The sequence below is a fragment of the Chenopodium quinoa genome, unplaced genomic scaffold, assembly GCF_001683475.1.
Source record: "Chenopodium quinoa cultivar QQ74 unplaced genomic scaffold, ASM168347v1, whole genome shotgun sequence".
Classification (NCBI taxonomy): Eukaryota; Viridiplantae; Streptophyta; class Magnoliopsida; order Caryophyllales; family Amaranthaceae; genus Chenopodium; species Chenopodium quinoa.
The window spans coordinates 117,508-175,636 of record NW_018743788.1 but is presented as its reverse complement, the minus strand read 5'-3'; the positions used below and the strand labels follow the sequence as shown (position 1 = coordinate 175,636).

General features: G+C 37.3%; 2 protein-coding genes across 4 annotated transcripts; one reads left to right on the top strand and one right to left on the bottom strand.

Moving 5' to 3' along the window:
* The first annotated feature begins 25,041 nt into the window (after window positions 1–25,041).
* Window positions 25,042–35,149, top strand: LOC110684945 (maf-like protein DDB_G0281937). 3 transcript variants are annotated; one of them, XM_021861389.1, is made up of 11 exons: window positions 25,042–25,607; window positions 26,302–26,749; window positions 27,078–27,149; window positions 27,236–27,310; window positions 27,993–28,076; window positions 29,478–29,558; window positions 31,896–31,965; window positions 33,218–33,309; window positions 34,122–34,163; window positions 34,292–34,372; window positions 34,728–35,149. In XM_021861389.1, exons 2-11 carry the CDS (start codon window positions 26,723–26,725, stop codon window positions 34,797–34,799), a joined length of 696 nt encoding a protein of 231 aa, XP_021717081.1. In that variant the 5' UTR covers window positions 25,042–25,607; window positions 26,302–26,722; the 3' UTR covers window positions 34,800–35,149. The 3 variants fall into 3 exon arrangements, with proteins under 3 accessions (XP_021717081.1, XP_021717080.1, XP_021717082.1); XM_021861388.1 differs by lacking the exon at window positions 25,042–25,607 and having other exon boundaries at window positions 25,964–26,749; XM_021861390.1 differs by lacking the exons at window positions 25,042–25,607; window positions 29,478–29,558 and having other exon boundaries at window positions 25,964–26,749.
* Window positions 35,150–42,886: 7,737 nt separating this feature from the next.
* Window positions 42,887–43,586, bottom strand: LOC110684940. Its single transcript, XM_021861381.1, has 2 exons — window positions 43,431–43,586; window positions 42,887–43,156 (listed from the first exon to the last, which is right to left on the bottom strand). Exons 1-2 carry the CDS (start codon window positions 43,584–43,586, stop codon window positions 42,887–42,889), a joined length of 426 nt encoding a protein of 141 aa, XP_021717073.1.
* Between the last annotated feature and the right edge of the window lie 14,543 nt (window positions 43,587–58,129).

Sequence of the window (58,129 nt, the reverse complement as noted above, 5' to 3'; positions counted from 1 at the left end):
TGAAGGTTCAATGGGCACTCAAGAGGGGGGGGGTGAATTGAGTGTTAAGTAATCGTTGGCTAATTTTGCTTCTTTTCGGATTATGTGTGAGGAACCAGTTGTGCTGGTTCCCGTACGCAGCGGAATATAAATAAGCAATAAAGAAGACAACAAATTTAACGAAACAAAGCAATAAAGAACACAACAAATTTAACGAGGTTCAGCCAACTCAGGCCTACGTCCTCCTATCCTAAGTTCTTTATTAATCTACTCCGAAAAACAAAGACAAAGAACACTCTGCTGTTCCCTACTCCGGGAACCAGCAAACCCCACACTCTACTCCGAGTGTGCTCTCGACTTACACTCGTAAGCCCAATGTGTTTGAACTCACAAACACTCACCCAGCCTTTAACCCCTTTGTTAAAGACTCAATACAAGAATCAAGAACTCCCCTTTGATCTCACTTCTACGAAGCTAATTAAGAGAAAAAGTTTAAGTACTAGAATGCTCTTGTATATAACTTGATGAATGGGATTAGTGCTTAAGTATATGCTCTCAAATAATTGCTCTTTTAATTTCTGGAGAGGCACACGAAATATGTGAAATAAGATGAGTTTATATAAGCTTAGATTCCTAAAACCTAGTTTCCTTAAATCACACAATCTTAGAGAATAAGATATAATGTAATTTTAGGAAAGTTTTTATCTTATTTGATTTAATCACAAAGATAGAATCAATTAAGATAAATACTCCTAGATTTTAGGTAACCAAGAATATTTCATCTTATTTCCAGCTGCACAAAATATTTTCAAGATAATCTTTTCGAAAAAAAATCTTTTTGTAAAATCTTTTTCCAAAACGGCAGCTCGAATACAGTGAACCTGGTTCCCCGACCTGGTTCCCTGAATTGAAACATGTTATGAAACCTGTTCCAACTTTGTACCAGATTTCATATCATACTTCAATATACTTTTAAGCACTTATATAACCCAAACATGCAAGCATACTACGGAGCATATTACATGAAAACCTAGATAACATATTAAAGCATAAATCGTCTTTTCTTCATGTAATCTTCAAGACTTGAATCTTCCTTGAATACTTCTATTATGAGCAAACAATCTTTCTTCGAAATATCTTCGAAAGACTTCTATGCTCCAAGTCTTGGAATCAACTCAACTACTGCACATGTAACATGGTTAATGCACAACATAAAGCAAGTGACTGCTGTACCACGTAGCAACCATGGAAACAGTACATACTGGTTCCCTACCAGTACATAACACTTTTATCATATAACTGTTCCCTGTATAAAGACAAGTTAGTTCAATAAGAAAACTCATGTAAGTAATAACTTGTCTGGGGAAACAGTTTCTATGTTAGCTGGTTCCCCCAACTGTATCGAACACTTTCAAGGACCTGTTTCCCTTAGCTGTTTGTCATCATTCAAAACTATCAATCAAAACCTAAGGGACTCAACAAATTCCCCCTTTTTGATGATGACAAACTTTTGAAGTTCCTGAACCTGTGAACATGCTCAAAAGGAAAACCGTCAAAAACTTCAAGGACTCAAGACTCTTTGGAACAAGTCAGTTAGGCCAACTGGTTCCCTAAACAGAAAATAGAAAATACGAAATAAAAGACTCAAACTGACTCAATCTAAACTAGCTAAACCTTAGGCTTCAACTTCAGACTACTTCCCCCTTTTGGCATCATTAAAAAGTATCCACAAGTAAAAGCAATGTGCACAAGTTAATGTGCTTATCCATACAATGGCATCAACCACCATTCAAGCATTATGCTGCAAAAAGAGATTAGCCAAACAGTTCATACCATAGCAGAGTTAGTAGTTCATACAAGCCAACAAAGTTCAACCAAAGAAGCCCAAATCCATCCAAAAAGAAAGTTCATGGAATGGAGAGAAGTAGACAGACCAACAAAATCAGTTATTTTAGAATAAACATGAGGTGAGGAAACAAGAACAGAAACAGCATCACTCCTCATCATCATTCTCGTTCCCTTCCTCCTCCTCGAACTTTGCAACATCTTCTGTATTATCATCTGATTCCTCTTCATCCTTGTCACCATGCTCTGCTTAAACCAAAATCATTATATTACTAAGCATATTCTTGTGATTCCCCAATCTGTTTCAAAACCACTTCCTGACCTGCTGGTTCCTCTATTTTTTTTTTTTTTTTTTTTTTTTTTTTTTTTTTTTTTTTTTTTTTTTAAAGAAAGCATGAGAGATATGTACTGATTCAGAATGTTCTCCTTGTTGCATAACGAGTGCAAAACTGTTCTCCTTGTTGCATAACGAGTGCAAAACTAGCATCACATCAATCAAGCAAAGAGGTTCTTGCTGGTACCCTTTTTCTCTTGGTTCCTGGAACAGCGTCAATGGACTGTTCCTCCTGCACCTTCTCAGTGAACTTCTTTAATTGAGTTACTCTACTTCGTACCATGGTCTTAGCAGTGGGTGTCTCCTCATAATAACCAACAACCTCTATTTCATCCTTTTCACTCTGACTTTTCTGAATTTCCTCCAACTTCGGGCTTAAGGACATTTATGCTTCCTTCTGATGTTCCCCTGAGACTGAGCTGGTTCCTTGAGTGAACAGTAACCAAATGAACAATGATGAATTTAAAGCATACGAGAGAGAGAAAGAGAATTTCGAGTGATGATGATTGATGATCTGCACAAAGGGTTAGTGTATATTTTTAACAATGAAGCACAAAGAGAGAAGAAGGAAAGAAAAGAGTTAGTTGAGCCAATAAAAAGCAACTGTAAAGGATATTTTTAAATTGAAATCAAAAATTTGGTAATTATCTTTTACCATAATTATCTCAACCAACTATAAATAAGGCATATGATATGTTTGCCTTTTATATGGGATTAAATAACTGAAATAAGATAAATTCCTTCCAAAAGGAAATATCTTATAGTAATCTTCCGAAAATAAAAGATATTATCGGATGACATATCAGAGCTGGTCTGCTGTTTCCCTTTGCTGGTACCTGTATAGAACCATGTCACGCTGTTTCTGGCAATTCAGCCTGATTTCACCTGTTTCTTACAACAATGATTCTCAATCCTTTTGAGATTTTGAACCATCTACACAACACTTGAAAGATATCAACATAAGTATGTACACACACTATACAAGAGAATACCATTCTAACCAATCATTGAAGGAAGTAATTGAAGCCAATACCTAAAATCTAACTAGACCTAAAAGGACTCTTAACCTACAAAAAGACTCTCTACACAAAGGCTTTGTGAAGATATCAGCAATTTGATCTTCACTTTTACAAAACAACATCTCCACCAATCCTTTTTCCACATTGTCTCTTAAAAAATGGTGTCTTATTTCAATGTGTTTTGTCTTGGAGTGTTGCACAGGATTCTTTGAAATATTGATTGCACTAGTGTTATCACAGAAAATAGGAACACTTTTATAAATAACACCAAAATCTTTCAGCTGGTTCCTTATCCACAGTAGCTGGGAACAGCATGAAGCTGCAGCTATATATTCAGACTCTGCTGTGGATAGGGCCACTGAATTTTGCTTTTTAGAACCCCATGAAATTAGACAAGAGCCAAGAAAGTGTGCCATACCTGATGTGCTCTTTCTATCAACTAAGAAACCAGCATAATCTGCATCTGTGTATCCAATAAGATCAATGGTACTGCCTTTGGGTACCACAATCCCAGATTTGCTGTTCCTACAAGATACCTAAGTATCCTTCTAACAGCCTTCAAGTGAGATTCCTTTGGATTGCTTTGAAACCTAGCACACAAACCAACAGAAAACACAATGTCAGGTCTACTAGCTGTTAGGTAAAGTAGAGAACCTATCATTCCTCTATAAAGAGAAGCTTCAACATCTTTTCCCTTAAGATCAGCATCTAATTTTGTAGATGGGGGAACAGGTGTATCATAAGCTTTGCTGTTCTCCATGCCGAATTTTTTCAGCAGCTCTTTTAAGTACTTTTGTTGATGGATCATTATTCCATCATCCATTTGCTTAATCTGCAGCCCTAGGAAGAATCCTAGTTCTCCCATCATGCTCATTTCAAATTCACTCTGCATAAGATTAGCAAATTCATCACATAAAACCTGATTAGTAGCACCAAATAAAATATCATCAACATAAATTTGTACAACAATCAAGTGTTTCCCCCTGGTTCTTATGAACAAGGTCTTGTCTACTGTTCCCCTCTTGTAATCATTTGCCATCAAGAAATTGGACAATCTTTCATACCAAGCCCTCGGAGCTTGTTTCAACCCATATAATGCTTTGTCCAACTTGTACACATGTTGGGGGAACAGTGCATCTTCAAAACCAGGTGGCTGCTCCACATATACTTCTTCCTTTAAATATCCATTGAGGAAGGCAGTCTTTACATCCATCTGAAACAGCTTAAAATTCATGTGAGCAGCATAAGCAATTAAAATCCTAATAGCCTCTAGCCTAGCTACTGGTGCAAACGTCTCATCATAGTCAATTCCTTCTTGTTGATTGTACCCTTGCACCACTAGCCTTGCTTTGTTTCTGACTATAGTACCAAGGTCATCTAACTTGTTTCTAAAGACCCATCTAGTGCCAATGACTGATCTTTCCTTGGGACGGGGAACCAGGTGCCAAACCTGGTTCCTCTGAAACTGATTTAACTCATCTTGCATAGCTAGTACCCAATCAGGATCAGTCAATGCCATTTTATAGTCAGTAGGCTCTACATTAGACAGGAAAGAATAGAAAGCACAAAAGTTTTGAAAAACATTTGTTCTCGTTTGAATCCCCTTATTTATATCACTAATTATTTGATCAGTGGGATGAGAAGATTGATATCTATAACTTTTAAAATTAAGACTGTTTTGTGCTTTCTCATTAAGTTGGGAACCAGCATGTTCATGGATCTCTCCTTCTTCTGAGGAGCCAGGAGGATTCACATTCATGCTGTTTCCTCTATCATTACTTACCTCAGGTTCAGGGGTGGTACCTTCTTCTGTTCCCCTGAACTCATTACCTGTCTATTATTTGAGGAACCATCAGGACTTGGTTCCCCTTCAGAGTCCTCATTATCTTCATTTTCTTCTCTAGGCACTTCATCATTATCATCTGGTGGAGTATTTGGTAGGCCTAGATCTGCTTGCACTTCATCCGTGGGACCAGTATACTGGTTCCCCGTGAAATCCATCAATCCAATCACTTCATCAGGTTGTACCTGCGCAATCTCAGAAGACATGTTAAATTCATCAAAAATGACATGGACACTCTCCTCAACACGAAGAGTCCTTTTATTAAAGACTCTATATGCTTTGCTGTGAGAAGAGTATCCAAGGAAGATTCCCTCATCACTTCTAGGATCAAATTTATCAAGCTGGTCCTTCCCATTATTATGCACATAGCATTTACATCCAAAGACACGAAAGTATGTGATGTTGGGCTTTCGACCTTTAAGAAGTTCATAGGGAGTCTTATTTAACTTTGGTCTAATGAGACCTCTATTCAATATATAGCAAGCAGTGTCAACAGCTTCTCCCCAAAAACTCTTTGGGAGACCACTCTCAATGAGCATCGTCCTCGCCATCTCCTCAAGAGTTCTATTCTTCCTTTCTACAACACCATTTTGTTGAGGTGTTCTAGGGGCTGAGAAGTTGTGATTAACTCCATGTTCCCTACAATAATCAATAAAGTTAGCATTTTCAAATTCAGTACCATGGTCTGATCTTACCGAGACCAGCTTGTGGGTGAGCTGGTTCTCCACTTGTTTCACCAATGTTACCCATTCTTCAAACGTTTCATCCTTTGTGTGTAACATCATTACCCAAGTGTACCTGGAATAATCATCAACCATAACACAGACATATCTATGACCTCTTCGACTTTGTACTCTCATGGGACCACACAAATCAATGTGTACAAGTTCGAAGGGTCTGCTGGTACTCAAAACAGTTTTAGACTTAAAAGAATTTTTGACCTGTTTCCCCCTTACACAATCAGAACAAACTTTATCAGCTTCATACTTAATGTTAGGAAGGCCTACAACTAAGTCACGTGTTTTAAGTTTGTTTAGAAGTGTTAGGCTAGCATGTCCAAACCTCTTATGCCAAATCCATTGATTATTGTCAGAAACAGCTCTCAAACAGATGGACTTGTCTTGAGGGATTTTATCTAAGAAGGTAATGTAAACATCATGCTTCCTGGTTCCCTCACATACAAGTTCTCCTGTTTGTGAGTTAACTATGTGACATAGGTTGGCTTGAAACTCAACTATATTACCTTTGTCACATAATTGAGAAATACTCAAGAGATTATGTTGCAAGCCTTCAACATAATAAACATCATCTATTGCGTTAGAAAGTGTCTTACCAACCTTACCTAAACCAGTGATGGTTCCCTTGTTGTTATCCCCAAAGGTGACACTTCCTCCATCAAAGGCCACTAGTGAAAGGAATTGATCTTTATCCCCGGACATGTGTCTTGAGCAACCACTGTCCAAATACCAATAGGTGTCTCCCTTCACTCTAGCCTGCAAGAGCAAATCAAACATTAGTTTTAGGAACCCAAACATACTTGGGTCCCTTTTCAACAACATTAACATCTTGTTGATCCTTTCTTCTCCACACATATTTTACACCCTTGCTGTTCTTATTAGCACTAATTTTCTTAGCTGGACATTCATGTATCTTATGTCCATTTTTACCACAATGAAAACACACATGCATTTCTTTAGTCATGACATACTTGCCTCGTTGATATTCTTTGATCCAGGTGGTTTCTCTGGGAGACCAGTTAGTCCTGGTTCTCTGTCTAGTATAACCAAGACCAACTTTTCCTCTGTTTCCTCTTGATGAAGTCAGGTAATTTAAGGATTCTTGAGCATTCAATAATTTGTCCACATGTCTATGACTATCATTAAGTTCTTTTTCTCTGGTTTCAAGTGTTTTAGTTAACAATTCGTTTTTCTCTTTAAGACAATCAAAGTTACTTTTTAAAGCTTCGAATTGTAGATTAAGTTTTGAAACCATAGAGTCAATAGACATGTCAACAATCACTGGTTGCTTGTCCTTTTTCAGTTGATTGATTTCCGCATGCAAATCACAAATATTACTTTCATACTTATCAATCGTATTACTGACATCTACACTGGTACCTGTAGGGGAAACAGTGAACTGTGCAGCTTTAAGTGAAGCAATTTCCTTGTGAGAGTTTTCCAGGTTGTAAGCCAATGTTTCAAAGGCCTTCAACAAGGAAGTTCTAGTACACGAATTTGCTTTACTTATAGCTACTGAAAAATCAAGAGTATCACTAGTGGTTGATAAGTCTCTAGGGAACCAGGAGGTCAGATCCTCTTCTCCATCAATTGGTTCAAACGATCTTTCCTTTTCTAGTTCCACTTTACACTTGTCCAATTCAACCTCTAGTTCTGCTACTTGATTTTTTAGTTCATAACAGACTCCTTCTAGATGATCACAACTAGCAATAGCAATATTACATTCACCACGTTTTTCTTTTAATTCTCTTTTGCAAGTTATGTATGTTTCACTTAGTTTATAGCATTCATCTAGTAAGGAATCAATACAAGCAAGCATATTTTCTCTATCATATTCATGCATATCTTCTCTAATTTGCTCTAAGCTTACCTTGCGTTCATGTAGTACATCCTTCTTTGCCATAAAGCATTTGTTGAATGTACTGGTTCCCCCTCTGGTTCCTGGACCAGTGCTGTTTTCCTTGATGTTTGTAAAGGCAGTTAGGCAAACATCTGAGTTGGGTGATCCTTCTTCCTCATCTGACCCTGAGTCAGAGTCTCCCCACATGGAAGCTATCATGGCATTCTTGTATGCTTGTTTATCTCCGGATTTAGACTGTTTGTCATTCCACTTAGGACAATCTCGAATAAGATGTCCTTTTTCTCCACACTTGAAACATCCTGTAGAAGAAGAATTAGAGTTAGATTTTTTATAGTTTTTAAAATGCTTACCTTTGAAATTCTTTCTTTGATCTCGAAGAGATCTCTCAAATCTTTTTGCAATCATGCTAATTTCATCTTCATCATCTTCTACTGTTCCCTTAAGCGCCATGCCTCTTGCTGGTTCCTTCTCAGACTTAGAGTCAATCAGCATCTCATGAGTCATAAGGGAACCAATCAGCTGTTCCAGAGACAAGGTAGACAGATCCTTTGCTTCATATACTGCTGTTACCTTGGCTGTCCATGCATCTGTTAAACTACGCAATAATTTTCTCACAAGATCCTCGTCAGATAAATTTTTACCAAGAGATCTAAGATCATTTACAATAGTCATAAACCTACGAAAGCAATCATTGATTTTTTCATTTTTTATTCATGGCAAACAATTCATATTTAGACATGATTAAATCAATTTTAGACCGTTTTACCTCGCTGGTTCCCTCAAACGCAAGTTCAAGGGTGTCCCATATCTCCTTAGCACTACTACAGCCAGAGATACGATTTGTTTCGGTCTCACCTATTGCTTGTTGTAGTATTGACATTGCCTTAGCATTCTTTTCCAGCAACTTGTAATCAGCAATGACCAATTCGCTATCCTTCTTGGGAACCTGGTTCCCCTCAACATCTGTCTTGAGAATGATATTAGGACCATTTTTAACTACGAGCCAGCATTCATAATCAATACCCATGATAACATTCTGGATCCTGTTCTTCCACCAAGCATAATTATTTCCATTAAACTTGGGTGACTTGTTGTCATAACCGATTGCACTTAATTCTTGAGTACTCATTCTTAACTCCTCTAGATGTTACTCTTTCGAGAAGCTTAGGCTCTGATACCAATTGAAGGTTCAATGGGCACTCAAGAGGGGGGGGGGGGTGAATTGAGTGTTAAGTAATCGTTGGCTAATTTTGCTTCTTTTCGGATTATGTGTGAGGAACCAGTTGTGCTGGTTCCCGTACGCAGCGGAATATAAATAAGCAATAAAGAAGACAACAAATTTAACGAAACAAAGCAATAAAGAACACAACAAATTTAACGAGGTTCAGCCAACTCAGGCCTACGTCCTCCTATCCTAAGTTCTTTATTAATCTACTCCGAAAAACAAAGACAAAGAACACTCTGCTGTTCCCTACTCCGGGAACCAGCAAACCCCACACTCTACTCCGAGTGTGCTCTCGACTTACACTCGTAAGCCCAATGTGTTTGAACTCACAAACACTCACCCAGCCTTTAACCCCTTTGTTAAAGACTCAATACAAGAATCAAGAACTCCCCTTTGATCTCACTTCTACGAAGCTAATTAAGAGAAAAAGTTTAAGTACTAGAATGCTCTTGTATATAACTTGATGAATGGGATTAGTGCTTAAGTATATGCTCTCAAATAATTGCTCTTTTAATTTCTGGAGAGGCACACGAAATATGTGAAATAAGATGAGTTTATATAAGCTTAGATTCCTAAAACCTAGTTTCCTTAAATCACACAATCTTAGAGAATAAGATATAATGTAATTTTAGGAAAGTTTTTATCTTATTTGATTTAATCACAAAGATAGAATCAATTAAGATAAATACTCCTAGATTTTAGGTAACCAAGAATATTTCATCTTATTTCCAGCTGCACAAAATATTTTCAAGATAATCTTTTCGAAAAAATCTTTTTGTAAAATCTTTTTCCAAAACGGCAGCTCGAATACAGTGAACCTGGTTCCCCGACCTGGTTCCCTGAATTGAAACATGTTATGAAACCTGTTCCAACTTTGTACCAGATTTCATATCATACTTCAATATACTTTTAAGCACTTATATAACCCAAACATGCAAGCATACTACGGAGCATATTACATGAAAACCTAGATAACATATTAAAGCATAAATCGTCTTTTCTTCATGTAATCTTCAAGACTTGAATCTTCCTTGAATACTTCTATTATGAGCAAACAATCTTTCTTCGAAATATCTTCGAAAGACTTCTATGCTCCAAGTCTTGGAATCAACTCAACTACTGCACATGTAACATGGTTAATGCACAACATAAAGCAAGTGACTGCTGTACCACGTAGCAACCATGGAAACAGTACATACTGGTTCCCTACCAGTACATAACACTTTTATCATATAACTGTTCCCTGTATAAAGACAAGTTAGTTCAATAAGAAAACTCATGTAAGTAATAACTTGTCTGGGGAAACAGTGTTCTATGTTAGCTGGTTCCCCCAACTGTATCGAACACTTTCAAGGACCTGTTTCCCTTAGCTGTTTGTCATCATTCAAAACTATCAATCAAAACCTAAGGGACTCAACAGAACCATTGTAGGCCCTTAATAAAATAGAAATAAATATTTAAAAACCTTTGCGTTAGTCTCACAAACAAAATATATAATAATTAAAGTAATAAACCACATCATATTCTTAAGGAAACTAAACATGATTCGCTCTTCACTCATGCCCATCATGAATATGCTTCAACACCTGAAAAGCTTCTCTTTACTTCGTCCCCACTACTCGCCATTAGAAATGGGTTGTCGTAGGGCCAAGATAAAGACAAGGCCAAATAAACATACAACACACAATCAGCAATGCTAAGTACATAAGCGTAAACAGTACACACTAACATGCTTTCATCCTATCATCACACAACTTACCTTGTTGCACCTGTTTACAAGCATACAACATAACCAACTAATAAACAAATGATTTGCTTATTTAATTTGATTACGCATCAAACGAGTTTCCCCCCTAACCTGCCCCAATACAAGGGTACTAACACGAGAGCTAACCGTGCCAGTATAAAAGAACCACTCGTGAGTGGCGGAATTCCTACGCATGATAAAAAGGAATATACAGCGTCCTGTACTCCCAGTAGAAGTTATGGTTAAATATAAAACCTCATAACTCCCCCCCATATGTTCATACTCAAGGTATATACGTTCCAAGAGTTTTGGTGCGTAATCTCTTTCACTTTACGTTATTTACATATTTTTAGACTTGGTGATGACTCTCAAACCATAACACAATCAATCATTATAAATCATTCAAGCAATCAAACATACCAATTTAATTCTTGAATAATTAGTGACCACATAAATTTAATGTTGAATCCTTTTTAAACTACCTCGGTGTTAAATAACACCTTAAACACATAATGCGCCACAATCCTATCCCTCGGTGTTTATAACACATTAAGTGCACTTAGGCACCACAATGTAATTTAATCCTCGTGTACATAGACACTTAAATAGCTCATTTCCCATGCTTATAGCATCAATAAAAATTATATGAACCATAATAAAATTCCCTTTCAATATTCCGAACTCAATTAAACATTTATTTTAGTTAAACATGCTCTCAATCATGCTAATAATAAAAGTGTAGTTCATACACAACATGTCAATATAATTAATTCCAATTATTAATTCACCACAAATAATCCATACTTTGCAAATCAATCACCAACATCAATCCAATCAACAATTCCAATCAATACCTATCATGATACTAACTTGAAATTAATTAAACAAAGCCTAGCATGCTTCTATACACTTAAATAATTACCGAGTACGTGAACGTACCTCGAATATGATCTCAAAATCGCCATGACTAAATAAAGTCACTCACTTGGAAGTCTCCTACAACCCAAAATTACAAAGAGACATTAATACATATTCAATATGAATTTCAAGCAATATATACACTCTTTAAATCACTTATAAACCCTCTAAAACAAGCTGAAAATTAATTTAAAACTTCTACTTTCAAGAAACATAATTCTAACCTTTATATACAAATTTCAGCTATATAAAAGCATGTAAAATTGCTGTAATTATATTTAAAACACCTATTTCAATAATTTCAATCATCTACAATCAATTCCCATCAACATACATTAATTTAGAAACCTAGGGTTTTCAATTTGGGGCTTTTTAATTCAAAAAACTAAATCTGAAAATTATATACATAATAATCATAATCAATCATCATAAAAATCATCACAAAACTTAAATTCAATAATTAAATCAAGTCTAGATTAATTTAAAACAAGAGAGAAAGAGAGAGAGTTTTTTTTTGTTCGAACCAAAGAGGGAGGACGGCTGCCGCCGCCTCCCACCGGCTGCTGCTGCCAACGAGTGCTGGTGGTGGCCAGTCGGTGATGGTGGTGGCAGCTGGCCACCCATGCGGTGGTGTGTGTGTGTGTGTCGTGCAATGTGAGAAAAAAGGAGAGGGGAAAAATTAAGGGGAAAGGAGAAATAAGAGGAGAGAGACAGAGATTTACCTTTGGGTATTCGATCTCCACCTTGGGCAAGGTTTAATTTTCCCATGTGATGGGTATTTATACCCTCTCTCAAAACCCTCCTACCTTACATTTTCTCTTCTACCCTTAATGATTCCTTCTCCTAATCAAACTAGTCATTTGACTTTCTGTAAATATCATTGACTTAAATTTCCTTTTATAAAATAGTATACCCCAAAGTTTTATAATAATAAAATAAAATATTTTCAGAACCATTAAATAAATAAAAATGGACCTTTAATTAAAATAAACCTTTTTAAATTAATAAAATACCATAAATAATTCATAAAATAATAATTTGAATTAAAATACGTATAAAAATACGGGGTATTACAGGTAACCTAATAAGCAGGTTAATTTTTTTTATTACATATGTCGCATTTCTATTGTCTAGAAAAAAACCCTCTTCCCGCCACCCTCCTCACTAGAAACCACCACATTCCGACCTCGTTCCCCTCCCCATCCCGATTTCGGTCTTTTCCCTTCTTCTTCCCCCGATTCTGGCCCTATTCCCTTCCCCCACCCTCGATTTCGGCCCCATCCATTTCCTTACCCCCGATATTTGATGAGATTTTTTCTCTCTTTCTCTCTCTTTACTGACAGATGAGAAGGGGTTCGAATGGGAGAAAAGGTTTCGCAAGGGCAAGGGGTGGGAAGGGAGGTGGTTTTGTGAGGGAGCAAGGAGCGAGGGGGTGGTTTCGCGAGTGGGCAAGGTGAGAGGGCAGTGGTTCGTGGAGGGCAGGGTATGGGTTAAACGCAGTTTCGAGGGCGGGGCTAGTGAAGGGGGTTGTTTTTGGTGGGGTGGAATGGGAAGGCGGAGGTTTTTTGCGAGGTTTCTTGTGGATTCCGGCTGGGCTAGGGGGGGGGGGCTGGCAGGGAGCAGTGGCGGAGCCAGAAATTTCTGTAAGGGGGACAAATGAACATCGCTTGTTTTGACAAAAATGTTGGAACAAACAGATACTTAAATAGTTACAATTTAATGGCTCAAAAAATCCAAAATACGGAGATCTACTTAGTCAAAATACCGATATCATACACCAAATTTTCCTCCATAAACGTATTTGATTATGGATTTAGAATATTTGAAAAATTCGACCATTAAATAATATAAGGAAATTTAGACGTTTACCACCTCCAAATACACACTTATTGACTTTTACCACCTCCATATTTTAAAGTTTTATTTTACCACTAACAAAATTTCTAAAATTTGGATTTCACCACCAACTAACGGATTCCGTCCATAAATCTGTTAGTAGGGCCCGCCTTTTTGACATTTCCTCTTCATCTCCCTGATTCTTCTATGCCAACCTTCGGGAACGAAATCAACCCCTCCCCCCCCCCCCTTGGTTGGTCGGAATTCGTGTGGGGCTAGGAAGGGGTAAGAATTTGGTGTTGGCTAGGGAGGGGGTTGAAATTTGGTGGTGGCTAATTAAGGTTTTAGGAGTGGTGGCTAAGAGCCGGTCTGACGATGGCTGGGAGTCGGTTGGTGGTTAGGTTGTTTTTTTATAAATTTTTTTATTCTTTTATTTATTATTTTCTATTTTTTTTAATAAATTTTACCCAATAATATGGTGACACATGTACATGATAGGCCCCACTAACGGATATATGGACGGAATCCGTTAGTTGGGGGTGATTGGAGGTAAAAGCTAAATGTCTGCAACAAGAATTGAACTCCGGTACTTGATTAGTTGCTCATCTCAAATACCAAATAGGCGTAAAAGCTTAAATGAACTCACAAGGAGGTTTGATCCCGCGTCCATAAGCTATTACAAGTGATGCTTGACCACTGCACCGTTTGGATTGATATCAATTATTATCCACAAAATTATGTATACATAAACTAATTCTTTTTTAAAAAAAAAACGTAGGAGACAGTTGTCCCCCTTGTCCCCACCTAGCTCCGCCTCTGGTAGGGAGGAGAGATTTTTTTTTTTAATTTTGTTTGTTTAAGTATTTTTTTAACCATTCACATGGCCACGTGTCAAAGAAACCTGTTATATTAGGTTGATGACCGGTTGAGACTACTAGTGGCAAACTTACCCCGACCCATAATTGAGATTATTAGATAATAAACCTTAATTAGGACTATTAGAAGTAAATCATTTATAACTGGGATTTTTAAAGTGTATTTAAAAACTTTTAATAATCCCAACTATATGTGATTTACTTCTAATAATCTCAAATAAGGTTTATTCTCTAATAATCCACATATGGGGTTAGTTTGCTTCCAAAAGTCCCGGATGACCGATAACCTGATAAGTAGGTTAATTTTTTATTTTTAAATTACGATATAACGCATTTCTATTGGTCTAGAAAAATAGGAAAAAAACTACAAAAATAGAAAAAGAAAAACCCTCTTCCCAGAAACCCTCCTCACCAAAAACCGCCACATTCCGACCCCCTTTCCCTTCCCCACCCTACGATTTCAGTCCACTCTCTTCTTCTTCCCCCGATTTTTGCCCCATTCCCTTCCCCCACCCTCGAATCCATCCCCATCCATTTCCTTACCCCCGATTCCGATGAGATTTTTTTCTCTCTCTCTTTATCAGCGGCTAGGAAAGGGTTTCGGACGAGGGAAAGGGTTTCGCATGGGTAAGGGGTGGGAAGGGGGGTGGTTTTGCGAGGAAGCAAGGTGCGAGGGGGTGGTTTCGCGAGGGGGCAAGATGGGAGGGCGGTGGTTTCACGGAGGGCGGGGGGTGGGTTAAAGGCGGTTTTGAGGGTGCAGTGGGGGAAGGGAGGGGGCAGTTTTAGGGGTGGGGCTGGTGAAGGGGGTTGTTTTCAGTGTAGTGGTGGTGGAAGGGGAAGGGGGAGGTTTCCGACAGATTCCGATTAGGATAGGGAAAAGAGCGATGGTGGCTGGTGGGGAAGTGAGGGTTTTTTTTTTTCAATTTTTAATTTTTTTTTTTAGTATTTTTATTGAACCACTCACGTGTCAAAGAAACCTATTATTTGATGACCGGTTGAGACTACTAGTGGAAAACTACCCCATAATTGTGATTATTAGATAATAAACCTTAGTTGGGATTTTTAGTTGGGTCAGTTTGCTTCCAAAAGTCCCAGATGACCCTTAATTTTTTTTTAAATTACATATGTCGCATTTCTATCGGTTAAGAAAAAAAAAAGAAAAAAAAGCCTAAAACAAGAAAAACCCTCTTCCCAGTCACCCTCCTCACCAAAAATCACTACATTCTTACCCCCCTTCCCAACCCCACCCCACAATTCCGGTCCTTTCCCTTATTCTTCCCCCGATTCCGGCCCAATTCCCTTCCCCCATCGAATCCGACCCCATCAATTTCCTTACCCCCGATTTTGATGAGATTTTATTTCTCTCTCTCTTTACAGGCGGCTAAGAAGGGGTTTCGGACGGGGGAAAGGGTTTCACAAGGGAAATGGGTAGGAAGGGGGTGGTTTGGCGAGGGAGCAAGGTGCGAGGGGGTGGTTTCGCGAGGGGGCAAGGTAGGAGGGCGGTGGTTTCGCCGAGGGCATAGAGTGGGTTAAAGGAGATGTCGTGTAATACCCCTGAAATTCGGGTCATTGTAAACAATAAGAGTAACTATTTTCTTTCAAAACCGACCATCGAACCTTGGGAGTGTTACTGCTACACTTATTTTCCATAGAAAATAAATGCAAAGCAAAACGAAATACCATTTATAACTAAGTGATCTAAGTGGCGACAAGAATAAAATAGTCGTTACATCCAAACTGTAAAACATTTAAAACATTAAATAAAAGAAAAATAACTAAGTTCAGAATTAACTAAATTGTCTTAGCTACGTGATTATTCTAACGTCTCCTCACACGTAACTGAGTGCCCTTTTACCAACCTGCAAAATGAATCAGAAACAAGAAAAGAGAGGAAACTCCCAAAATAAGATAAACTGAGTAATTCCAACTCCATCCCGTAAAATAATAATTTTGGTTCGAAAAATATTTATACAAGACAATTTTATCGACATTATAATAAGTCAAAATCAAGTTGTCACATAAACATTATTACTTTAGTTAAGAAAGGGAAAGAGAACGCCAGTAAGTCGGGACTAGTCCCTGTCACCACCTACTTTACAGAGGGTCGCGCGTAACCCTAAATGGCCATAAATTAAACAGAATGTCCCTAGTGTGCACACCCCTCACTAATACCCATTGATTAGGAGGAAGACTAAACAGCAATATACGTCAATTTAAACCAACTAGTAGCAACCATAACCACTAGTGGGCAACCTGTTCTTCACCCTTTCAGGTTTCATTTCCCTTCTTAATTTAATGTATATATTAATAGATTAAATTGTCCGGCCGCATTGCACACGAGTATTGCACAAAATCAATTTAATCCCAAGTAACAATATTTTAACTTCAGTATTTTTAAAACATAGTCAAGACATGCTAGTTACAACTCATTTTCCCAATAGGCCTTGGAGACCATCAATCACATATAATCAATCATCCAATTTCCACGATTTTAATTATATATAAAAAAAAAACTCATACGATTCCAAATAATCAAATTTTCGAAAATACCATACTAGTACACAATTATAGAAAAACTAGTATATAATATAATTCCATAACATCATATGAAAACACATCCACCACGTATAATTACGTAAGCACATAGTTGGCACACAATAATTTAAAACAATTTCCTAACGGGATTCTAAAGATGATGGACATTAAAAATTACCTTGAGTTGCGCGTAAATCTCAAGGTAAGTAACCTCTGAAACGTTCACCCAGTAGCCTCCGTCTACAAATAAATAGATAAACGAGGTCTAAGTTAGTAATACTATACACCACTTGCTATTAGATTAGCAATCTGAAAAGAAACAAAATATACTCGAAGTGTAATCATACGAAGTACTAAGGTTTGGTAAAGTTCGGTTTTATAAAAACAAAAGAAATCCCTAAACCAAAATCGTGACTATATATATTACGAGTAAACAATCTTACTCCTCCCATCATACTGACAAACCCATAAAGCTATTCCTTTCTTCCGATTTTTTTTAAAAAAAAAACAAAATTCTTATGAAAACCACTGTAAGTACAAATATATACACTAATTGTATAAAATAAGGAAGCAAAGTCCAATTTTTTTTTCTTTTTAAAAGAATCTAACAACGGAGGAACTATCAATTGAAGGTTAAGTCCACCATTGAAGGGACTATCAATTGCTTACCAAGATGGAGATGAGTTTCTGAAATTAAGATGGTGGTGAAAACAATGGTTTTGGGTAGATGCTTTGTGAGTTCAATAAGGTACGGTATTATCAAGAGGTATTTATAAATTAGAAATCTTAGGTTCAAATATTCTAGAAGTTTATTCAAAAGGTCAGATAAAACTCAATTCAAATTGAGTTTGTTACAAGTTCCTACTAAAAGATAAGCTTAAAATTTATTTATTTTTTTTATCAAAACCAGTTTCTGCGAAATAGGAAACCAGATTTTTTTTTTTTATCCGAAAATAAAAATAATAATTATTAAAAAAAAAAATTTATAAAATTTGAAAATAATTATAAATTTAAACTTTATACTAGAAAAATCGTTGATTAAATATAATAAAAAATTTGGTGTATTACATCTACTTCCCCTAAAAACGAAAGTTCGTCCTCGAACTTTAAAGTTAGCCCTCAAAATTAGGCTCGCACGATGACAAAGCTAAGTTAGTATTGCATTCTACTCCCCTTTAAAAGTTTCGACCTCGAAACTTAGAGTACCTGTTCAAAAAGTTCTGGGTAGCGCTTTTTCATATCATGCTCGGCTTCCCGAGTTGCTTCTTCAGAATTCTGATTAGACCACAGCACTTTAACTATCTTTACTGCCTTATTCCGAGTGTTTCTCGTTTTGGTATCAAGAATTTTCACTGGGCGCTCTTCGAAGGTTAAGGTCTCATCTAGCTCAATAGTCTCTGGTTGGATAACATGGGTAGGGTCATGAACATACTTTCGGAGTTGTGAAACATGAAAAACATTGTGAACATTGGCTAACTCCATGGGTAAGGCTAGTTGGTACGCCACCTCTCCAACTCTCTTTAATACTTCATACGGCCCAATGTATCTAGGACTTAGTTTCCCTTTTCTACCAAACCGCATGACTCCTTTAGTAGGTGAAACCTTAAGTAAGGCCTTTTCCCCGACTTCAAATTCCACTATTCTCCTACTCTGGTCTGCATATGACTTTTGTCGATCCTGAGCTGCCTTCATGTTTGCCTGTATGAGCCTAACTTGCTTCGTTGTTTCTTCAATCATTTCTGGCCCCAAAGTCAAAGACTCACTGATATCACTCCAACATAAGGGACTTCTACATTTTCTCCCATACAATGCTTCATAAGGTGCCATTCCTATGCTCGCATGATGACTATTATTATATGAAAATTCGATCATAGGTAACCTTTCGTCCCACGATCCACCAAAGTCCATCACACAAGCCCTCAACATGTCCTCCAGGGTCTGAATTGTTCTCTCTGTTTGTCCATCCGTAGCAGGGTGAAATGCTGTGCTAAACTTCAGGATAGTGCCAAATGCTTGCTGAAACATTTCCCAAAACTTTGATAAAAATCTGGGATCTCTGTCTGAAATGATATCTTTAGCAACTCCATGTAGTCTCACAATTTCTTTCACATAGGCGTCTGCCAGCTGATTCACATTCTAAGTGTCCTTTATTGCTATGAATCTTGTTGTCTTAGTTAAACGATCAACTATGACCCAAATAGCATTCTTTGCTGCCCTTGAAAGCGGTAATCCCATCACAAAATCCGTAAAGATAGACTCCCACTTCCATCCTGGCACATCTAACGATTGCAGTTTCCCTCCAGGTCTCATATGTTGTATCTTCACTTTCTGACATGTAAGGCACTTGGCCACAAACTCAGCTACTTCACGCTTCATGTTCGGCCCACCAAAAATACTGCTTAAGATCTTTATAGAGCTTATCTCCTCCCGGGTGTACAGAGTACGGGGTGTTGTGAGCTTCTTCTAAGATCTTCCTTTTGAGATCCTCATCTTTAGGAATACACCATCTCCCTTTGTATTTCACTGTTCCACTATCATCAACATCAAACTCAGTTGTTGCTCCTTCTTCTTTCATCTTTCTCACCTTGGTCAACCACTCACCGAGCATTTGCTTCTCACGAATCTCATCATATATGGTAGGTTTGACCGACATTGCATTCAACTGCGCGTTTACCTGGCCATACTCTATCACTTCCAAGTTCAACTTCCTAAATTCTTCACAAAGTTCCTTGGCTAAAATCATCAAGTTTACTGTATGACTTGTTTTCCTACTCAAAGCATCGGCTACCTTGTTCGCCTTTCCTTCGTGATATAGAATCTCTGGGTTGTAATCGGTTAGAACCTCAAGCCATCTCCTTTGTCTCATGTTCAAATGACTCTGTGTGAATATGTATTTCAGACTTTTATGGTCCGTATACACCTTACATCTCACACCATACAAGTAATGTCTCCAAATCTTAAGAGCAAATACCACAGCTCCCAACTCCAGGTCATGAGTAAGGTAATTCTGTTCATGCTTCTTGAGCTGCCTCGACGCATAAGCTACAACCTTCCCATGTTGCATAAGTACACACCCAAAGCCATTCTTAGATGCGTCACTATACACTTCAAACCCTTCAGTCCCTGATGGTAAGGTTAAGACTGGTGCTGAGGTAAGTCTTCGCTTCAATTCTTGAAAAGATTGCTCACATTTCTCATCCCACTGGAACTTAGTAGTTTTCTTCATCAGATTTGTTAAGGGTTGTGCTATCCTCGAAAAGTCTTACACGAATCTCCTATAGTATCCAGCAAGCCCTAAGAAACTCCTTACTTCAGTCACACTTGTTGGTCTTGGCCAATCAGAAACAGCCCGGATTTTAGATGGGTCCACCTCAACTCCTTCCCTTGAGATCACATGGCCTAGAAATGCTACCTTCTCTAGCCAAAATTCACATTTTGAAAATTTGGCATACAACTTCTTTTCTCTAAGAATCTCCAACACTTTTCTTAGATGTCCTTTATGCTCTTCTCTATCCCTCGAGTACACTAAAATATCATCTATGAATACCACCACAAACTTATCCAGATATGGCTGAAAAGTTCTATTCATGAGGTCAATAAAAGCTGCCGGCGCATTAGTGAGTCCAAAAGGCATAACGGTGAACTCATAATGTCCGTATCTCGTGCGAAAGGCTGTCTTTGGTATATCTTCCTCAGCAATCCTCAACTGATGGTATCCCGTCCTCAAGTCAATCTTTGAAAAGATCCCCGCACCTTTAAGCTGATCAAATAAGTCCTCAATCCTGGGCAATGGATATTTGTTCCTTATAGTGACATTATTCAACTCTCGGTAATCAATACACAACCTTAAAGTTCCGTCCTTTTTCCTCACAAACAAAACCGGTGCTCCCCACGGTGAGACACTTGGCCTTATATAGCCCTTCTCCAACAACTCTTCTAATTGTACCTTCAGCTCTTTCATCTCTACTGGTGCCATTCTGTATGGTGCCTTAGAAATAGCTCCAGTCCCAGGCACTAAGTCTATTTTGAAATCCATCTCCCTAATTGGTGGCATCCCTGGGATTTCGTTTGGAAACACATCTTGAAACTCCCTCACCACTGGAATGTGATCTATGGACTTCTCTTCCACACTCACATCTTGCACATGACATAAATATATAGGGTAGCCCTTTCGGATATAAGAATGAAAAGTCATGGCAGACACAATATTAATCCCTGGTTTTGACACAACTCCCTGGTAAGAGATTCTATTCCCCCTTGGTCCCGTAAGAGACACCTTTTGGGTATGACACTCAATTCTAGCCTTGTACTCGCTAAGCCAATCCATTCCCAATATCACGTCAAATTCAGTTAAGTCAAACTGAATAAGGTTTGCAGGCAACTCAGTTTCAGCAATGTTAACTGGAATGCCTTGGTATAGGGACTTACAAGGAATTACCTCCCCAGACGGAATTGTTATGTTGGTTTGACACAAAGATGAAGGTTTTAAAGCATATTTATTCACAAAAGAAGTGGCTATAAAAGAGTGAGATGCCCCAGAATCAAAAAGTAAGTAAGCAGGTTTTGAGTTCACGAGAAAAGTACCCGTCACAACGTTAGCGTTGGAGTCAATCTCGCTCTGGTTCATGACATAGATTCTTCCATTACTGGTCCTACCATTGCCATTGTGGTTGCTTCCTCCGCCATTGTTGTTGTTCTGTCCATTCCCTCCTTGAGCATTGCCATTTTGGCCCTGAGAATTGTTGTTACTGAAGCGGTTGTTGTAGTTCGAGTTCCTCCAATAACCACCTCCATTGTTGCCATTGTTGTTACCTTGCCTCTGAGCTTGATTATTGCCATTCTGCTTCTTTGGACACTCAAATTTCTTGTGACCAACCTCCCCACATTCAAAGCAAGTAAGCAAATCTCCATTGCAGTTGCGTCCTGGATGACTCTTGTCACATTTACGACATGGTCGGTTGCGAGATCCTTGCTGATTCTGTTGTCCTTGGCCCCGGTGGTTATTGCTTCGATTGTTGTTGTCACGACCTCCCTGCTGACCATTTCCATCGTTCCCATTGCTATTACCCCCGAGTCGTGGTCTTTTATCATACCCTTGATGGTTCGATGAGCTCTCACCATTCCCCTTCCTCTTGTGCCTATCCTTGACCTCCTGCTCTCGCTTCAAAATCCTTTCGATATTGCAAGCTCTATTGTAGGCCTCCTTATATGTAGCAGCAGTACCAGCCCCAATCACCTTCTTTTGGATCCTAAAAGTCAATCCATCTTCAAACTTCTGAGCCTTGGATCTCTCATCAGGCACTACATTAGGACAAAACCTAGCATACTCATTGAATTTCTCAGCATACTCCTGCACACTCATACCAACAGTTTGGTTAAACCTACTGAACTCGCTGTACTTCTGTCTCCTACTATGTTCAGGGAAGAAACGATCCCTGATTGCTTTCTTAAAAGCCTCCCAATTAAAATTTTGTTGAGCTCTTATGGTGGCTCCTTCATTTTCCCACCAAATATCAGCAGCCTCACGTAAATAGAATGTGGCTTGGTCCACCTTCTGAGCGTCAGGGGTACCGGCAGCAGTAAAAATCTTGTCAAAATCACGTACCCAGTTCTCAACCAACATGGGATCTTCCTTCCCCATAAATAGTGGAGGTTCCAATGCAGCAAGTTTCTTAGCCATAGCAGCTTGAGGGTCGTTGTCATTGTTGTTGTGGTTGTTGTTGTTCAGCTGGTTTTGCAACAACATTCCAAGGTTCTGGTTCATTTGCTCAAGAGCTCTCAACCTTGCAGCAAGTTGTTCGGGAGTCTCGGCCATTTGTGCAGTTCTTCTCGAACGAGACCTAGTGTAAACGTTGTAATTTTGCATACATAATCTGCACAATTTCAACACTGGTGTTACCACCATACACATTTTAACACGATTTATTTAGATCGTGTGAATTGCAATTAAATTAACAACCACATTCTTTTATGTAACACATCATTAGTACATATATACAAGAATTAAGCATTTATTAAATCTCGATAACATTCATAGAGTCGGCCAATTTCCAAAACAAATAATGCATCAACTTAGCATTAAACTATAGGTTCGCGCATTGCTCTTGTGATCCTACTATACTCAACCCCGTCATTACTATACTTGACTAAAGTAAGCACAAGAAAATAGGGGTTTTGTTTTATACAAATGCAATAAAAATGAAATTATTACTACTTTATTAAGTTAATTAATAATCATAAAATAAAATATCATAAATATGCTTATCGAAAATATTTTAATTGCAAAAATCAAGACAAAATGAAAATCATCTTTAAAGTAGCACACTAGCTAGTGTTAATTATTTCGATAAACTACTAGTTGCAAATAAACGAAAACTACATTATAGTTTCTAATCATAATAACTAGCTTTATTTGTAAAGGTATTATAAAATTATTAGATAAATGCAACTAAAAATTTTCAATCATCATTTTCCCCTTGACTCTCACGAGCTTCATTTTCCTGAGGCTCCTCCTCCCCATCATCATCCAAGTTATAGTCATATTCCCGCTTAGCTTCCATCATTGCTCTCTCCAGGTATTCCATAGTAAGGATCCATCTTCCATTATAATAATATTTATCATTTGGTTGACCTTCAATATATAAATCAGCATACTTCTTCTTAAGTTGAGAATAGGGTCCCCTCACACATAGTGTGTGTAAAAGAATTTGAGATCGTCTCTCCGGAGTGAGGTAATCGGATTGGCCCTCAAGTACATTGTAATGAAAATGTTCAATGCAAAGATTCAAACGGTAGACATAATGTCGAATGTCTTTATTATACTTCATACGGATCACATAGGGAGAATCGGGTAATACCATTGTACTCTTCCTAGCACTGGACTTTCTTGCCGTTCTACGTTCTCGTACCATCGTCTAAGAAAATAAATAACCACATCATAATTAATTAAATAAGTACTGTAAAACACATAGATCCCTTATCGTGATTCCCACACTCACAACTTTCCTAAGCTTAAATCAATTTACAAAACTTATGTACAAGTTTTAATCCTAAGTCTTTACTTTAATTCATTTTAGTCCCTAAATTTTGAAAAACCTGGCTCTGATACCAATTTGTAACACCCCCAAAATTCGGGTCATTGTAAACAATAAGAGTAACCCTTTTCTTTCAAAACCGACCATCGAACCTTGGGAGTGTTACTGCTACACTTATTTTCCATAGAAAATAAATGCAAAGCAAAACGAAATACCATTTATAACTAAGTGATCTAAGTGGCGACAAGAATAAAATAGTCGTTACATCCAAACTGTAAAACATTTAAAACATTAAATAAAAGAAAAATAACTAAGTTCAGAATTAACTAAATTGTCTTAGCTACGTGATTATTCTAACGTCTCCTCACACGTAACCGAGTGCCCTTTTACCAACCTGCAAAATGAATCAGAAACAAGAAAAGAGAGGAAACTCCCAAAATCAGATAAACTGAGTAATTCCAACTCCATCCCGTAAAATAATAATTTTGGTTCGAAAAATATTTATACAAGACAATTTTATCGACATTATAATAAGTCAAAATCAAGTTGTCACATAAACATTATTACTTTAGTTAAGAAAGGGAAAGAGAACGCCAGTAAGCCGGGACTAGTCCCTGTCACCACCTACTTTACAGAGGGTCGCGCGTAACCCTAAATGGCCATAAATTAAACAGAATGTCCCTAGTGTGCACACCCCTCACTAATACCCATTGATTAGGAGGAAGACTAAACAGCAATATACGTCAATTTAAACCAATTAGTAGCAACCATAACCACTAGTGGGCAACCTGTTCTTCACCCTTTCAGGTTTCATTTCCCTTCTTAATTTAATGTATATATTAATAGATTAAATCGTCCGATCGCATTGCACACGAGTATTGCACAAAATCAATTTAATCCCAAGTAACAATATTTTAACTTCAGTATTTTTAAAACATAGTCAAGACATGCTAGTTACAACTCATTTTCCCAATAGGCCTTGGAGACCATCAATCACATATAATCAATCATCCAATTCCCACGATTTTAATTATATATAAAAAAAAAACTCATACGATTCCAAATAATCAAATTTTCGAAAATACCATACTAGTACACAATTATAGAAAAACTAGTATATAATATAATTCCATAACATCATATGATAACACATCCACCACGTATAATTACGTAAGCACATAGTTGGCACACAATAATTTAAAACAATTTCCTAACGGGATTCTAAAGATGATGGACATTGAAAATTACCTTGAGTTGCGCGTGAATCTCAAGGTAAGTAACCTCCGAAACGTTCACCTAGTAGCCTCCGTCTACAAATAAATAGATAAACGAGGTCTAAGTTAGTAATACTATACACCACTTGCTATTAGATTAGCAATCTGAAAAGAAAAAAAATATACTCGAAGTGTAATCATACGAAGTACTAAGGTTTGGTAAAGTTCGGTTTTATAAAAACAAAAGAAATCCCTAAACCAAAATCGTGACTATATATATTACGAGTAAACAATCTTACTCCTCCCATCATACTGACAAACCCATAAAGCTATTCCTTTCTTCCGATTTTTTTTTTTAAAAAAAACAAAATTCTTATGAAAACTACTGTAAGTACAAATATATACACTAATTGTATAAAATAAGGAAGCAAAGTCCAATTCGTTTTTCTTTTTAAAAGAATCTAACAACGGAGGAACTATCAATTGAAGGTTAAGTCCACCATTGAAGGGACTATCAATTGCTTACCAAGATGGAGATGAGTTTCTGAAATTAAGATGGTGGTGAAAACAATGGTTTTGGGTAGATGCTTTGTGAGTTCAATAAGGTACGGTATTATCAAGAGGTATTTATAAATTAGAAATCTTAGGTTCAAATATTCTAGAAGTTTATTCAAAAGATCAGATAAAACTCAATTCAAATTGAGTTTGTTACAAGTTCCTACTAAAAGATAAGCTTAAAATTTATTTTTTTATTTTTTTCAAAACCAGTTTCTGCAAAATAGGAAACCAGATTTTTTTTTTCTTTATCCGAAAATAAAAATAATAATTATTAAAAAAAATTTTTTTATAAAATTTGAAAATAATTATAAATTTAAACTTTATACTAGAAAAATCGTTGATTAAATATAATCAAAAATTTGGGGTATTACATTACGGGGGTGGGGGATGTGAGGGGCCAATTTCGGGGGTGGGCCTGGTGAAGAGGGGTTGTTTTCGGTGGGGTGGAAGGGGAAGGTTTTCGGCGGATTCTGGTTGGGCTAGGGGGAGGAGGGTGGCTGGTATAGAGGATAGGGACATAACTTTATTGATAACCGTTTGATTAAACATTTAAAAAGATGGATATAGGGGTATATGGGGGTAAGTGAAACTTGAAATTACTCCATAACCATTAACTTGTTTTTTCTCTTCTTCAAATTTTTTTTAATTTTTAATTTTTTTTTTTTTTTTTTTTTTTATCATATCACTACATACTATAGCTTACTAGTATTTAAAGTAGTTAGCGTTTATTTGGGGTTGAAGCTAGCGTTGGATGAAGGTGTTAGCCGAGTTGTGCTTGAGAGTGATTGCTTGGGAGTGGTGGAAGTGATGCGTGGAGGTGCAAAAGGCGCAAGTTCGTTCCATCTTATTGCTGAGGATATCTTAGATTTATGTTCTCACTTTATTGATTTTGTTTGGTCTTTTGTTAAAAAGAGCGGGAATAGAGTAGCACACAAATTGACTCATTTTCAACCTTGAGGATTCGGTCAAAGAGTGTGGAATAATAATTTCCCGACTCAAATCTTAGATGTAGCGAACAATGATTTATTAATATAAGTCCTTTTTAAGGGTTGTTTGACTTGTTTCTCAAAAAAAAAAAAAAAAAAAAAAAAAAAAAGTTGTTAGCAACAACGTCCTCCTCGCCTTATTTTTTTGTCCAGAGAATCAGAAAGAAAGAGCGAGGATGGATTCCGCTGCTCCCACATTCAAGGTACTTTCTTTTACGCTACTTTGTTCTTCAGTTCTTATCTACAAACTTATATTTTTCGAATTATTCGTGTAATTAAACTCAAATTTCCACTCTTAGTACTCTACATTAATTGCCTATCTGGGTCTTGTTCCTTATTTATGGACTTTAGTTTATCAACTTTCCTGAATAATTTTTGGTAATAATTTCAATATTGAAGAAATTGATTAGTAGCATTTTGAAGATTTTTTTTTTTTTTTTTTTTTTTTACTTATACTATGCATATATTAACCCATTTACTGATACGTTGATTGAAAATTGTATGTGACACATACTATGGGGTTTGGTGCAGATAATTTTGGGCTCTAAATCAAAAGCAAGAAGAGAAATAATGGTGGAAATGGGTTATGAATTCACAATTATGGTAAATTCATGGTTGATTACTTGATTGTTCTGCTGCTTTTTTTTCTTTAGTTTTCTGGGTTTTTAAATACGAAGTATGTCCTGCAGACTGCAGATATTGATGAAAAAGCTATCCGCAAAGAAAAACCGGAAGATTTGGTTATGACCCTTGCTGAGGCGAAGGTGCAATCTTTATTCCCTATTTAAGTTTGAGATGTTTGTGCAACTTCATATGTTGTGCTTCGTTGCGAGTTTGCGATTTTTCGTGTTTAATGCATTTTGGTTTATTTGTAGAGAGTTTACTCCCTCTGTCCTTATCTGTATGCCTCAATGCCTCATCAGAGTTTGGGGGATATGACCAGTGACTAAACCAGTAGGACCATATGTAATTGACGAGAGAGTAAAGTGATAGGACCATCATGGGATAGGTTATACATTTAGGGAATCCGAGCATGAAAAATGAGGCATAAAAATAAAGACGGAGGAGTATAAAGCATCCTGTACTTAAAGTTGACTTGAGCTTGACATGAACAATCTCCAAATCTGTTCTTGCATAAGAAAATGTAACTTAACTTGAGCATGAGGATAAGATACAAGTGTATGTATGACACTATGAGGCCTTGCAGTTTGTTTTTCTTGTTCGAGTGTGAACCTGTGTTCTACAGTCCTATAGACACTATTAATTTTAGGTGAAATAAGAGAGTAAGATTAATGTAAGGCTTATAGTGTATTCATGTAATATGTGGTTGTCATATTGTATGCACCATGCCTCGTAATCTCCATATAGAGTTGTGACGGTGTAATACATTTCTTCTTGTGAAGCCAACTCGTTCAAGCCTAATGGTGAGTTGTGGATATCCTTCAGGCTGATGCCGTCATCTCAAAGCTTCAAATTGCTGATAAACAAGTGAACGATAATGAGCCAACGCTTCTCATTGCGGCTGACACAGTATGTTCTTTCATCTTTCAATCTCTGTGCTGCCCTACTGTCTGAAATATATGTTATGCACTTCATATTTATTCAGATATTGCTTAATGCTTGTCTTCTGAGAGTGCTTTCACACTCTTTATGTACTTTTTTAAAAATTTACACAGGCTTTCTACTTTTGGCTGTTTTTACTCATGACTCTTGATCATATCAAAATTTATTGGGCAGCTCAATTTGTGCTTATGTTGAACATGATATTTTAAATAAATCATCTCATCTCATCTTTCTTTCAATGTACCCTTCAATCTTTCTCCTTTTCTCAACCAGTGTTTACATAGACATCAGAAAATTCCATAATTTGTGTTGCGAGGTTGAGTATAGAATCCTTGAGTGAGAAAGCTACTGTGGCTTGCTAATAGCAGTGGATGAAGCTGGTATATTAAGAGGATTTAATGTTATTACTGCAAATTTGCTGGGAGTTTCTAATAAGGATGTTGGTTGTTTTGATGCTATACTGTGATACTGCCTTTTTTTTTTTTTTTTTTTTGTGTTGATGCCAACCTGTAAAATGTGTCTTCTTTGTCCTTTTGCAATTCAGTTGTCATAGGTACTGGGGGCATTAATTGCGGCTGTATTTTTCTATTATCATGATGCTGCTCAAACATTGCTGATTATCTTCGCCTCTGTATATTTAAGTGCCTCACATACAAAGTATTTATAATAATTGTATACTTACTAAAATCAAAGAAATAAGAATTCTGTATTCTCTATCAGAATATCAGAAATAGCCTCTCAACTGATCAGTCAATTAGTCAGAGACTTTTGCATCCTCTCTAAGTTTTTGAAAATCATTGTGAGAGCTGATTTACTTGTGGTCAATGCTATGTTCTTGTGGTCAATGCTACATGTGATCATCTGTTCTTTTTTTGGTGAATGCTGTACAATTGAGGTTAAGGTCAGCACAGTGCCTGTATTTCCCCTATTCAATTTTATTATTAGCTAATTAAGCTGACCATAGAGTTATCAACTGACTGATTGTAATTCTTGATATGTTGTCACTTGTTTCTTGTCTAATCTGCTATTGAAACCAATCTTATGGACATATTTCAGAGGCTAATGCTATTCCTTAGTTGTAACTTGTTATTAATTTTTTTTTTAGCTTTGTGGTTGAAATAAGATGTAAACTCTTGATTGCATTCATCTAGTTATATGCTTGATGACCCTTCTATTAGAAAATGGCTGCAAGTCCCGCAACATTACCAAAGCTATAGCATTAGAAGTTTTCTCCAACTATTTAGTGTGTATGTTGTTGAAGGTTGTGTTAGTATATTCTGTTGACAGTGGTTGTGTATGTTGTCAAAGATTGTGTTAGTGTTGTCGGTGGATGCCATATTTACTTAATTTATCGCCATATCTTCTCAGGCAGAAGCCACATTAACAAACTCTTCCAATGGTGATCTCAGAACTGATGCTGGACCCACTATCTTAATTACAGCCGACCAAGTATAAATAGTTTCCTTTTTTTTTTTTTTTGTTATTTTATTTTTCCTTTAAAGATCATATTCCAGTTAGTCTCTGCAATAATTTTTTTCCTTTTGGAAATTATTCACCCGGCATATGTTGTAGTTTGAGATACATCTTTGTTTCTCAATACATTGCATCATTTTGACTTTTATGTTTTCCAACACACTATCTTGACCACTTCTAACTTCAATTATATGCTAGAAAAAAATTATAAAAGCTGATATTTTGAGAATATAAATTGAGATTCACCTAACAACAATTGTAACAAAATGTGGTGAAAGTATGATGCATGTTTTGAGACACACAGGAAGTAGAATCGTATGCACATATAGTCCTTACCTTTTGTATATGAAATAATGTATAATAAAATCATACTAAGAAGAAGCATAAGTAATAGATTCATCAAATAGCAATATCCGAAATATAAGTGGATAGATACTTTTGCCAAGTTAAATATGATTAGCAAGCAAAAACTGCAAAATGGTGAGATACTCTCTTGAACTATTGAGTTTTGCAAAGTGTAGAACTAAGAATGCTTTCTGTCATAAGCGTCATTCCCTCTTGTCAAATGTAGGCTACGTAGTACACACTCTTACTGTGCTTAATTATTGAGAGACTCCACATCATATGACACTTCACCTTCCTATTTATCATAACAATTGACAACTTTATTTAATTAATGTAAGAAATAAAGGCATATAATTCCTTCAAGTATTGGCTATCCTACACTCTATAGATTCGACCAGCCTCTGAGGTTAAACAGCTTTGGCAGCATCATATATGCTAAGCATAAGATTTCCTTGGTTGTCTTTTATCATCAAAAGTGTTGTAATTCTTGTAATCAACAACTTTCCTCAGGCAGAGAGCAGTTGCTGTTAAAATAATATTATATGATATTCTAATTTCCATCATTTTCTTCCTATACTAGAAACATTGAATTTATTTTTGTCAAAAAATATAAAAAAAAAAAATTGAATTTGCCAGAAAAAATCTGAAAGCACTTCTCCTCGTCAATTTAGATCCCTGCACATTTTGATGATTCATCATAGCTTTCAGAGCAACTCAATTTTCTGAAAGACGCATTCATCTTAGTGCCCATTGCCAAAACTCCCTTTTTAGGTCAGGGCTATGAATACACATTCCATGTGCTTACCCTTGCAATTGTCACAGAGCATGTTTCTTTGATAAGATAAAAGTCTTATTGAGGAAACACAATATATATTTAACTGGCTTCAAGTTCTCGCAGAGAATTTATTATTCATACTCTATTTGGTTTCTTTAGAATCCATCATCTGGCAACTTATATATATAATCTGCTGATTAACAGCTTATGCACTTTTTAGTTGATGCCATGTTTGCTGATTTAGGCAGCTATGTCCAGTATGTGGAAAACTGTGAAGAAGTAGGCAGCTTATGTTTGCTGGATGTTGTACCAAGAAATTCAGCGTTGATTTTGGAACTGTGCAATTTTAGTGGTATAGTTGAGTTTGGTCTCACTTAGAGTGTCTATATAAAATTCTTCTTTTTAAATGTGGATTTGACCATGTGGAGACATATTGGCCTGTTTAATCGCTAAAATTTAGTATCGCTCTTTGTGATTTACTTGTAAGTGAGAAAGTCAACTTGGGACATAGAAAAGCTGTAATGTTTTGAGGGTTTCTCTTAACATAGCTCAATATTTGACTAGCATCAAACTAATCTGTTGGTTATAACTCTTATAAGGTGTTACGTGAAGATGTGACTTGGAAGAATTCAATAAATCAATAGTGCAGGCTTGGGTTTGGGAAACTGCTTTTCTATAAAAACAATTCCTCACTTTTCAACTGTCGTGTGTTCTTCTCTCTTTCATTCAACGTCTTTGTACTTCGCAAAAAAGATGTATAAAAGGAGCAATGTTCTGATACTTTATTAGTGAAATTGAAAACTAGAGTAAAATCTCCAAATTTGAAATCTTGAATATAAAAAATTTGGTATCATTATCCTTTTTTTTTTGTCTTTATATTGTATGCCATTATCTCACTTATACCTTCAATCTTTGCAAAGTGAAATTGAAAACTAGAGTAAAATCTCCAAATTTGAAATCTTGAATATAAAAAATTTGGTATCATTATCCTTTTTTTTTTGTCTTTATATTGTATGCCATTATCTCACTTATACCTTCAATCTTTGCAAAGTCAAATGAGCATCTGTAATTAAGCTAATGTGGGTCGTATTTTACTATTTCCAACATCTGTTAACTTCATTTCATTTTGGAAAAATTAATTTTCGAGGAAAACGTGAGGATTGTTGCTTATTTCTCATTTTCTTTCATTCTAGGTGGTGGTTTATGAAGGCATGATAAGGGAGAAACCATCTGGCAAAGAGGAAGCTCGACAGTATTTAAAAGGTTTCTATGTGCCTCTGAGAGTGTCATTGTCTATCAATTTGTGTTAATTGGGATGCGTTTACTTGTTTGTGGAATCTTTAAGTCAGGCAGTAATTTGATTGTAGAACTGGACTTGTGTTCCTTCTTGGGCTTAAATTACCTTCTTTGAATCAGTACTAGATAACAAGGTCACCATATGGCTGCTGGCACATTGTTTGATTTAGGGTTGTTTGGCGATGAACACTGGCTATTGTAGGTCCAGTTTGACATCTCTAAAGGGGGTCCTTGGTTTGATGAGATATTTAGTAGATGCTGACTGCTGAACTCTCTCTGGCCTTGAAGGTCAACCCACAGTAACTGTAACTCTTGTAAGCTAGAGCTTTCCTTGCTTATTGCTAGAGCTACGGAAGTGGATCCCTGCAGTATACTATAAGAATAACAGCCTACCTAGGTTAAATTACAGCTATGAACATGATCTTGGTAACATTCACGCCTTGTAAAAGTGCACTTGATCAATTAGCATTAGGAATCTTACTCTTTGTTTGATCAAGAGAGAATATACGAGGGGTGTGTATTGTAAAACAACTTTGTAGTTTTGAACCCCTCTTGCTGCTTCTAAGTGATTTCTTCCCATCCTGTCTTGTCATTCCTTTTATTCTTATCAACTGTAAAGAAGAATAATACTACCTCCTTTTCATATTATTTGCAACGATTTGACATAAAGTGTGAGTGGAAAGTGTCTAATCGTTGCAAATAATATGAAACAGAGGTAGTGATTGACTTGGCCTGAGCTCAGATTTTCTTTGGAGAAGGGTTCTTTCCAAAGTCAATGGATTTTCAAGTATTAAACAGAGAAGATGATGAAAGTTCATCTAGATAGCTCTGCAGACTGTTGTCCATACTTAAGTACAATCAAATCACCATTGCTGGCAATTTGTGGTTTGAATCAACAGCTATAAAATGGTGCAGTTTCTTATCTAAAAAAATAAAATTAAAAAAATTAAAAAAAAATGGTGCAGTTGCTGTCTACCACCTCGTGAGTGAAAATTTCTTCATCTACATGTTCTGAATGCTTATCGTTTAAGTATTCTAAATTGACCGGTGGCATTCCATTGGTATCCTAAATTCTAAGTAATACCACTTTGGTGATGTAAAGCTGGATGTATTATGCAATTACGATAGTATGTTATAGTGACAGAGAATTTTTGAGAACAGGAGAGCGCCATCTGTGGTCATGTTTCTCAAATTGGTTTCTCGTTTGTCTCATTGACAGATTATTCTGGCAGGAAGGCTTCAACTGTCAGCTCTGTTCTTGTGACAAACCTTCAGACAGGTTTCAGGAAAGGGGAATGGGATAGAGTGGAGGTACATTTTGATGTTATTTGTTTGAAAGTATTTAATTTACTGAGCCCTGCTTCATCATCTGGATAAGATACATACTCCTAATACTTAGTGAGTTCAACTGGAGAAAAATGAAGAAACTCCTTATTGCAGAAACCTTTTACTTATCTGTGTCTTCTCCACTAACAAACTTAGCCTACCCCAACCCCATAAAGGAAAAAAAACTGTTTATTTCGTTTCTTTTTTTTTTTTTTTTTTTTTTTTTTTTTTTTGTTGTTGTTGTTCTGTTTTAGGCAGTTATAGCTAGTTTCTGCCTTGTTTTTCAATAAATATTGCTGTAAATTGGCTATTTAATTTGTAATTTAGTTGGTTCATGATGCAGCTTCCTGATTTAGAAAGTGAACTTTATGTTTGTATATCTCCTCTTCTGAGATCCATGTTATTCTTGAAGACGAAAAATACCCACTATTTATTTTTTCGTTTTTTTTTATATCTGTATATATACTGCATAAAGTCCTTTGGATAGCATCTTGTGGAGAAGCTTTAGAAAAAAGAGCAACATGAACTTTGAGATTCATAATCTTCATTGTAGGCTAACATGTTTGCACTTTTGAACACTAATTAAGAAGTCTACTGTGGCAGAAAGTTCATATTTGACACTCTTTTGTATTTAGAAACATATTTGTTATTTATGCCCTCCTACTTTAATTTATGCATGCTACCTGATACAAGTGCGCATGACACTTTTACTGCCATAGTTGCCCAGAGCTGTATACCTTATTCTTTAGTTCCTGGATGAAATACTCCGTAATACATATGCTCTGACATCTTTGCAGATTGTGTTTGATGAAATACCAGATGATACTATTGACAAGCTTGTAAGCATTCTCCTTCCTCAATATCCTTTATCCTTTCTTATGCCTCTCAAAAATCTTTCGGATATATAGTGTGAGAATGATTCTAAAACATGTTGCCTTTAACTTGATCCTTTCCTTCCAATTTTCAGATCGAAGAGGGTGCAGTACTGCATGTTGCTGGTGCTCTAATAATTGAACATCCTCTCATAAAACCCTTGGTTAAGCAAGTGGTTGGTCTTCTCCACTCTCTTTGCATTTGCTTCAATATTAGTTATCCTAGACCGCTCTATATGATATAGGAAGAATGTGGAATTTGACCTTTGTGCAGAATATGCAATCAATTAAAAATAAAATCATCGTGCCAGGGTAATATTCAAAATCACAGAACCTGTCACAAACATTACACCATCAATCGGATATGATGTCATACTAGATCATTTCACTCATTACTGAAGCTGTCAACTAGTTGGATCTTGATCAAGAAATGAATTTGTGTAGCGCAATTTAAGTGCACCCCTTTGTGAAACCATCATATATGAAGGGGACTTGGGCATATGTTGAAAATATTGTTATTTACTCGTGCAGGTTGGGACGACCGACAGTGTAATGGGCCTTCCGAAAGCAGTAACAGAGAGATTAATCGCAGAGTCACTGTAGGTCAGAGATTAAGGCAATTCGCAATTTGCAACTGATGATATTGGGTAATTGGTCCCTTGATGGCAAATATGATCTTTATTTAACTTGTGATTAAGTCAAGAATAGTTGGTCTCATTGATGAAGCAGAACACAGGGCTTAATGAATACAGTGTTAATTTTGGCCATCTATTATGTTGTTAGTTTCATGGAAACTATTCTTGGAAAGCAGCCAGAATACAAATTTCAAACTATTATTGAATTATTACTTTAACTTGCCAGCCTTTTTGTTTATGTAATAATGCTTCTTTTCTTGTAGATTCTAAGTTCTACTCACTCTTTTTATCCATTATTCTAAGCTCTATTCACTTTCACTTTATTCCTTTTATGACCTCACTTTATGGATCATAATTTATTTAATAAATCTCTTACTCTCTACTATCTCTCTTTAATACTTTTTATGGTTTATTTTAAGTGAAACGCTTCTTAAAATCAGTCGTTTTTTTAATTGCAACACTTCATTAAATGGAAATATGTTATAATATTTTGGTCCCAATAATCACACTTTTAATATTTTTATTCCCTCACATCCCTTATTTTTACATAAGTTATTCACCCATTATCATTTTTTTTTAATAAATCCTAATTGCACAATATATATTTCAAAGTGGTGTAATCAAAGAGGAATTCTAAGACTAATAACTTGAGTCCAAATGCACTCTAATAGAGTCAAAATGGTAAATTGACGTTTGGAGACCAAAAAAAAAAAGAGGGACGTGCAGAATAAAGGACAATTGTTAATATGGATCAAATTTTTTTATGTAAAAGTCTTTGCTTTTGAAATATTTACTTTTCCTTTGTCATTTTCTAGTCTCTTTCCCCTATCATTTTCGAACTAGATGATGAAAAAAAAAAATAAATAAATAAAAATAAAATAAAATAAAATAAAATTCTCTATCTAAAATTTCCCCATTATTCTTTTTTTTTTTTTTTAAAATAAGAAGTCCTAAAGGACACTATATTTCATTAATTAAAGTCATACGGCATCTACAATAAACAATTAACGTTAACAAAAACAAATCTAACAAAGTCAAACAAGAATTAATCGGGGAAGGGCTATGAATCCAAATACATAAATATAACAATTCAGCTCATTCTCAATTCATTGTCTCATACAACTTTTTGAGTGGATCCGCCGTAGCTTCACAATTTTTAGAGAAAAATAATTCTTGTGTTGATGATTTCGTAATTTGAATCCGAGCAATAATCAATCGTAGTCTAGCATAAATGGAGACCAAATTAAAGGCAAATAACACCTTATCTTGAGCTTGAAAAACCTTGTGTATCGAAGGAGATCGGAAAAATCTTGTCTTTCGAATGAGATAAACCCTTTCTTTCGAGGGAGACATTATTATAACCTAAGAAAGCAATAAAATAAAAAAAATAAAAAAATAAAAAGGCTGGGGCTTTCCAATGGTGAAATCCGATGGAAGCCCCTTAAAAACTAACAATGGAGGCTAGAATTTAGGAGAGAGAAGAGAGAAGGAAAGGCTAGGGTTTCCTTACGAACTGAAATTATTTTAAAATTTTCCCCATAATTCTGGCAACTCCTCAAATTCGATCATTTTCCGGTCAAAGTAAAGCTTGAGTCTAATGCATTTACGGCCAAAAGGTAACATTTGTCACACATTTTGTGTGAATGTAATGATTGTTGCAAAAAAAAATTGCATAAATCGTACTAGACCGTGTTATTTACGATTATGTTTGTAGTTCAGTTCTTTGTTTCGTTGCGTGTTGCCGATGGTTTTGTCATCTAGGGTTTTCTTAAATCTAGTCGTCAATTTTGGGTTTTATGCTCCAATTTATTTTCTTAATTTTGGTGTGGTGACTTACAGAAATTTTTTGCTCATGAATGTTTGCTAATTTTGGGTGTGAATTTAGGGTTTTATGCTCCAATTTATTTTCTTAATTTTGGTGTGGTGATGTTCAAAAAAATTTCGCTCCTGAATTATTTTGGGCGTGAATTTAGGGTTTTATGCTTCAATTTATTTTCTTAATTTTGGTGTGGTGATGTTCAAAAAATTTTCGCTCCCGAATTATTTTGGGCGTGAATTTAGGGTTTTATGCTCCAATGATTTTCTTAATTTTGTCTTGAATTTTATTTATTGTATAATGTCTTGAATGTTAAGTTGTTGATTGTTTATGAATTCTTTAATTGAATGTTAAATAATTTAAGTGTTTGGGTTGTTATAATTTGTTGATTGTTTTTGCGTCCTCCAATTAGTAGTCAATTTTAAAATTAGGTTTTCCAATTTTTAAGTCATTGCAAGGATTTGTAATTTTAATCTTCTATACAACAATGACCTGTGTTTTTGTAATTTTAAATCATTGCTTGTAGATATATCATTGTTTAATTTCATAGTAAGCTGGATGTTCAGTTGGTGCTTATGTTTTTGTTTATATTGTGGGTTTCTTTTGATGTAATATTTATCTAGGGTTTATTATAATAAAATGCATGTAAAGTCTACTTCAGTTAGCTAAGTATAGGTTATTGAATTGGTTCATTGTATGAAATCTTGTTTATTTCTGGGTTTTGTGAGCATGTGCACAATGTTATTTCTGGGGTTTGTTCTTCATATTTGTTTATTAAATTTATCATGTGATCATGATAGGAAATCTTTCAGTAATAGTACGTAGTTGTTACTTGTTAGTATTGATGTAATGGCAGTATGTGATAAAGATTTGGCAATTGTATGGAAAATTTGCAAGAATATATGGAAAATTTGGCAAATAAATATGGAAAATATATTAAAAAGAATTTTGGGAGTAATTTTTGGCAAATGTATTAAAGAGAATTTTGAGGGTAATTTTGTATGTTCCATTTGTGATTATGCAAGCTTTACAAAATTCTTATGTGTTGTCATAAATTTTGTTCCAGCGTGCATGGTGGTAAAGAAGTTCAAGTCAAGGCGAAATTGGGGGGTGAGTTTGTAATGATTAGTATTAATTTAGTCGTGAGTGTGGTAAATTTAATTTGGAGTTTTTGACATATTTGAGTGATGGTTTTATTATTGATATTTTGATAGTCTTCTATAAGTGAAATCATGAAGGATCAACCTATGGCTAGTGCAAGTAACATTGGCAAGCGAAAAAGGGGAAACTCAAAGCAACCAGTGGAGGCGTATGATGGTGACAATGAAGAAAGCGGATCGTACGCTAAATTTTACCATGAAGATGATGATGATTCCGTTTCTGATCCTAATTGTAGACAAGGGCAGAGCTCTGAAAGTGAGAATTTTGTCCACAATTTTCAGAAGGTCCACAAAAAGTCTGTGAAGAGTTCCAATGTGAAACCAAGAAAGGGAAATATTGAATTCAATCAACAAACATAGGGAAAGAAGAAGAAAAGGCACGTAAGAGCACTTACACCAATGAGTTTTTTCTATTCTAGAATTATTTTTTTGGATAAAATATTACCCCACCAAAGAATATCCCCAAAAAAATCTAGAGATTTTATTTTTCAAAAAAAATCTCTTGGAGAAAAAATTCACATTTTCTCTTGTGCTTAAGTTTGCCGACAAAAGGTGGGGTATAGTTTGCAGATTTTTTTTTTGATTAATTAATTGTGGGACCCTCCTAAAATTAATAATAAAAAAAATTCAGCAATGGTACAAATGCAAATGCTGAAGTAAAATAAATTGTTAGCCAATGAAAGACTTATATGTGTCCCTTTCAGGACAAGCCTTATTCTAACGGTACAAATGTTACCGTTTTAGTGTAAAACAATTATTTTGTATACAATCATCTATTTAAAAAAATAAAAAATAAGAATTCACTAATGGTCATAATTTTTTTTTCTCTATAAGTATACACCCATTTTCCATATTTTGACACAGATACAAAAGTCATTTTCTGCTCTTTAAATTCCTTAACTACATTATTTAAGTGTTTAATCAAATATCATCCCCTAAATATTTTTGATATTTAGTTCAATTTACTTAAAGTAAAAATGGATCCTAATAATCTCAATCATTGACAAAATGTCAATGACTTTGATCGGTCCTTCATCACTTATGAATCATCCACAATTCTCTCAGTTTTTTCAAATGTATGGAGGAATGAAATTTTCCTAATATTTCTCCATAACAACCACCTTCAGAAGAAACGACTCCACCCACTTACCAAAAAAATTTCCTGAGCTCTCAAAATTACAACCAATCTCCACAAATCTATCAAGGAAGCAATAGTTGACGAACTGATCAGTGACGAAGAAGAAACCGTTCAGGAGACTCCACAGAGTCCTCTGGAACGAAATAAACCACTTCTAGTTGCAACAAATACCCATGATTGGTCTGTTAAAGAAGAAGAGGCTCTAATTGAGGCTTACTTCACTAACTGCATAGACAAAATTATTATCAAAGATAGAAAATTTGCTGACCTTTGGAGTGATATACATCAAGCATATGAAGCGGCTCATCTATCTCGACCACATAAGATTCCGGAGTGGATCAAGAACATGTTGGAGACTCATTGGGAGATGATGGTGCCGACCTACTCATTTGGGCAAGTGTTATGGAAGAAGCATGTAAAATAACAAGAAGTGAATATAATGAAAGTGATGTCATCAGAAATGCCCTTGAATTGTTTCGAAGGTCTTGTCAAAGTGCATTAAGGAATTTCAAATATCAATATGTGTGGCGTAAGGTGAACGAATATCCAAAGTGGAGAAAGTTCATGAAGTGGGGTCGGAATAAGGAAGAAAGTTGATGATGAACACAAGGCAGAAACTAATCTTGAAAATAGCAGTGGTAGTGGTAAGAGAACTAGATATGATACTACTAGTTGCTTCGTATCTGGAGGTATAATTTAAGTTGCCCTAATGGTGTTAAGAAAGCTAAGGCCAGAAGAAAAGGCAAAGGGGTAGCATCGAAAGATTTTATTGTTGTGGTTGAACAAATGAAAGCTTACAATGATAAACGCGATGTTTAGGTTACTCTTAAACAAAAGAAACTAGCTAGATTTTGATATGGAGAAGGAAATGAGAAAGCAAAGACAACTGGAGTTGGAAGAGAAAAATCACCAAATGCAACAAGCAAAGATGTAGGCAGATACACTAAACAAGAAATTCGATACGTTGCAAGTGTTGTTCTCTATGACATCGCTGAACAAAATGGAAGAGAAGTTTAAGCAGAAATTAGTCAAGGAAATGTATGGGTAATTATTTAATAAAGTTAACTCTTAGTCTCTTGGCTTGGCATTATGTAGTGTTGATTTTTCATGGTACTGTGCAATCTTATTTATGGCATTGTGTAGTCTTGTTTATGACATTGTGTACTCTTATTGATGACATTGTGCAATCTTTACGGTATTGTGTAATGCATGTTTTATGGCATTGTCTAGTCTTTATGGTTTTGTAAAGTCCTTTTCACAATGAAATGTGTGTGCCCCCGAATAGTCACATATATGCCTATTTCTGGATTGTGTAGTCCTTATCACAATGAAATGTGTGCCTCTAAATAGTCACATCTATGTCATTATTGGCATTGTATAGTCATAATCACCTTAAGATTGAAAACTGCTATACCAACAAATTTTCTCATTTCATTCTATATAAAGACTATGTGAATGGTTTGCAATACACACTCAAAACATCCACAGAACTTTTACTAAAGTTAACACAAATAATGTTGTTTCTAAAAAGCTATTCAAGCTCAAGTTCTTCATCTGATAGTAATGAAGAATTTCACCAGGTTATTGACGACCTTGCCAACAATCACTTACCATATATATTGTACCTAACACCTCCACCTCAAAACCAACGTAATAATACAGATGCTCATGTTGTGGTTCAAATGTATAGAAATCAAGATCAAGGGCATAGCCAATTTTTCAAAGACTACTTTGTAGATCCTCCAGTATATAATGAAAATCAGTTTCTCCGAAGGTTTCAAATGAAGCGGCCACTGTTTTGTAAGATTGTGAATAAGATTGTCGAAGATGATGAGTTTTCCAACAAAGACGAAATGGAGCTGGGAAGTTGGGATTATCCGGACTCCAAAAATGCATTATGGCAATGAGAATATTAGCCTAAGACCTACAAAAGATCCTTTACAGAAATGACCAACGAGGTTTTCCAGACATGATTGGCACTTTGGCAGTATTGATTGTACGCATTGGGAGTGGAAGAATTGGCCATATGCACGGAAAGGTCAATATTGTGGACGAAATACGAATGCAACCCTCATTTTAGAAGCAGTTGCAGATGAAGATCTATGGATAGGGCATTCTTTTTTCGATATTTCAAGTTCTTGTAATGACCTTAATGTACTTTATCGTTCACCAATTATTACTGATGTTTTGTAAAGTCGTGCACCTCCAGTGAAGTTTAGTGTCAACGGCCATAAATACAACATGGCTAACTACCTAGCTGATGGTATTTATCCTTGGGCTATTTTTGTGCAAGGATTTACCAATCCTTAAACTCTTAAGCATATATTGTTTGCTGAACAGCAAGCTGCTACACGTGAAGATGTTAAACATGCATTTTGTGTAGGTTCATAATTGTACGACAACCAGCTCTTGCTTACGATGAAAATGTGCTAGCTGACATTTTGAAGGCTTGTATAATCATTCATAACATGATAGTAGAAGATGAATGAGATACTTATAAGAATGTTGAAGTAACAACAAGATATTACGAATCGAGTACAAGTGGTACCATAATTTCGAGTATGCTTTGTAGAGGTGAAGCGAGTACAAGTGGTACCATAATTAATGATGAGACTTTTCAGTTTCAAACGGGACGTTCTATCGACATTAACAAATACTTGGAGAGAACAGACGATATACGTAATAGACGAATTCACCAATCCCTGAAAGATGACTTGATAGAGCACATTTGGCAAAAGTTTGGTGACAATAATCCTTAAAATCTATTGACATCCCTACGTGATTAGAAATGAAATTTATTTACGGTTGTTTTACTTTCATTATTTTTTAAATGACGCTTTAATCTTCATGTAACGTAATCTTATTTCACTTTTTTTTTTTTTTTTTTTTTTTTTTTTTGTAATGTAATGCCATTTCTAGTTTTATTACTTGTGTCTTTGTTATATATTTAGCAAATTATTCATAATTGAATTCTTCAAGTAATTTTTTCACTAATTCATAACTATTATACGTTAAATTAATTATTATTCTTTAATTAATTCGTAATTAGTTAAAGACATAATATTAATAAATTACAATTAATTATCGGCAAGTATGTGGGTAGGAAAAATTATGGATTTAGTAATTAATAAAATAAAAATTGAAAATAAGTAAGAGTGAGAATATGGTGGGGTATGGTAAAAAGTAAGAAAGAGAGTGGTGAGGGAATTTTTTGGTTTGTTTTTAGAGTATAGCCAATGGATGCCCATTGACATGGTGGTTATCACATTTTTTTTTATCAATGTCTCTCTCTTCCATCTCATTTATGCTCAACTCTCATGGCCATGCCCACTTATGCCCATGCCCTCCCATTGGTTGCCCTTCAATTTTGTGGTCATTGATTTTCTTTTTCCTACTTTTACTCTACCCCACCACTACAATTAGTGCATTAATGAATTAAATACTTAATAATAAATGATTAAATTATTTATTCATCATTAATTAAATGTAATTATTAATTATTAATGTAAATTGTGATCTAATAATCGTTAATTAAGTAAAAAAAATGATAAGATGATACGATAACATATTATATGACAATACGATAACAAATATTAAAAATACAATGATACATAGAACATTTCTTAAAAAGAAGAAAGCATGATTATTTAGATAAAGTTAATGCTAAAATTGCAATAATACATTACTGTCGATTATTATACCTATTATTACCCCCAAACATGAGCCACAAATGTTCCATTAAATCCGACTTCAGGGCTCTATACATACTTTCATCACGAACACCAGCTCTATTACACATGTAATTATCCAAACTTGCAATTCAACTTTCACTATTTGGAAATTGGAAGGGTTCATTATTATTTCTACTGCTTGAGGATGGAGGTGATGCTTGATCATATTTAGTCGGATCATAATACGTTGCATATGTATCTCCTTCATCCTCAACGATCATATTGTGCATAATAATGCAAAGCTATCATAATTTTTCCCAACATTGATACATCACGAGTAAGAGTAGGATTTCTTATTATTGCAAAGCGAGTCTGTATTACCCCAAAAGCACGCTCAACGTCCTTCTGCATACTTTCTTGTTTCTTAGCAAAAAGACCCTCTTTTTTGTTTTGTGGGAGGGATATGGTGGGAATAAATGCCGCCCATCTAGGATATATACCATTAGTAAGATAATATCCCATATTGTACCACATATTGTACTAGGTAGTCGTAATGATACCAATGTTCTTGATAATAATGGAGATTTATCAAGAACATTGGTATCATTACGACTACCTGGTGTCTCGGAAAAAGCATACCAAATCCAAAGATCATATGACGCCATAGCTTCCAAAATTAATGCGGGCTTACCGGCTTTTCCAAAAAACATCCCTTCAATCTAAGAGGGCATTTCTTCCACCGCCAATGCATGCAATTGATGGATCCGAGCATTCCTGGGAAACCTCTTCATTCTCCAATTCTCAGTTTTCTTACCAAATCTTCTTCATTGGGTTTCCTAAGGTATTCATCGCTAAAATAAGAGACAACACCTTCTACAAAATGTTGTAAGCAATCTCCTGCAAGAGATCCACTAATCCGAATGTAGTCTTCCATAGAATCAGTTGAGGTGTCGTATGCTATTAACCTCATAGCCGCTGTGTATTTCTGCAATGCTGACGTTCTTCCAAAGTGTTTTTTATACGGAGAAAGACATTTTGCTTCATTTAAAATCTTCGACGGAATAAATGTACAGGGAGCACGGGAGGATATGCAAAGTAGTCGTTCCATAAATGAGCTTGTCTATCTTCACGATATCTTTCTACAGGTTTCCTTGATGCCCTCGGAATTTGATTTAAAGCTTGATATATATCAACTAGATTGGACATTATTACTTTATCCATCATTCGATCAACAACTTGATTTGCTTGTCTACGCCTTTCATAACGTCCATCATCACTGTCATTCGATAATTGGGTGAGTAGGTTGGAAACATTTTCAGAATTTGAAGAATTGGAATAGGAATTAGAAGAGTTAGAAGTTTCCTCTGAACACCTATTTTATGAAAGACAGTTTAATTTGAGAATAGAAGGTTGAATGAAATGCAAATTGATGTAAACCATTTTATAGCACAATGGTGTATGTATGCTATCAATATACATACGTACACACAATAACTACATTACTCAAAACAATAAATGTCTTCCATTGAGTTATCATATCAATTGTTTTTTGTGATAATTTATATCTGCACAGATGCTTGTATATTGATACTTTCTGCAGTGTATCATCAATGCACCAGTTTTTTCAGTAAATAATTGGTACTTGTTGTAGTGATACACATATCAATGCACTATACTCTTTAGAAAATAATTGATACTTTTTGCAGTGATACATACATCAATGCACTATACTCTTCTTAAAATAATTGATACTTTTTGCAGTGATATGTACATCAATGCACCAGTATTTTAGTAAATAATTCATAAAATAATATATTTATTAAAAAAGAACACCATTAATTAAACATATATTATTAATTAAAAACGACAATACAATAAAAACAACTATTAATATCTAAAACACACTTGAACTTAAACTTATTAATTACGGAAAAAAAGAAATACAACAATGGTAAGCATAACTAATTAGAACCAAACACAATAATTTAAAGCGAACACTAATGAACTAATCTGATGGAAATATCTTCTTCAACAAACTATTCCTCAACTCCTGATCTGCTTCAGATAAATATGGCTTCAAATCAAGATGTTTGAACAACTCCATATTAATTTTCCTTTGCTTTCTTGCTTCTCTTTCCCTTTTCAACTAAGTCTTTTTCCCTTTCCACTTGAAACAACTCTACTTCTTTTTCTCTCTGATACTTTAATCTTGTAATTTTAATTTCTGTTTTAGTTTGTCGTGTTATGTTCATGTTTTGGACCGTGTCCAACCAATTTTTCCATACTTCTGATGGAATATTCGCCATTTTACTCTTACCTTTGTTTTTGCTGGATTCATTGCTTGAAGGGAAGCCTGAACTTTCAATATCACCACTGGTTGGTGTCTCTAGGTTTGTTGATGATGAGTAGTTACCATCTTCATTGATCCTCATTCTTTTTGAGTTGCTGCCTTAAGTGGATGTCTTCTACTTGCAAGTACCAATAACATTTATAGTCGGCTTCCAAGCATCATGTTGAGTTAGAATATCCAAAGCATGCTAATCATGGAAGGTTTTAGACATCAATTTTGTCTTTGATTTGTCGGCAACATAGATCTTATATAAACTGTCTTCATAACATCCTCATCACTCTCACCACTCCCCCTTCTAGATTCAGCACTAGCTAATGAACCACAAAATTTAGAGCATGAAGCATTTATCCTTCTCCACCGACATCTAAGTTGTTATAAACCTCTAACCTTTAACAAATCATCTTGTGTAACCCTTTCAGTACCTTCCTCAAAACACTTTTGTTTATATACTATAATATTATCATACATTTGTTCAATTTTCTTCCAGAAGACATCCCCTTTCTGGTTGGTATTAGTTTTTTTTTTTTTAATTACGACTAACCTCAACCCAAGTTTTCACAAGAGTCACTTCTTCAGCTTTCGACCAAAATCGATTGCCTAGTTGATTACCTCCTTCATTAGCTCTATCTTTTTCTTCAACTTCTTCTTCATCATCACCGTCATCATCTGATGGTGCGTTTGATCTATATGAATAATCAAAACCCGAAAATGCAACTTCACCTTGTGACATAGTGAAATGGTGTGAGATAGGAAATGTGGATTCATCTTAAGATAATTGAAAATTTTGAAAAGATGAACAATTTGTAGCGGAAAATCATCTTGACAAAATAAGACGAAGTTCGTATATTGTGGTGGCCGTGGAGGGAATTGAGTGAAAGTATTTGGATTTGAGATATTCACATTTCCAAAAACGTAAGTAGAAAATTGTGTTAAATTAGGTTCCAAATCAGAGTTGAGATCAATGGGATGATTAGAAAAAAAAAAAAGGATGAATATTTGGACTATTTTGGAGTTGTGATGAGTTTTTGGATTTTGTGGGATTTTCTTCCTTTGGGAATTTAGGTTATCCATCTCCAAAAGTTTAAATTTCACTAGGCTTGGATTACCACAAAATTTTGCTTACTATATGGGAGTTGTTTCGGGGTATTTGGAGTCCCTCGGGAGAATTACAATTCCAAGAATGGATGTCGACCGTCTATACCTACAAAATCAGGGAAACTCCGGTTGGGTGGAGTTCCGCCTCCGACGATCAAGTTAGAACGTGTCCGGATGTATAAAAGTGCGGAATGTAAAGGTTTTTCTCTCAAATTCCGAGAGAATTCTGCAATTAATATTGCTCGGGTTTTTTGTGTGTATATTTCTAAATATGCAATAAATGAGAATTTTCCTCTATTTATAGTGTTTGGGGATCAGTTCCCCTTTCATGGGTTGAAGTGTCACGTGTCACCAGAGGGTTGGTTCTTTTAGAACCTCTTTGAGGCTGACACGTGTCAGCATGCTATTGGGCCACTTGGACCGGGTATTTTTACCCTAAACAGGAGTAATAATTGATGAAAAAAAAAAGTTTGGTTAAAATACCTCTAAATTACACTCATTTTATAGAGGAGAGCTGTTGGTATATTTTTTTTTTTAAAGTTTGTATTTTAAAAGTTATGACCGCTGCAAAATTTACAATGTTCATATTTCATTTTAATTTCAGACCATTGGATTTAAAATTGCAAAATCAACAATCTGCTGCCATGTGACACTTCCCAAAAAAATTTACCCATCTTTCTCCTCTCCTCCCAATTCCCACGTGAGCTCATCCAAATTAAGAAAATAATAATAATAATAATCTCAGCAACCACTCTCTGTTGGACAAGTGTCAAAATAACATTCAATGCCCATTCTTAACAAGTGGGCATGGCCATGACCTGGTCATGGACCATTTTCCACAAAAGTACTTTATTTTATTATTTTAAGCATTTTTTGTTTTTCTCTCTCTTCATGCCCACCCAAAATGGGAAACCATTGACAATACTCTTAGTTGGTGGGATGAAAAAAATTCTTTCATTAAAATCTAATGTGGAGGAGAGGGAAAGGTAGAGAGTAAATGAGGAGAGAGTTTTTTTTTCCTTCTTTGGTGAGAGTGCTCTAAAATAGTTTTTCTATTATTTCTATTGTAGTAGCTATTATTATTGTTATTAAGCAAGTTGATTGTTGAATTTAATGTCATAGATGGCAGAGGAAGTCGTTGAGGTGGCAAATACTGTTAATGAAGGCATAAAGGTGACGGTAATAATGGAAGTGTTGGTTAAAACACATTTGGAAAATTACAGTAAGGTAATAGTGAATTCTGCAAACAAGTGGAATATAGTTTGTTTGGGTGTTTTTTTTTTCTTTCTAATCTTTAATAGTGTATATTAAATCATGGTAAAACTCTCCAAGGGTGCTAGAGGAGAAGTCAAGGAAGTAGGATGCGGTGGCTAGGAAAGCCATGTTGGATCTACCACAAACAACTAGTACTCTATGAAGCACAACCTCCATCCTAAATCATTTTGTAGCTATTTTGCAGCCACATATGGCCCATCATTTGGTTTGCATCTCTAACTATTAGTTTGGCACAAACTTATTTAGTATTACTAATCAACTAACTAATAGGGGTGAAGCACACTAATCCAGCAACTACCATAGTCATGAAGGTACATTTTGTATTTTGGACGTGGCCACTAATTATGTTGGAAAGTCTTATTATGGTTTAATCTAAGTACCGTTTTCTACCAAAAAAAAATAAATATTAAATCATGGTGGTGTAGCTACTGTAAGCCCCTTAATAATCGTGCATGGGCATGATGCGCGGATGCGCTTGTAAATAGTATCATTAACTCTATGGTGTAGTTAATTGTGTCGTTTGTAAGTTTGTAGCATTTTATATATGATATAGTATTTGACTAAGTACTTACGGGCTATCTTTGGTTCTAATGGATGGGCCAAAGGTCCCACTATTGTGTTACTGTCATACCAGTGTTCACTAGTATTTCATGCCTAGATTAAAATAAAGCTCTATAGGGGGGTGAGTGCCTCCTATGGCTAGGTGCGACCATAGGAACCTCCTTGGCTTGGGCCATGGGGTATGGTGCTAGCATGATATGGGGATCTAGACCTTGGCACAGTTTGTTGGCTAGATACTTAGTGGGATTGGATGCGTGACTTTGGTGCGGGACTATGCGGTGTGTAGGCTATGGTGTCGTAGCACGCATAGGTTCCTTAGTGCTTAGCTCACAGCTACGACTTGTGTGTGAAACGACACTATCTTAATAGTACTTGCTATGGTGCTTGTACTAAATCATATGGTTAGCTGTTGTCCGTTGGACATTGCGCTATGGTGCGCGCTTGTGCGAGGTGTCGCTTGGGGCTTGGCTGTGGTGCGTGGCTTGTGAAACGAAGCGACGCTTGGGGAAGCGTTGCGATTCTTGGGCGAGGAAATGTGCGACCAGCAAAGGGACACGACGCTTACCAAGCGACGTGATGCTTACGAAGCAGCACGTCAATTGGCAAAGCGAAGCGTTGCTTGCGATACATCACGTTGGTTGCGAAGCGATGCGTTGCTTGGGGAGCAACGCAATGGTTGGCGAAGTGGTGCGTTAGTTGAGCATGCACAAGAAATGATTGTGGTTAGACTACTTGGTGACTCTTCGTTGATGCGTGTGCTGGGCACACGCCAAGGTAGTTATCCTTGATGGGTCAGCGTTGGTCACCAAGGGATGCGTCGGTTGGTGAGATGCCTATGGTGGCATGGTTGACGGTTAACAGGTGCGAATGATAGGCTTCTTGGTGCGAACAGGTGCGATGCTTCGAGAGGCGCTGCTTGGCTATGCTTTGGATAAGGACGGTTGTGCTTACGTGGGTTATGTTTATCTGTTTATTTGTTTAGCCAATTGTAGGCGTTGCATGGATGCCAATTGGCATACATGCACGCTCGTGTCTAGTTGCCCATGGGAGGGGGTTGTCCTCCCATTTGCCTATAAATAGAGGACCTTGGGGGTTGTCCAAGGCATCAAGTTAGAATCAAGTCATTTCCAAAACACTTGTACTTTGTCTGATCATCAATAAAATACATTGTTGGCTTCTATTTAATTTGGTGTACTTAGTTTATATTATTTAAGTATTGCTTCTGCGTAAAACTTGCGAGGGTAATCTAACCTCGTAGACTTTAGAGTAAGGCTGACTAGGGGAGTTACCTAGTGTTGCATAGCGCGAAAAATTACGCTGTGACACCTACCAATATAAATTGCCGAGTTGAAGCGTTTTTGAAGGTTGTCGAGGGTCTTGATGATACAAAGAAAGCTCTTATAACTACGATGGGTTTTGGAGGCTTGTTGAGTTTGCAAATTATGACACTGTCAAGGCCTTTCTGCTACTGGCTGATGACCAATGGCGGATCTACATGGTCATGTAGGGGAGCACTTGCATCCCCTTTATGCAAAAAAAAGTTCTAAAATTCAAGGTAAAATTAAAAGAAATGTATTTCATATTTACCTTTTGCTCTCCCATTTTGAAAAGTTGATTTCCTAAAAGATAAAACTAGACAATAGAAATTCCAAGTTTTAAAACTTACATTTTCTCCATATAAAATGGTAATTAATATTTTATCTCTATTTTCTTAAAATATTGCAATTTTTGCACTTTTGACACTATATATTCTCACGCTTTTTTGTAACCACGTGCATATATTGTGGTTTATACTTGAGGAAAAATAATCACTTGGGGTTTTAATTGTCAGACTCGTCTCGAATATTATTATTATCACGTTATATAGTATAAGTTTTTTTAAGGTTTACATTATGCATCGAGAAGCGTACTTACCCCCATATTGCCATGTAAAGGAACTTAAGATAATGTATGAACAGGCTAAATATGATTTAAATCGTTCAAAACATTACGCAATATCGAAACATTTATAGTATCAATCAATGTTAAGAATACCCTTCTTTTGTTATAGAAGTTTAAACAATTTTGGACCCCCATATTGAAATTTCTGGATTCGCCACTGTTGATGACTAGGGTGAATGTCTTTAATGAGCTGTTGGTAGCTAGGGATGGTAATTAGTTGCCACTGTGTCCTAAGTAGTGGCATTGCATATTTGGGTTGCCTAAGGATGGAATGAAGGTGTCTTCTAATGTTTCAAAAGTCAAAGGTGAGGACGTTGATACAAAGAAGAAGATGAGTATTATTGGTTGTAACTTTGGCGAGACAAATAAGAGGGGTCGTTTGATAGGCCGTCGTCGAGCCTACCAAAATATAAATTCCTATCTTGGTCTCACTAACTAATAGAAAGGGTAAGAAAGGGTCGAACCCAAGAGAGGCGTTGAATCAACCACCCAGTACTACCGTTTAAATAAGCTAAATGAAGTCGAAATTGGGTTGGTCTTGAGTAACTTCTACTAGTTCAATTCAACTAAAGCTAAGAGGAAATTTAAAAATTTTTAGAGGAATCTAGGGCTCGGGTTATACAACTCAACTTCATCACAAATCACAATTAGCATGCAACAATCAAGGTAAATTATTGGGATAAATTAGGGGAAGTCATCTAAGGCACCCAACTACTTTCTCAAGCTAGAGGGATTACTTGAATCATGAATACAACCTACTCTCGTGGTTACAAAGCATAAAACAAGTGTTAAAGCATAATCACGATGACATAAACATTCCCTTGACCGGAAAATCCTATTCTCATGGCATTTCGGGTCAATCAAGCATAAGGGAGCTAACTCAAGTTCATCTCTCGATCCTTCGTTGAGAAAGCTTGGATAAATAGTTCTAGCAATAGCCATATACAAGAACTAAGCAATTAAACCACTTAAGCTCAACTAATTAACATCCCACAACAACCAAATTAGCACATACAACTAATTCTTTGTGACTACATTGAGGGTTCTACCCAAACCCTAGAAATTAGACTACTCACAATCCATGGAGGTTAAAGCAAATAGAGATTTCAAGCAATTCATGAACAAGTTCAAACTAAGGATTAAGCTAATTAACAATCTAGGCATGCAAGAATTAAGCAAGTAATTAACAACAAAGTAGAGAGTAATGGAAGAGAAGAGTAAGAAATAGTTACTATGAAGCTTCAAAGTGAGCAATAATGGTGGAACTTGTCTTCTACAATGGTTGAAATTGAATATTTCCAAGCTAATAATCACTAGGCGAAAATACGTAATCCCCACCGGTTCAAACCCCCCATTTCGCACCGGTTTTGAACCGGTGGGGATTAGGGGGGTGCTAAAACCCCATACATTTCGCATCGGTTCAAAACCGGTGCGAAAAGTGACTTTTAGCACCGGTTCTGGGTGAGAATCGGTGCGAAAACCGAACTTTTAGCACCGGTTCTTGATTTGAACCGGTGCCAAAAGTGGGTAAAAAAATTATAAAAAAAAACCTTTAGCACCGGTTCTTTACCAAAACCGGTGCCAAAAATGCCTAAAAAATATAAAAAAAAAAAAAAAATTTGCATTTTTTTCACTTAAATTGTACCAAATACTTAAATATAATCATAATATACATAAAACACATATATTTTCTTCAATAACTTGTAATATTACACTTTAAAAAACTAAAAAAAAAAAAAAACAAACTACACAATCAAAGATAAGAGGCGGTAGCAATTCCCAAATAAGACTTGACTGCATCCATCTATGCGTCTTCAAGGTAGTAACTAATGGAGGACTAGGTGATTAGGGGATTTTTTATCCACCAATCAGCATCTGACACGTGGACCAGCCAGGTTCCGCCACGTGCCCTTCGCGTAGGCCAATAGGAGTCTGCCACGTGTCAACCAGAGATACGTCCTCCATGGACCAATTGCGATGTGACACGTGTCCATCCATGCCAAATGGGTAAATCAGCCAACAAGGCCCAATCTTTGTGGGAGGCCCAGTCAGTCTTAGGTTTAACCTAAACCTAGTACTGGCACGCATCCCAAGGCATATAAATATGCCCATTAATCCTCATTAAGGGGGATTACGCACATTTAACACTCTCACCTAGAGAGACTAAATTACATTTATTTCCGCATTAATTACTGCTTAATCAAGTACTAACTTGACCGTTGGAGGCGGATCTCCAATCATCCGGAGCATCCGTTTGTTTTGCAGGTACAGGCGTCCGGTTCCAGTCTCGGAATTGTAACTCTCCCGCAGGACATCAAAAAACCCCGAAACATTTTGGCGCCGTCTGTGGGGAGAGTGCTTTTGAGATGGCATCCACGTCTGTACCGACTCCTGAAGAGAGGCGTCCCCTGGACGACTCTCAAGTTCAGTCGGACCATGATACTGAAGAAGAGTTTGAAGTTGAAGCTCATACAACTTCAGATGGGACCCTAAGGGCCCGGCGCACCCGTCATACCGAAAGGAGAGAACGGGAGGATCTTCAAACTGGACTCAGTGATCCAGTTGGCGCACCGCCTGTTCAGCAGCAACCGGCTGATGGGTCTGCTCCCATTACAAGGAACGAACTCATGATCTTCATGAGGGGCTTCAAGGGAGATATTCAAGAGTTGCTCAACAAAAAGACGCCTGCTCTGGCCAAGGAGCAGTCGGCTAAGAAACCTTCCTCTTCAGGGAAGAGGAAGCCGGTTCAAGGGCGAGAGGCGACCCCTCATCCTAACTCTAGGAAGTGGGAGCCGCCTGCCCTTGATTTTACAAAGTACTGCTTTCCTACTCCAGGAAAGAGGAAACCCGTTCGTCATATTCAGGCGGACGGGTCGAAGAAAACATACACAGACGCTCGGCTATTGCTAGAGCAGAAGAAGACTGACCGACTGTCAGAGTCGGCCTCTACTTCAGACATCCAAGACAGTCTGCGCAATACCTCTATGAGGTATACTCAGTCACATCATGAGAGTCAGTCAGGCGGTACCTCCCGTCAGTCCGGCTTTCATAGTGACCAGGCGGTACCAAACTTGTCATTTGTACCGCAACAACAATATTTTTTGCAGCCACCTCTGTTTGGAGGACATGCAGCAAAAAATGTCCAACCTATGGACTGGCAGCTACGGTTGCTTAGACTTGGGGAACAGCCGTCGGCCTTCTCCAAGGAAATTACTGAAGCCGCTCAGCCGGCCAAAGTGAAAAATGTGTTAGTAGGCGCCTATGACGGCACTACTAACCCAGAAGACCATTTGATGGCATTCACCAACCTGATGTACCTTCAAGGGTTGGATGATCCCACTTGGTGCAAGTGTTTTCCAGCGACTCTCAAAGGAATTGCACAACAATGGTTCGGCAACCTGCCGACTGGTTGTGTGAATAAATTCAGGACGCTTGCTTACTTATTCACCTCCAACTTTGCCATGAACATACCTGCGAAGAAGACGACCCTTGATTTAGGGACAATTCAGCAGGGTGAGAAGGAGGGGCTTCGTTCTTACATCAGGCGGTTTAACCTGATGAAAATACAGATTCAAGGACTACCGGATGAGGTGGCCTATACTGACTTTTTCAGAGGCCTCAAAGACGGGTCGACCTTCAAGTTTGACTTGGTCCGAAAGAGGGTGGCGACTCTTCAAGAAGCCTTGATTGAAGCGGAAGCCTATATACAGGCGACTGATCTCTGTAGTACGGGAAACAGTCGGACGGGAAAAGGTTCGACAAAAAAGAAGGACGACAGAAACAGTCGTCCAACAAAGATGAGAAAAAGAGAAAAGAGGTCTGGGCGGCTGATTCCTCTAAACAGCCGGCCCAGAAAAAGAAGAAAGAATTCAAACCATACTCCCCGAAGTATGCGTTTAACAAGGATAGCCAAGCTATCCTAAAAGAAATCAAGGGACGGATCTCAATTGAGAAGCCGACCCCCATGAAGGGTTCTGCGAGTAACCGGAACCAAGAAAAATTCTGTGATTATCATGAAGATGTTGGTCATCAAACCAACGAATGCATCAGCCTCATGCGGTATCTGGACCGCCTGGCTGAACAAGGCGATCTTGACTCTTATGTCAAGAAATCTAAGGGGAACACTTCCTCGAAGAAGCAGTCGACCAAAAAGAATCAACAGGCCGACAGCTCTGATACAGATGATGCAGTCGTCTACACCATTGCAGGCAGCTTCTCAGGAGGCGGCCCCACTATAAGGGGCAACAAAGACAATATCAGGCGGCTAGACGTCAATTCCGTTCAAACAGAACGGCCCTCCAAATATTCATTTCCCGAAATCGTCATCACTGAAGAAGATTTAGGAGGGGTAAGGGGGCCGCATGACGACCCTATTGTTATTGAATGTAAAGTGGCCAACCAGAGAGTTGGCCGAATCCTCATAGATACCGGCAGCTCCTCAGATATTATCAGTAGCAAATGTTTGTCAAAACTAAAATAGGGTTTGGAGGAGGAGTCGTCCACCTAGTTGGACGAGTGGATTTACCCATCCGCCTGGGCGAAAAAGGGGAAGGTCGACACATGGTGGTCCGGTTCCTGGTAGTTGAGGAACTCTCAGCCTACAACATGATTCTGGGACGACCAACCCTGAATAATTCCAAGGCTGTCATAATCCCGTCTCTTATGTTGCTCAAATTTGAGAGGGATGATGGAACAGTCGGCTCCCTAAGGGGAGATCAGAAGATGGCCCGAGAGTGCTATCTCTCGAATATCAAGCCCACCGTCATGGCCGCTGGGTCAAGTGGTGGAAAAACAGACCTTGACAATATCAAGGAGAGTGCGCCTGTTCAAGAAGCAGGCGGCAAGAAGAGAAAGGCTGCCCAAATGGGGGCCGCAAGAAAAGAGAAAAAATAGCAGTCATTGGCAGAGGAGCGGTCAGATGAATTCCGCCCTCAGCCGGCTGGTGAGCATACGGACCTGATCCTAGACGACTCACGCCCTGAACGAACAGTCAAGGTTGGGACGACTGCTCTGAGAGTTCTGGGTGACGACTTTCACCAACTCTTGAAAGAATACAAAGACATCTTTGCATTCGAAGTCCATGAAATGCCAGGCATCAGTTCTGACCTGGCGGTACATAAACTGGCCGTAGATCCGAAAAAGAAGCCGGTAAGGCAGAAGAAGCGGAACAATGGCGAAGAAAGAAGTCAGGCGGCAGCCGTCGAAGTTAAGAAATTACTTGATGCAGGGTTCATTCGGCAATGCTACTTCCCAGACTGGGTTGCAACTGTAGTGCTTGTTAAAAAGCCGAATGGTACCTGGCGAATGTGTGTAGACTACACAGACTTAAACAAGGCGTGCCCCAAGGACAGTTACCCTCTGCCTAAAATTGATAATCTAGTCGACTCAACAGCTGGCCATGCTCTGATGAGCTTTATGGACGCCTACTCTGGTTTCCATCAAATTCCTTTAAGGAAGAAAGATCAAGAAAAGACGGCTTTCGTCACTGATCAAGGGTTATTCTGTTACACGGTCATGCCGTTTGGCCTGAAGAATGCCCCGGCCACCTTCCAGCGAATGATAAATACTGTGTTCTTTGATCAGATTGGGAGGAACGTCGAGGCATACATTGATGATATGATCGTTAAGTCTAAGCTTAAGATAGATCATCTGTCGGACCTCCGAGACACTTTCGCCACACTCAGGCGGCACCATGTCATGCTCAATCCCAAGAAATGTGTATTTGGAGTTGAGTCTGGGAAATTTCTCGGATTCCTTATCAATCAGAGAGGAATAGAGGCGAACCCTGAGAAGGTGCAGGCGGTCATAGACATGCAGTCGCCTCGCACCGTCCGAGAGGTTCAGAAGTTAACAGGTTGTCTGGCGGCCTTGGGAAGATTTCTAAGCCGATCAGGCGACAAATGCTTATACTTCTTCCAGGCCATTAAGAAAAAGGCAAGGTTTGAATGGGGGCCGGATGCTGAGGCGGCCTTCCAGAAATTGAAAGTTCACTTACATTCCTTGCCGAGGCTGGTCAGCCCTTTGCCCAAAGAAGTACTTTACATGTACCTAGCTGTCTCTGATCATGCGTTAAGCGCTGTTCTTCTGGCTGAAAGAGACGGCTGCCAGCTCCCGGTCTACTTTGTCAGTCATGTACTAAAAAATTCCGAGTTGAGGTATCCCTTAGTGGAAAAATTTGGTCTCGCACTCTTCATGGCTGTTAAAAAATTGAAGCCCTACTTTTTGGCACATGCAGTCGTCGTGTATACAGATCAACCTATCAAGCGGCCACTGACCACCATGGAGTCGTCAGGCCGGATGATCAAATGGGCCATAGAAATTCAGAGCCTCGAAGTTACTTTCGAGCCTAGAAAAGCAGTGAAGGGGCAAGCCTTTGCTGACTTTATTGTTGAGATGACTCGTCCCCCTGACTCTCAAGTTCCAGACCAAGTCTGGAAGGTATATGTAGACGGAAGCTCTACTTCAAATGGTTGTGGAGCAGGCGTCATATGTCAGTCGCCAGAGGGCGACAGGTACGAGTATGCTCTACGTTTCAATTTTCAGGCCTCAAACAATGAGGCAGAGTATGAAGCTTTACTTGCCGGAATCCGCATGTGCAAGGCGGCAGGGGCAAGAAAGATAGACGCCTGTTCTGATTCGCAATTAATAGTGAGTCAGTACAATGGTGAATACGAAGCAACCCATCCGGCCATGATCAAGTATTTACAGGCGGTACAACAAGCAGTCGGATCCCTTGAAGATTTTCATCTGACTCAAGTGCCGAGATCAGAAAACAACCAGGCAGATGCTCTTTCAAAATTAGCATCCTCAGCCTCCTGTGATACTCCTCGAACTGTTTTCTGGGAAGTAATGGAGAAAAGAAGCATCGAGGAAGACCCCATTGGAATCCTAGACAGAAGCTCAACCTGGATGGATCCAATCAGGGCATATCTGATAGACGGTACCTTGCCGGATGATCATCACCAGGCGGCTGCACTGAAAAAACGGGCAGCCAGTTTTGAAATGATAAAGGGAGAACTTCACAAAAGAGGGTATCTTCAACCCTTCTTGAAGTGTGTTACTCCAGAAAAAGGACGAGAGATCCTAGAAGATCTCCACTCTGGTTACTGCTCTTCCCATGTAGGCGGCAGGTCGCTTGCCCAACGGACAAGGCGACAGGGCTACTTTTGGCCTACTTTAGAAGCAGATGCAATGGAGATGGTGAAAAAATGTGACAAGTGTCAAAAGTTTGGCAAACTAATTCACCGTCCGGCTACTGACCTCACTACCATTCATAGCCCACTACCGTTTGCTAAGTGGGGCATGGATATTCTGGGTCCCTATACGCCTGCTACAGGCGGTAGGAAGTACATACTTGTTGCAGTCGACTACTTCACTAAATGGGTGGAGGCGGAGGCTATAAAGGGAATCAAGACGAAGGATGTAATTTCATTCATCTGGAAAAATGTCATCACTCGGTTCAGGGTTCCCATGTCTATGGTTTTTGATAATGGTCCCCAATTTGAGACGCCTGTTCTCAAAAGCTGGTTGGGTGACCAAGGTATCGCACACCACTTTGCATCAGTCGGCCGTCCACAAGCAAACGGCCAGGTAGAAGCCTTTAATAAAATCATCTCAGACGGTCTCAAGAAAAAGATTGAACGAGCAGGCGGCCTATGGGCGGATGAACTACCACATGTTCTCTGGGCCATTAGGACGACTGAAAAAGGGGCGACTGGAGAGACTCCATTCCTCCTAACCTATGGTGCGGAAGCTGTTCTCCCAATTGAACACTACGAGCCGACTCTTCGAGTAATGTTATACGAAGAAGAGGCGAACTGGGAATCCATGCGCCTGACATTGGACTCACTCCTAGAAAGGAGGGGCAATGCCGTCTTGCGCCATGAAATTTACCGCCTGAGAATGACCAGATTATACAACAAAAAAGTACACAAGAGTCCACTCAAAGTGGGGGACTTTGTACTCAGAAAAATGGAAGCAGTCGGTAGGGCTAATGAGTCTGGCAAATTAACTCCCAACTGGGAAGGACCCTACCGAATCTATGAAGAGGTCAGGGACGGTACCTACCGTCTGGAAACACCAGACGGCCAACCGTTACCTCGAACCTGGAACGTAGATAATTTAAAGAAGTATTATTTTTGAATGATGTAAATAGACGAGAGCTAATTAATAAAAGTTTGCTGTTTCATTTAATTTTGTACTAAGAGGGGCATGCCTACTGACAAACAGTCGGCTACTCTCCATGTTTTATTTTTTCAAGTCTTGCTTAACGAGGGGCATGCCGCTTGTTC

Excerpts from the sequence above, each read along its gene's own strand:
- LOC110684940 (XM_021861381.1), bottom strand. The coding sequence starts at position 43,586 with ATGAGGTTAATAGCATACGACACCTCAACTGATTCTATGGAAGACTAC. Across the intron at positions 43,157-43,430 it reads AACCCAATGAAGAAGATTTG|TACAATATGTGGTACAATAT; the intron begins GTAAGAAAACTG and ends ACGACTACCTAG.
- LOC110684945 (XM_021861389.1), top strand. The coding sequence starts at position 26,723 with ATGGATTCCGCTGCTCCCACATTCAAG. Across the intron at positions 26,750-27,077 it reads CCGCTGCTCCCACATTCAAG|ATAATTTTGGGCTCTAAATC; the intron begins GTACTTTCTTTT and ends GGTTTGGTGCAG. Across the intron at positions 27,311-27,992 it reads TGACCCTTGCTGAGGCGAAG|GCTGATGCCGTCATCTCAAA; the intron begins GTGCAATCTTTA and ends GATATCCTTCAG.